The sequence below is a fragment of the Ziziphus jujuba genome, chromosome 6 (genome assembly GCF_031755915.1).
Source record: "Ziziphus jujuba cultivar Dongzao chromosome 6, ASM3175591v1".
Classification (NCBI taxonomy): Eukaryota; Viridiplantae; Streptophyta; class Magnoliopsida; order Rosales; family Rhamnaceae; genus Ziziphus; species Ziziphus jujuba.
This window is the reverse complement of record NC_083384.1, coordinates 2,269,531-2,341,619: the sequence shown is the minus strand read 5'-3', so window position 1 is coordinate 2,341,619 and position 72,089 is coordinate 2,269,531. Positions and strand designations below refer to the sequence as shown.

General features: G+C 35.4%; 6 pseudogenes; all 6 read right to left on the bottom strand.

Annotated features, from left to right (window-relative positions):
- Positions 1-12,955: 12,955 nt before the first annotated feature.
- Positions 12,956-14,394, bottom strand: LOC132804218 (NAD(P)H-quinone oxidoreductase subunit 2 A, chloroplastic-like; annotated as a pseudogene).
- An 18,934-nt stretch (positions 14,395-33,328) lies between these two features.
- LOC132804217 (cytochrome f-like) lies at positions 33,329-34,289 on the bottom strand (annotated as a pseudogene).
- Positions 34,290-37,533: 3,244 nt separating this feature from the next.
- Positions 37,534-38,887, bottom strand: LOC132804337 (ATP synthase subunit alpha, chloroplastic-like; annotated as a pseudogene).
- A 3,900-nt stretch (positions 38,888-42,787) lies between these two features.
- Positions 42,788-43,455, bottom strand: LOC132804339 (small ribosomal subunit protein uS2c-like; annotated as a pseudogene).
- A 15,655-nt stretch (positions 43,456-59,110) lies between these two features.
- Positions 59,111-60,518, bottom strand: LOC132804216 (photosystem II CP47 reaction center protein-like; annotated as a pseudogene).
- A 4,249-nt stretch (positions 60,519-64,767) lies between these two features.
- LOC132804338 (NAD(P)H-quinone oxidoreductase subunit 2 A, chloroplastic-like) lies at positions 64,768-66,938 on the bottom strand (annotated as a pseudogene).
- Positions 66,939-72,089: the final 5,151 nt, after the last annotated feature.

Sequence of the window (72,089 nt, the reverse complement as noted above, 5' to 3'; positions counted from 1 at the left end):
GTTTCCAAAACCCTCACCAAAGCATACATCTTCTTGTCATATGTCGGGTAGTTTAGTGCAGCTCCACTCCATTTAATTTCTCACTAAAGTAAGCTATGGGCCTTCCTTCTTGCATTAATACAACCCCAATACCTACACTCAAAGCATCACATTCAATTTCAAAAGTTCTGGAAAAATTTGGCAAAACTAATAAAGGTGCATTACATAGTTTTCGTTCAATAAATTAAAAGAGGTTTCTTGTACTTCCGCCCATTTAAAACCAACATTCTTCTTTCCAACTTCATTCAAAGGTGCTGCGATGGTGCTAAAGTCCTTGAAAAATCTTCAATAAAAGCTTTCCAAACCATGAAAGCTCCTAACTTGAGTGATAGAAGTGGGTGTCGGCCATTCCTTGATTGCTTGGACTTTAGATTGGTCAACTTTGATTCCTGCAGCACTTACTACAAATCCTAGGAAAACAAGCTCATCTTTGTAAAAATCACACTTTTTCATGTTAGCAAACAACCTTTCTTTCCTAAGGGTATTTATAACTTGCCTAAGATGGTCTACATACTCATCCAAGTTTCGGCTATATACTGAAATGTCATCAAAATACACAACCACAAATTTACCAATAAATGGATGCATAACATGATTCATAAGCCTCATAAAAGTACTAGGTGCATTAGTTAAAGTAAAAGGCATGACTAACCATTCATACAGCCCATATTTAGTTTTAAATGCGGTTAACCATTCATCACCTTCTTTCATTCTAATTTGATGGTATCCACTCCTAAGATCAATTTTAGTGAACATGCAAGCACCATGCAATTCATCAAGCATATCATCTAATCTAGGAATTGGATGTCTATATTATTTATAGCCCTACAATCAGCACACATTCTCCAAGAACCATCTTTTTTAGGCACTAATAAAATAGGAACAACATATGGACTCATACTCTCATGAATATAGCCTTTATCAAGTAACTCACTTACCTGTTTATGTAACTCCTTTGTTTCTTCGGGATTGCTTCTATATGCTGGTCTATTTGGTATGGAAACTCCTGGAACAAAGTCAATTTAATGCTCAATCCCTCTAATTGGTGGTAATCCCTTTGGAATTTCATCCGGAAAGACATCTTCAAAATCTTGCAAAAGAGAAAGAATTGAACTTGGCAATTCAAGTTCTTCAAGGTTAGCTTGATCATTAAAATAATTATCTTTATAAATCATGACCAGCAATGGTTTTTTACTGAAGATAGCTTTATTTACATCTCCAAAACTCAAATAAATTTTTTTATTCTTTCTTTCTTTTCTTTCTTTTGCTTTCTCTCTCTCAGCCACCATACTACCTTCCTCACTCTCGGATTTCTCATTTTTTTCACTCCAATTTCGACCTCTCTTGGTTTTTCCACTCAAGTTGAGTTTTAGAACACTTACCTGGTTGGTCTTGCACGGGTTGGACTCCTTGGATGGGTGTTGTTGTCGTGGGGGCCATACTAGTTCTCTCATTGAGTTGTTCGGCCACCCTCCTTTGTTGTATTTATATTTGATCTTTGTACACCTCTTTAGGAGTTAATGCCTCCAGCTTGACCTTTTTACCTTTAAATCTAAAAAGAATACTATTCTCTCTACCATAATGAATAGCATTTCTATCAAATTGCAAAGGCCTACCAAGTAAAATATGTCCCGCATGCATAGGCACAACATCACACAAAACCACATCCACATATATTTATCAATGCTGAATTTTACTTTGGCTTGTTTATTTACTTTCATCTCACCACTATCATTTAGCCATCCTACTCTATATGGTTCTGGATGTTTAATAGTTTTTAAGCCTAATTTATCAACTACAATGTTACTAATTACATTAGTATAACTCCCACTATCAATAATCATGCTACAAATCTTACCTTGAATCTCACATCGGGTGTGGAAGATGTTCTCTCTTTGAATTTCATCCTCATCTTTGCATGCAGCCAGCACTCTCCTAGAAAGCAAGCTCAAGTCATCCCTTGAAGGTCGGAGTGTCTTGGGTTCCTCATGCTCATCATCTCCGACTTCTCCATCTTCAATTTCAGTTTCAGCATCAATTTCTTCACTTTCGGATTCTAGTTCGCCATTACCTTTCAACGCCATAATCCTCCTCTTGGGGCATTGGCTAGCAATGTGTCCTCGTCCCTGGCCCTTAAAACACACAATGCCATTACCTTCACTTTTGTCCGCTTGGACAGATTCGGTTCTAGTCTTTCTCTTTGGCCGATTTGAACTTTCTTCTCCAACTTTCGACTTTAGCTTGCTTTCATAGGGTGGGTTGTTTCTCCAGCCACTTGGAATTGATCTCCCGCTTCTGGAAACTCCTCCAAACTGTGAGCCTACACCCCTCCTCTTGAATTGATGCTCCAATTTAATAGCCACATACAACATCTCCTCTAATTCCACATATTGTTGCAATTCTAGTTGGTTGGCTATCTCACAATTCAAACCACAAAGGAATCTTGCCATGGTTGCTTCTCTGTCCTCATTCATGTTTAATCTCATCATAAGCATCTCCATCTCCTTGTAATAATCCTCCACGGACTTACTTCCTTGAGATAGGGATTGAAGCCTTTGATGCAGCAACCTATTATAATGGGATGGTACGAACCGCTTCCTCATTGCTCCTTTCATTTGGCACCATGTAGTGATCAAGTCGTCACCAACTCTCCTTCGGGTATTTTGCCCATTGGTCCACCATTGGAGTGCATAATGGCCAAATTCCATTGCTGCCAATTTCACCTTCTTAGCTTCCGAATAGTTATGACAATCGAAAATCATCTCCATTTTCTCCTCCCATTCCAAATATGCTTCCGGATCACTTTTTCCCATGAAAGGTGGAATGTTTACCTTGATATTCCCAAGATCATCATCTTCATTCCTTGTTGGTCTCCCACAGATTGGCCTTTCTTGAGGTTAAAAAATTTCATCAAACCCCTCTTGCAAGTCATCTCCATAGTTACTTCCCCCGAATTCCTCTCTTGGTCGCCCTCAGCCTCCTCGACCTTGACCTTGTCCTTAATGAGCATCTAACCATATATTTGGCACTCCTTGGGATGTTTCTAACCTGTCAAGCCTTTGATTTAATTGGTCAAATTGAATATTCATCCTCTGTAGTTGCTCCAAGACAGCCTTCATATCCGTTTGCTCACCACTCCCCGAAGCTCAGGAACCGCCATGGAATCCTACGAACTCTTTTTCATTAATTCTTAAAGATGGATCTCCTCTTCTCACCCTTGAATTTGCCATGTTAGTATAAATAATGCAAAAAGAAAATAAGACCTCACAAAATTTCACTCCCTCACATGTTTCACTCAATAAAGAACTCGACACTCGTGTTTGCACACTAATTTCGGCTTTTAACCCTCTTTTGTGCTCACACTTTCTTGTTTTTTTTCCCTCAATGAATTATCTCAAAGTTCTAATTAAAACACCCACAAAACAGCAATTATATCACAAGTATGTCTTAATTAAACTTATCAACAAAACAGTAGCAAAAAGTAGGCAATACCCAAAGAAATCAACAAAATCTAGTTTTCAGCTTTTCCAGGCAAAATAAAGCAAATTAATGAGAAAACTTTGGAATTTTTAAGAACTAGACTAGATGGTAAGAGATTAAGGATTCAAGAATAAAATTTAGGAAAAGAATTTTCAAACTCAAACAAGAATCAAATCGAATAAAAATGTAGAATAATGTTGGTTGTTGTTCTTGTAATTCAAGTTTTGTATCAAATCCTTTAACTAATTTTAATCCAATAATTTAAGCACCCAAAATTCCAAATATCCAGCAGCAAAAATAATTCTCCAGCAACTTATCGACAAACCAGCAGCTCCAACAAATTTCCAGCAAACAAATCAAACTCCAACAAACCAAAATTTTTTTTATTTTTTTTATTAAGGTGCAGAGCGTGTATGGGATGGATGCAACCTTAACCTAATGCTAAAATTGTAGAATAAAAGAAAAACAAATAAAGCAACTAAAGATAGATCAAACATAAACAAAATTTGGCTCCGATACCAAATGATATGAACCCAGGACGACCCGCTCCTGAACCCGTATTATATTAACCCGGATCTAATTATGTTCAAGTTCTAATGGTCACCTTGACCCCTAACCAACCTGTGATTAGAAACCTTGGTATATAATGAAGACGCCACAATAGGTGATGGAAGGCCTATTGATAAGTCAAACTAAAACACTCATTCACTAATGGTGTTTTGGGTGTTCAAAAGAACAAAGAAAATTCAATCTCACTAATAATTTTCTACATATAATTCAAGCTTAATTATTCCTGAAAAATAAGCCTTTAAATAGGCTTTGAATGAAAAAAATAAAACCTAAAAGGATTAGGAAATTTCAACCAACACAGAATCCTATTAGGAAATTGCCTAATTTCACACCCTTTCCTAATATAATTTGGATTAATTAATTCCTTTATTTTGAATTAGGAATTAATTAATTTACAATGAAAATAATGAAATAATAACTTTCCTAAAATTATTTTTCCAGCAAATAAATAAATAAAACCCAAAAAGTAATGGTAATTTCCTAAAACAAGAAGTAGAATCAAATTAAGAAACTAAAATACTAGCTTTTTACTAAGTTGACTTTTACTAATCTTTGACCAACTTGAGCCCCAACTCAGCTTCAATATGCTTTTTAAGATGCCAAATAATCTTACTATGGAGTCCCACATGTTTCCCTTGCTTGGTGGAAAGAGAAAAAGCCAACTCAGCAAAATACAGTAAAGCCAGCATAAAATATACTAATTTTCGGCCAAATTTTGAAGCTGTCCGTACAAGTTGGTTTTTCTTCTATCTTGACTTGTTTTCATGACCTCTTAGTGATATTTATTGAATCCATAAAGAGTTGGAGCCATTTCTTGCTGCCCAGACTCCAAAAATGTACCAAAACCGCTACCCGGCTCCATACCGGCTTTCACCACTTGTATGGTTAGAATAGGTCTCGGTTCTCCGGGAATAGACAAGCCCTCTTGAGAATGAATAATGCCCTGAATAAATGAAGCAAGGTGATCCTTAAACCTCTTAGCTTAAGCTCTAGTGATTGGCTCGGTCTTCATCCGTATCGGGTCGGAATCCCAGTGGGTTGTCGGTTGTGCGGGCTCGGGCGAATTCGCATCATGGAGGAATTGAAATCTTAAATCAAAACATTAGGGATGGATGGTATGAACTGCCTAAACAAGAATTCTTGAATAGGGAACAACCAGAGCTATTACTCACTATATAAAAAAATTTCCATTAATGAAAGATATAAATCCATTGGAAAATCAAAAATACGAATGTTGGATGAAATGGTTGTTTCCATCTACTATAATAATGAATCATTGGTTTAACTGAATAACTAAATAAAATAGATAGACATTTCTCTTCGTCTCAGGTCAACGGATATTCTCAATTGACCCCTATATGGATAGTATACATTCCAGTTGACTGACTAATTCTAATTGTTTTGAAGCAATCCATAGAGTGGTTCATCCTATTCAGATATTCACGACCAATAAGTACTGGATTCTCTTTTAGATAGGCCCTGAAAGAAGAAGGAAAGCTAGAATGCCAACAGGCGTCTATTATTGAATTCACTCGACCGGATAGTACCCATTTTGGGAACGTCCAACGTCAAAGTCACCAGATGGGTAAGTCGCCAATCCCTAAAATGGACTATGTAATGTACTTTATCTGTTGGGTTACTAGGGGGGGCATTTTACCTGAGGTTTCTATTGTATCAATCTACCCTTGTGTGATTCCAATTGAAGCATATACTCGGGGGGTGGGGTGGGTGCAGGATGGATGATTTCAAAGCGGACTCCCCATTCATTAGATAGAGAAGATCACCAAGATTTTGTGATCCACTGTCGAACTTATTCCAATTCACTGAGCATTCTCAATACTATGCCTTGAAAAATACTTGAATCTTTGCGCACTTTAGCTTGAGATTTTGAGTCTCATGTGTCTACCATTTCACCACCAAGGCATCTTGAAATTGAATCGTATTCGATGAATATGAAATCTCTCCAATGTGATGTATGGAATATATGACAAAGGTGGAGTGTTAGAGTATTTCTATTGATCGGTCTTGTCATATAGGCTCGAATCGGACATCCAATTGCTTCAATTTGAATTATTTGGAGGGTGCCTTATCTTATATTTATATATTATATAAAAAAGATGGACAATCACACTTATTTCTCGATTCAATAGAAGCCCAAAGAGGTGAGGTGAATAGGGTCCCAAATAATGAGAGATACGTAAAAAGCAGGTCCGATTATGCTTATCCCTAATCTTAAATGGAATGTAACGACGTAGGGATCCATATGAAACATAGTATCTATTTAGATACATTTGAATGACCCCTTCTCAAAATTAGAATGTATATAACCCTATTTCGGTCTAGTCTGCTATGGAATGAACTTATAATCATGGAATCAACTCGATCATCATATTATAGATTATAAGTTCATAACGCTAGCCCAATCCCATTTTGGGCATAACAGATCTGCTAGTTCTTTGATTTCAATTAGTAAGAGGGATTTTGAACTAAGAAATAGTTTCTAGAAGCTAAAAAAAGGTATCCTGAGCAATTTCAATAATCGGGTTCTGATGTGATTCCGCCCGAGCCCGCTCCACCGATAACCCACTGGGGTGCTGACTCGACACGGATGAAGACTAGGCCAATCACAAGAGCCCAAATTAAGAGATTTAAGGGAAACCTGGGAGTATTTATACAAAGGGTAATCAATCTCAATAGAGCTTGTCCATACTTGAAGATACAAAGCCTATTCGAAGCATCTAAGTGGTGGAAGCTGATACGGACCCGGGAGACGGTTTTGGTACATTTTTGGAGTCCGGGAAGCATGAAATGGTTCCAATGCTTTATGGGTTCAATACATATGCCTAAGAGGTTATGGAATCAAGTCAAATCAGCCTCAAATGCAATCAAAAAGGGCTTGTACGGACAGCATCAACAATTTGGCCGAATTTGCTGTATTGCTTGCTGGCTTTACTGTATTTTACTGTTTTAGCCTTTTCTTATTTTTCCAAGCATGGGCAACGTGTGGGACTTCATATTCAGCATATTTGGCATCCTACAAAGCATCTAGAAGCTGATTTGAAGCTCAAAGAGGTCAAAGATTGATCAAAGTCAACTTGATCAAAAAGGCTAGCATTTTTAGTTTCCTAATTTGTTTTTACTTTTTGTTTTAGGAAACTACCATTACCTTTTGGCTTTTATTTATTTATTTTCTGGAAAAATAACTTTAGTAAGGTTTTTATTTTATTCTTTCAAGGTTTTTATTTTATTCTTTCCATTGTAAATTAATTTAATTAATCAAACTTAGATTAGGAAAGGAAGTATAGTTTCAGCCAACTAGGTTTCTGTATGTGTGGTGGCTGGTTTTCTTTTGTTTTTAGGGTTTTATTTCGTGGCTTTGTAGCCTATTTAAAGGCTTATTTTTCAATAAGAATACAAATTTGATTTGATTGAGAAAATACTTGTGAGATTAATTATCTCTTTGTTCTTTGAGAACACCTAAAACACCATTAGAGAATTGGTTGTTTTAGCTTGACTTATCAATAGGTTTTCCATCCCCTATTGTGGCATCTACATTATACCAAGGTTTCTAACCACAGGTTGGTTAGGGGTTGAGGTCAATTCCATTAGAACTTGAACTTAATTAAGATCCGGGCTAATATAATACGGGTTTAGGAGCAGGTCGTCCTAGGTTCGTATCATTTGGTATCAGAGCTAAATTTTGTTCAGGTTTGATCTATCTTTATTTGCTTTATTTGTTTTTGTGTTATTCTGCAATTTTAGCATTAGGTTAAGGTTGCATCCATCCTATACACGTTCAGCATCTTAAAAAAAAATAAAAAAATTCATTCCTAGTTGAATTAGGATTTCCTAGTTTTATCGTATTTTTGTTTCCTAGTTTGTTGGTTGTCTTTTATCATTGTTCTTGTTAATTTGGTTTCTGTTGATTTTTCTTTGCTGTTTTAGTCTTAAATATTTGCATTCATATATTCAAAAAAAAAAAAAGAAAACAGAAAAAAAAAAAAAATAAAGAAGTTTGCGGCAACATTTAAAAAAAAAAAACTGCACATTTTGTTTATTTGGAGGTCACGGGTTTGGTGTTTGTTTTGGAGTTGGAATTGCAATTTTGGTAATTATTCTTGCTACTGCAGTTGTTTATGTTCTGTGAGTGAAAAAAAAAAAAAAAAAGAAGGTAAAGCCGAATAAAATAAAAAAAAAACAAAAAAAAAAAGAAGAAAAAAAAAATATTTCGGTTTGTTGGAGTTTTATTTGTTTGCTGAAAATTTGTTGGAGCTGCTTTTTTTTTAGTATTTATTCAATATTTGAGTTGCTGGAGAATTATTTTTGCTGCTGGATATTTGGATTTTGGGTGCTTAAATTATTTGGATTAAAATTAGATAAAGGAATTGATACAAAACTTGAATTACAAGAACAACAACCAACACTTTTCTATAATTTTGTTCTCTTTGATTTTTGTTCGTATTTGAATTTCTTTTTCTGGAATTTTATTCTTGAACTCATAATCCACTACCATCTGGTGCAGTTTTCAAAAATTCCAACGTTTTCCCATTATTTTGCGTTTTCTTGTCTAGAAAGCCGAAAAATTAGGATTTGTTGGATTCTTTTGGTATTACCTACTTTTTGCTACTGATTTGTTGATAAGTTTAATTAAAACATACTAGTGATATAATTGCTGTTTTGTGGGTGTTTTATTAGAACTTTGAGATAATTCATTGAGTGGAAAAAGGCAAGAGTGTGTGAGCTTAAAAGAGGGTAAAAGCCGAAACTAGTGTGCAAACACGAGTGTCGAGACCTTGTTTGAGTGAAACACGTGAGAGAGTGAGTATTGTGAGGATTTATTTTATTTTTGCAGTATTTTACTAACATGGCAGATTCTAGAATAAGAAGAGGGGATCCACCCTTGAGGATCAATGAGGAAGAGTCCGTAGCATTCCATGGCGATGCCCGAGCTACCGGGAGTGGAGACCAAGTGGACATGAGAGCTGTTTTGGAGTCAATACAGAGGGTTAGTGCTCAAGTTGAGCATGTGAATCAAAGAATGGGAACACTAGAAGCCTCACAAAGAATGACAAATACAAGAAATAGGCAAGAATTCCATGGAGGACGAGGCCGAGGGCGAGGAGGTCGCGAGAGACCAAAAGAGGAATTTGATGAGGAGTCATTCGGTGGAGACTTTGAGGAAGGTATGGACGAAACTTTTGCTATCCAAGATAGAGCTGGCCATGGAAGATATAGGAGGGACGAAACAGATGACAATCTTAGCAATATCAAGATCAACATCCCACCATTCATGGGAAAAAGTGATCCCGAAGCATATTTGGAATGGGAAGAAAAGATGGAGATGATATTTGACCGCCATAATTATTCGGAGGCTAAGAAGGTGAAATTGGCAGCAATGGAGTTTGGACATTATGCACTCCAATGGTGGACAAATGAGCAAAACACCCGAAGGAGAGTTGGTGATGACTTAATTACAACATGGCGACAAATGAAAGGAGCCATGCGGAAGCGATTCGTACCATCACACTATCATAGGTTGCTGCATCAAAGACTTCAATCTTTATCTCAAGGACATGGATCTGTGGAGGATTATTACAAGGAGATGGAGATGCTTATGATGAGATTGAACTTGAATGAAGATAGGGAAGCAACCATGGCAAGGTTTCTTGGTGGTTTGAATCGTGAAATAACCAATCAACTAGAATTGCAACAATATGTGGAATTGGAGGAGATGTTGGATGTGGCTATTAAATTAGAACATCAATTCAAGAGGAGGGGTGTATGATCATGGTTTGGAGGTGTTTCCAACAGTGGAAGGTCCAATTCAAGTGGCTGGAGGAACAATCCATCTATGAAAGCAAGCTAAAGCCGAAAGTCAAAGAAGAAAGTTCAAACTGGGCAAGGAAGGAGACAAGAACCAAATCTGTCCAAGCACCAAAGAATGAGGTAAAATTAGATCCTAAACCTTCTAGAACTCGTGATGCTGTGTGTTTGAAGTGCCAGGGAGGAGGACACATTGATAGCCAATGCCCAAATAGAAGAATCATGGTGTTAAAGGGCAATGACGAGCTAGAATCGGAAAGTGAAGAAAGTGAAGATAAAGCCAAGCAAGAGGAGGAGGACTTGGAGGATGAACCCAAAACCTTGCAAGCATCCAATGCTGAATTAAACTTGCTTTCTAGGAGAGTATTTGCTGCATACAAAGATGAGGATGAAATTCAAAGAGAGAACATCTTCCACACCCGATGTGAAATTCATGGTAAGATTTGTAGTATGATTATTGATAGTGGAAGTTGTACAAATGTAATTAGTAACATTGTAGTTGATAAATTAAGCTTAATAACTATTAAACATCCAGAACCTTATAGATTACAATGGCTTAATGATAGTGTTGAAATAAAAGTGAATAAACAAGCAAAAGTAAAATTTAATATAGGTAGATATGAGGATGTAGTTTTATGTGATATTGTACCCATGATTGTTGGACATATACTATTAGGTAGGCCATGGAAACTTGATAAAGATGCTACTCATTTTGGTCGAGAAAATAGTATTGTTTTCAGGTTCAAAGGGAAAAAGGTCAAGCTGGAACCATTATCTCCTAAAGAGGTTTACAAAGACCAATTACAAATGCAACAAAGAGAAGCCGAAAAGCTCAAGGAAAAAGCAAGTATGGCACCAACGGCTTCACCATCCTTTCAAGAAGGTAAGAATGAGGTTGCTGGTCAAGGTAAGGTTTCTAAGGCTCATATTGAGTGGAAAGATCAAGGAAAAGCCGAAAGAGAGGGGAAAGAAAGTGGCAAACCCGAGAGCTTGGAAAAGGAAGGGAAATCCGAAGGTTTGCGCCAATCCAAGGGGGAAAAAGAAAAAGAAAGAAAAGAAAGGTCAAGTAGCAACTTTTATTTGAGTTTAGGGGATATTAATAAGGTTATTGAGTGTAAGAAACCTTTGCTGGTCATGATTTATAAAGAAAATTATTTTAATGATCAAACTAACTTTGAAGAACTTGAATTGCGAAGTTCAATGATTTCTCTTTTGAAGGAATTTGGAGATGTCTTCCCAAATGAAATTCCAAGTGGACTACCATCCAATCAAGAGGGACAAGGTGAGCTTGCTGTCCAAGGTAAGTCTTCTAATACTCAGGTTGTGTGGAAAAATTTTAATAAAACCAAGAGTGAGAATTTTGGTGTAAAAGCCGAGAGTGAGGAAGGTGAGATGGCCGTGAGTGAGAAAGGAAAAGGAAGACAAGAAAGGAAAAATACAAATTTTTATCTTAGCTTTGGTGATGTTAATAAAGTAATTATGAATAAGAAATCATTGCTGACCATGAATTTTAAAGATATTTTTTTAAAGATGTCTTTATTGCATAGAACTTTATCTGCATTGTTGAGAGCTTTACTTAGTGGCAATTTGAAAATTTGGAAAATATTGTTTGCTAACTTTAAAAAGTGTAATTTTTACCATAATGAGCATGTATTTCTAGATTTTGTTGTAATAGTATTTGACCCAGGAGAATTGGTTTGGTTGCACTTATAAAAGGAAATGTTTCCTAATCAAAGAAAGTCAAAGCTCATGCCGCCTATAGATGGACCTTTTCAAGTTTTGGAGCCCAATAACAAGAATGCCTACAAGCTTGATTTACTAGGTGAGTATAACATGAGTGCTGCATTTAATGTTGCTGATTTAACTCCTTTAGCTGCAGGTGATGATCTTGATTTGAGGACAAATCCTTTTCAAGAGGAGGGGAATGATGTGATTCCGCCCGAGCCCGCTCCACCGATAACCCACTGGGGTGCTGACTCGACACGGATGAAGACTAGGCCAATCACAAGAGCTCAAATTAAGAGATTTAAGGGAAACCTGGGAGTATTTATACAAAGGTAATCAATCTCAACAGATCTTGTCCATACTTGAAGATACAAAGCCTATTCGAAGCATCCAAGTGGTGGAAGCCGATACGGACCCGGGAGACGGTTTTGGTACATTTTTTGAGTCCGGGAAGCATGAAATGGTTCCAATGCTTTATGGGTTCAATACATATGCCTAAGAGGTCATGGAATCAAGTTAAATCAGCCTCAAATGCAATCAAAAAGGGCTTGTATGGACAGCATCAACAATTTGGCCGAATTTGCTGTATTGCTTGCTGGCTTTACTGTATTTTACTGTTTTAGCCTTTTCTTATTTTTCCAAGCATGGGCAACGTGTGGGACTTCATATTCAGCTTATTTGGCATCCTACAAAGCATCTAGAAGCTGATTTGAAGCTCAAAGAGGTCAAAGATTGATCAAAGTCAACTTGATCAAAAAGGCTAGCATTTTTAGTTTCCTAATTAGTTTTTACTTTTTGTTTTAGGAAACTACCATTACCTTTTGGCTTTTATTTATTTATTTTCTGGAAAAATAACTTTAGTAAGGTTTTTATTTTATTCTTTCAAGGTTTTTATTTTATTCTTTCCATTGTAAATTAATTTAATTAATCAAACTTAGATTAGGAAAGGAAGTATAGTTTCAGCCAACTAGGTTTCTCTATGTGTGGTGGCTGGTTTTCTTTTGTTTTTAGGGTTTTATTTCGTGGCTTTGTAGCCTATTTAAAGGCTTATTTTTCAATAAGAATACAACTTTGATTTGATTGAGAAAATACTTGTGAGATTAATTATCTTTTTGTTCGTTGAGAACACCTAAAACACCATTAGAAAATTGGTTGTTTTAGCTTGACTTATCAATAGGTTTTCCATCCCCTATTGTGGCGTCTACATTATACCAAGGTTTCTAACCACAGGTTGGTTAGGGGTTGAGGTCAATTCCATTAGAACTTGAACTTAATTAAGATCCGGGCTAATATAATACGGGTTTAGGAGCAGGTCGTCCTAGGTTCGTATCAGGTTCATTGATATTTCTGGAATAGTAGATGCTATCACACAAACAGTCATACTCAATTTGATGGAATTGTTTGATCTTAAAGGGGATCTTCTATAATTTTGCATGTGAGGGGTTATTTCTTGGTTTCATCCGGTCATTAATAACTTGATTACTTTTAGATAATAGTAGATAAAAACAATGCTCATAAAGAGTCCTATTGAAACCAAGAAATATAGGCCTGCCTACCATCCACACCGGAAACAATGCAGTTTTCCGAAAAAACCTGCTAGTGGAGGAAGACCTCCTAAGGATAAGAGATATAGGGTTAAAAAGAGAGTCAAAAAAGAATCTTTCATGTATAATCCTGCATAATCTCGAATGCTATCAGTTCCGATATGTAGACCAAATGATACAATGCAAGCAAAAGTTCCTAGATTCATGGAGATATAGAACAACATATAAGTTATCATGCTTGCATATCCACCATTTGAGTCTCCAACAATTATTCCAATAATTACATATCCAATTTGACCTATGGACGAATACGCAAGCATATGTTTCATGCTTGTTTGAGTAATAGCAATGAGATTCCCCAATATCATGCTAATAATAGCTAGGATTTCCAAAAGAATATGCCATTCGTTTGATGAGAAATAAAAGGGAATAGCAAAAATTCAAGTGGTTGAAGCTGAAGCAGCTACTTTCAAAGTAACAGAAAGAACAGCAACAACTGGAATGGGAGAGTCAGAGTCAAAAAGAGGATTCCTCACTTCTTTCTCTCATTCAAAACCGTTCATGAGACTTTCATCTCGCATGACTCCTAAGTGATAAAAGAAAGAAGAAATTATCTTCTTTCTTTTTTGATTACCTTCCTCGCGTATGTATAAGACCGAAACCCATTCAATTTCTAATAAGGATTACTAATCCTTAACTTTTTGAGGAATCCTTCATCAATGGTTGTGAATGATTGATTTTTCTCAATTTTTTTGACCTTGGTTCCATAGAAGCAAGTCAGAAAGATTAAGAAATAGAACCATCTGATTTGATTCGTTCTCAATAGCCATAAGATGATCATCTTAGGGTGAACCTTTTGTCAATGGATATTCCTATTACACTCGTAGTCTCTGAAGAATGAAAACTAACTATGTAGCATATACATTGAGAATTTTCAAGTATTGTATACATCATTAGTCTGATCTTTTGTAGGAACTACCTGTAATAATGAACTTGCAAAATGAATCTCTTTATCATAAGGAGACTCGGTGTTCCTGACCTTGCTTCACCTTAATTGTTATTTGAAGAAGTAAAAGTTATGTCTTGGTCCAAGTGGGGATAGCATTTCTCTTCTGCATGTCCATGGAGTTTTGAAAAATCCAAACATCTCAGGGATAGATAGAGAGGTAGGAATTTATCGAACGAACCGCACTCCTTCGTATACGTCAGGGGTCCATCAACACATTGATTAGAGTTAGTTGAGGTAGTTTGGCTTGGTTGGTTACTTTTAATGCTTTTGTATTTATTGCTCAATATGGCAGCATGCCTTATTGTCTTTTTGATGTATTTAAAAGTATGAAAATTGTAATGAAAAACGTTGAGAAATAAAATATTCAAAAAATAGATTTTGAAAAACAACATTTTTGGCTCTCTCTCTCTCAACTACTACATTTTTGGTTTCTTCTTCTTCCCAAAAGCTAACAACCTTTTCAAGAACCCTAAACCTCCATTAAAACCAGAAACAAAACCTAAACAAACCCAAAAAAAAAAAAAAAAAACAAAATCAAGAACCAAGAACCAAGAACCAACAACAATCATTCTTGACTAACACCTTGAATGATTGTGCTCTAGGGTACAACAACATAAACCTACACCAAATTCCATCATGGTATCAGAGCATAGTGTAATTTCTTAGGACCTTGTGAGCTTTCAACCTGGACCATTTTATTTGTGAGAGGATCCCCCACCTAAAGCCTTCCAACCAAAACCAAAACCTCCCAAAAAGACTAGTTAAAACTCACCAAAACACCACCACCCGAGAGCTTTTTCTTGTGTCCATTTTTCTAAACTTTTCAAAAACCATTTTTTCAAATGGCCTCACAATCCTTTGCAACCCTAACACCACATAAGTTTGAAGGCCAAAACTATTCCATTTGGAGTATAAAAATGAAAGCCTACCTTCAAGCCTTTGGTTTATGGGAAGTCATAGAAGAAGGTTATGTAGTGGAGGAGTTGAGAGCTAATGCAACCTAAGCACAAAGAAATGCACATGAGGCCGAAGTTGCCAAGGGGTTCAAGGCCCTCACTGCCTTGCACTCCTCCATGAGTGATTCCATTTTTACAAGGATAATGTCATGCACAAGTGCTAGAGAGGTTTGGATAAAGCTTCAAGAGGAGTTCCATGGAAATACTAGAACTCGGCAAATGCAAGTTTTAAACCTAAGAAGAGAGTTTGAGACCTTGAAGATGAAGGATAATGAGCTTGTCAAGGATTTCAGGGAAAGGATGCTCAAAGTGGTAAATCAAATTCGGGTCCTTGGTGAGCAATTTACCGATCAAAGGGTAGTAGAGAAAGTATTGGTGAGCTTACCCGAAAGGTTTGAAGCTAAGATTTCCTCCCTTGAATAATCTAGAAATCTTAGTGAAATAACCTTGAGTGAGCTCATCAATGCTCTTCAAGCAACCGAAAAAAGGAGAGCCATTAGAAAGGAGGAGACCATAGAGAGTGCATTCTATGGTTGCCACGGCAACAAAAAGAAGAATAAAGGAAGGAAGAGCAACAACACCAACCAAACCGGTTTTACAACCAACAACAACACAAACAACAACAAAAATGGATGGAATCAACAACAACAACAAAGCCATCAAAACCGAGGAGGACATCCACCTTGCCCTCATTACAAGAAGCTTGGACATCCACCATCCAAGTGTTTTTGGAGGCCGAATGCATCTTGTGAAAGATGTGGAGAAAAAGGCCACATTGCCAAAGTATGCAAGCAAAGGAGACAACAAGCCAATGTAGTTAATGAAGAAGCCGAGAACCTATTTGTGGCCACATGCCTTAAAGCCACAAGTAGTTGTCTTGGTTGGCTTGTGGATAGTGGTTGCTCACACCGCATGAGTTTCCAAAAGGATGGCTTTATGGAGCTTGACCGAAACTACAAAACCAAAGTGAATATTGGTGATGGCCGGTTCATGAAAGTAGAAGGCAAAGGAGATGTGTGCTTGAACACCAAGGAAGGTACCAAAATTATAAAAGATGTGCTATATGTTCCTAGTTTGTGTGAAAACTTGCTTAGTGTAGCACAATTGGTAGAAAGAGGCTTTGCTTTAAATTTTGCAAAAGATGGATGTATCATATATGATGCTTGTGGTAATGAGCTGTTTAAGGTACCATTGAAGGAAAAAAGCTATAGATTGGACCTGGTTAAGAATGAACAAGCCTTAAAAACCAAAGTGGAGTCCATTTCTCAACTTTGGCATAAAAGGCTTGGGCATTCTAGCTATGGTGCCATGAAAAACACCAATGCCATTGTGAAGGACATGCCAATGATTGAGGAGATGAAAAGCCTATGTGATGTATGCCAACTAGGGAAATCCACACGGCTTCCATTCCCCAAAGCCGGTTCATGGAAAGCTAAGGAGAAGCTTGAGCTAGTCCATTCGGATGTGTGTGGACCGATGAGTTTGTCATCAATTGGAGAATGTAAGTACTTCCTAACCTTCATTGATGACTACTCAAGGATGTGTTGGGTATATTTTCTAACAACCAAGTCACAAGTGCTTGAGAAGTTCATGGAATTCAAGAAGATGGTGGAAACCCAAAGCAATGCAAAGATGAAGTGCTTGAGAACCAACAATGGTGGAGAATATACAAGCTTGGCTATGGAGGATTTTTGCAAAGAAAATGGAATGGTGCATCAATTCACAACACCATACACACCACAACAAAATGGTGTTTGTGAGAGGAAAAATAGGACCTTGATGGAGGTGGCAAGGTGCATGATACATGAGAAGAACATGCCAAAGAAGTTTTAGGCCGAAGCCATATACACGACTAGCTACATCCAAAATCGAGCATACACCAAAGCCAATGAGTCCAAGACACCCTATGAGATATGGTATGGAGAAAAACCATCTTTGGACAACATAAAAATCTTTGGAAGTGTTTGTTTTCTACATGTTCATCCACACATGAGAGACAAGCTTGACAAAAGGGCAAATGTGGGCATCTTGGTCGGCTTTAGTGAGGTTACCAAAGGTTTTAGGGTTTTCAACTTGGAAACCAAGAAACTTGTGGTAACAAGGGATGTGAGGATTGATGAAGATGCTGTTTGGGATTGGACAAAGGAGGAGCTTCTTGTCCATGAAGATAATGCTCAGTTGGATGATGGAGAAGAAGAAACCAATGACAATGACAATGAAGAAAATGAAGATGATGAGGAGGATGCACTTGAGACCATTGGAGCCGAATTGGAGATTGAAGATGGTGTTAGAGGAGAAAGGCCATTGCTTGAAATACATGAAAGGTGCAATGTTGCCTTGAGTGATCCTACCAATGCTCAAGAAGCTATGCAAAAGAAAGAGTGGATGGAGGTCATGCAAACCGAAATGGATATGATAGAAAAGAATGAAATTGGTCTTTGGTTTCTAAACCTAAAAACAAGAAACCAATTGGTGTAAAGTGGATCTTTAGGACCAAGTTCAACCCGGATGGAACAATATGCAAGCACAAGGCAAGGCTTGTGGCAACAGGCTATGCACAACAAACGGGTGTAGATTATGGAGAGACGTTTGCACCGGTTGCAAGAATGGAGACCATAAGGCTCATCCTATCCATCTCGGCCTCAATGTCATGGAAGGTATACCACCTTGATGTAAAGTCGGCTTTCTTGAATGGTGTGCTTCAAGAGGAGGTTTATGTCAAGCAACCTGAGGGCTTCATTGTTCAAGGACATGAGGACAAAGTCTACCATCTACATAAGGCACTTTACGGGTTAAAGCAAGCACCTAGGGCTTGGTATGGCAAGATTGATGGTTACTTGACCTACCAAGGCTTTAGGAGGAGTCCAAATGAGCCAACACTATACATAAGGAATGAAGAAGGCATGATTGTTATCTCACTCTATGTGGATGATTTGTTGGTCACGGGTGAAAATGAAAAGAATGTGGAAGTTTTGAAAAATGAACTTGAAAAGGAGTTTGACATGTCAAGCCTTGGTGAAATGAATTACTTCCTTGGAGTGGAAGTGATGCAATGCTGTAGGGGTATTTTCATATCTCAAGAGAAATACATCAAAGATCTTTTGAAAAAGTTCAACCTTGATGAATGCAAGCCAATGTCAACACCAATGAGCCAAGGAGACAAATACAAGAAGGAGGATGGCACACCAAAGGTAAACCCGACCCCATATAGAAGCATGATAGGAAGTTTGCTCTATGTATGTTCATCAAGACCGGATATTATGCATGCCACATGTGTTTTGTCTAGATATATGCAAGCACCATCCCAAAACCATTTTGTAGGTGCCAAAAGAATTCTTAGATACTTAAAAGGAACACAAGACTTTGAAGTTTGGTATGATAGGCAAGATGTGATGAGATTAAGGGCCTACTCGGATAGTGATTGGGCTGGATGCTTGGATGATATGAAGAGCACTTCGGGGTATCTTTTCTCACTTGGTAGTAGACCATTCACATGGAATGCAAAGAAGCAAGCAACAACCGCTCAAAGCACCACCGAAGCCGAGTACATTGCTTGCTCTTCATGTGCAAATCAATGCATTTGGCTTAGGAAATTATTGGAGGACCTTGGTTATCCTCAAGAGGGTTCAACCATCATCAAATGTGACAACACTTCAGCCATATCAATAGCCAAGAATCTCGTTCAACATGGAAGGACAAAACACATACCGGTGAAGTATCACTCTTTGAGGGAGTTTGAAGAAAATGGAGAAGTAAGCTTGGAATATATCAAGACTGAAGATAACATTGCAGATTTCTTCACCAAGCCACTTCCAAAAGCAAGATTTGAGACCTTGAGGAAGCTTCTAAATATTTCAAGCAAGAACACCAAGGAGGAGTGTTGAAATGTGGTGATCTTGCCACAATGTGCAAGGTAGTTCGGTTACACTTGCACTCTTTGTTCTGCAACATCAAAGACCAAACATTGTTTATGTCTATGTATTTTATTTTATCTTGTAATTTTCAAGAACAATATCCTTTTTGTAATGCCCTAAGCTCATTATCTAGCTTAAGGCCTTTTTTGTCTAGTTGCTGGAATTGTATTTCCAGCAACATAAGTCCACTTCCTTGGATTCCGTTTCAAGTAGGTTTGGTATTTGGATCTGAATTTTGGATACAATAAACTAGATATGCAGAGGAAGCAGCAACAAAAATAATGGCCCAATTTGGAGCTGGGAAGGCTGAGTTAAGCCCAAAACAATCTGACCCTTGTGCAGTGTTGTTGCCCAGAAAACTGGGCAAAACTGCCTCGGGTTTGATTACTTCTGAATGGGTAAATGGACTTTGTTTCATCTGGTTTTTGGGTAGAACATAGTTTAATATTCAAAAAGGCTTCCCTACAATTTTCAAGTCAAATGGAGCTGGTTTTCAAATTCAAATGCCTTAGACAAGCTGAACTGCCCATTAAAGAAGGTTTCTTGCATGCCCAGCACATTGATTAGAGTTAGTTGAGGTAGTTTGGCTTGGTTGGTTACTTTTAATGCTTTTGTATTTATTGCTCAATATGGAAGCATGCTTTATTGTCTTTTTGATGTATTTAAAAGTATGAAAATTTTAATGAAAAACGTTGAGAAAGAAAATATTCAAAAAACAGATTTTGAAAAACAACATTTTTGGCTCTCTCTCTCTCAACTACTACATTTTTGGTTTCTTCTTCTTCCCAAAAGCTAACAACCTTTTCAAGAACCCTAAACCTCCATTAAAACCAGAAACAAAACCTAAACAAACCCAAAAAAAAAAAAAAAAACAAAATCAAGAACCAAGAACCAAGAACCAACAACAATCATTCTTGACTAACACCTTGAATGATTGTGCTCTAGGGTACAACAACATAAACCTACACCAAATTCCATCAAGGTCCCCATACTACAGAAGGCTGTAAGCAGTGGCAACTATATTTGAAAATGAATTGGTTATCCATAAAGATAAAGAAAGCTTTCTTGTAGTTTCGCTTCTTGCTCTAAAAATGAAGAAAGACTTGTCGTAAATCGCCGGTTGGGTTTAGCCAGGAATAAAGAATAGATGGAGACATCCAACCCTTTAGTGTCCACGAAATCCAATGTGAGGACACTTGAGATTTTTTTGATCAGAACACTCGGGTAACATTCACAGGAAGGTTGAAGTGGAACCAGCCCTGCAATTGTAATCCTGTAGTGGCCTTCCTCAGCAACGTGTTTCAAAATAAGCACTTTTCTTTGGCTATCACTGAAAGAGCTTTCTTCTCCCTTTGTTACTGACTTTGGTACAGATTCGGACACCTGTTAGGTAAGTAGCTACTCCAGCTGATCTAACTCCAGATGATCCAGCTTCTTTTAAGGATAGGTTAGAGTCACGGATAAAGTGGACTACCCTCGGTGACCCCCCGTTCTTTCTAGTGGGTTTTTTCTCGTCCCTTTTAGGATAAGAATACTGTGACTAGGGAAATGAAAAATGGAATTGAAGGCATAGTCTCAATAAAAAGAATTGAACACCAACCAACGAGTGGCGGATTTTGATGGAGTCTCGCAGAAGAAGAGCCTTACTCTATAGGGGCACCGAGATGCGAAACGCATCATCGATAGGCTGTTGACTAGGATCGTTAGCAAACAATTCAATTAACTGGTCAAAGATCTGGATATCATTAGTAACCAGTTGCTGAAAAGGCCGCATTTCATTGGCTGTCGGATGTAGTTGATTGGGGTTAGACGAACTAGGTTGACCCCCTCCTACCCTTGTGTTTGTGTGGGAGGTCCGCCCGCTCATTCTCCTTTTCCGACAATTGGATAGGCTGTACCAAGAGAAGAGGGAACTTCCATTGGAACTTCCATCGATCGAGTTTCAGTTGCTTTTTCTGTTGATCCAGGTGAGAAAGCTTACTAAGCCTGCCTCTGCTTTTGTCTGTCTCCTAAGGATAGCTCCTTCGTTTGAGAGCCTTTACACGAGTTCATTGAAAAGTCGACGAGGGAAAGGTATCGAGATTTAGCGTAGAATGAAAGCGCATGATATAAGGGTAGGGCTGTACCCAAGCATCAGGAGATGTGAGAGACCTCGCTTGAAGAAGCTTATTGTGTGTGAAAATCATGTCATGGCAGCTTTCATTTTTTTGAATATAATGGTAGGGCTTTCATGGTATTGGTTGGGGTAAGGGGTAAGGAGTCTCGCCGGCTAATTAACGGTAAGGGACTGGGACGTGTTTCCTACCACGGGGATGGCCCATCCTGAGACTTATGGTGATGTGTTCTATGTTCTGGTCTCAGCACGCCCCCCTTTCATGGTAAGAAATCAAAAATGACAACTCACCATTCGAAATATCTCCCTTCGGGAGCTATTTCTCGTCCCTTTATGGGGTAGCTAATAAGCTTGTTATCTCTCCGTTCCGGTATTTATTAGCTCCGTTACATTCCTAAACCCTTATCCTGCCCACCCGGGGCTAAAGTATGCGCATACATGCACACATGTATGTGCGGGTTACACGGGTGCCTGGGTGCGTGCATAGTTCCAGTTATTTCCGCCAATAAGTTGTTTCGGTTTTCACAAGGCATAAAGGGCTATTGTTTGGCATGAGCTTCTGTCTTCAGTACTTCCTTTGAGCCCCATATACACCATCACCTCTTTTGCGAATGCTAAAGATATTTGGGATTACATAAGTCTTATTCTCAGGGTGGATGATTCTCCATCTTTCCATCAGTTGCAACATGAAGAACATGCCTTAGCTTATGGGAAAAAAAAATAAAAGAAAGAAAAGAAGTGTCTGGCGAAGTGGGAGGCGCATTTCTTTCTGTTGGTCTCGGTGACATTGGAAGTTTCATCCTTGCTAAAGAAAGGAACGGCCAAGTCCTAAGGTCATAGGGGAACGGATGAAGACAAGACGACACTGGTTGTTCAATGCACCTCCAAATGGATTCATGATAGATGATTGGCCCTCCTAACAGATGATGAGATTCTCAATTGATTTGATCGAATTTAGAAAAGTCTTTATCATTATTCAGAACAGTGGAGCTTTCGATCAAGATGTTCTTGCCGGCAATAAACCGATGCATGAGCTGAGGCTCCCATGTCCCGCCGACCCTCCGAAAAAGAAAGGTTGTAAAATGGCTCATAGGGAGTCAGCATTCTTCATCAACATTTTCATTAACGCCTTCCGCCTTGAATAAGTGGAAATGCTTAGCCCCAAGAAGATGTTGTTAATGGCTTTTTTAAGGTAGTCGTCTAGTAAGAATGAATGAAACTTCAACCTTCGATCGGAATACTTTAGAAGGCATCTAGAGGGCCTCTTTTCGGCTGGTCATACATAACCCGAACCCTTAGGTTAAGGTTAGAGGGACGAGACTAGATGCAAGAAGGGGACAAATTATCCAACTTTCGTTTTTTTTGCTTTTCTCCATAAAATGGAAATCTCTCCGGTCAACATCTTTCCTTTTTTCTTTTTTATGCATTTCTTTATGGGCTTTAGGAAAAGGAGAAGGTGTATAACGTGTAACGGGCCAAAACGCCATTTAAGGAAGAAAGAAAAAGGATGGAGACTTTTCAAACTAGCATAGCATACAGGATTGGGTGAGATCGAAGACCTAGAAGTGGACTCTATCTTTCATAAGACTTTCCTAAAGCGCTATCGGGCTAAGAAGGGCGGTTATTCTGATGAGTTAACCTAGTTCATTAGTTCTAGCTATCCTCGGACTTGCTATCCAATGCATGTATTTTACCCTTATGCGATGATTTAGCTTCCTATCTTAGCTGATAATTCAGAACTGGATGGTATTAAAGAATGGGAGCAGGGCTTTAATAAAGAAGAATTTTTGAAGAAAGGGGGTTTTTGGAAGATATGGACTTGGACCACTAGTGAGGCAGGTGCGGATGGGCTTTCATATCCGGTTGATAGAGGAGGATTTCACTCATTGGATTGCTTCTTTGTCTTGGCTTAGCTCGTTAGGGAGAACGGGATTACTTGAATATGCAGGTGATGGTCCCACTTCACCCCTTGTTTCAACCGCGGCTTGGATAACGAGAAGGGGAATCTGCTTTTCACATTTATATAGACCCTAACAGCTATCCAAGCTCTACTTTATGATAGTACTTGATCGATCGGTGAAGTCCTCTTATTTGAATAACCCATCAATGCCGCACTTCCTGCTCTAACCGCTACCAGCCATCAAAACATTCCGGACGAGCCACACGAAATAATCCTTTCTGTTTCTTAAGATCACCTCCGGGAGAGGAAAAGCTGAGCAAGGAAGGTCAATATCATAATTACATCTTCCTAAAAGAAAAGGATTTGCGTAAAAAGTCCTTTTTTTTTAGAATTCTTTCTCCCGAAAAGAAGAATCTTCAAAATATATATATAATTTCAATATATATATAGTAAGTAAGTAGGGCCCCAGAACGCTAAAAAGGTGGGGGAACCAGAGTGGTCACGATAGGAAAGATAAATGACTATAAGGAACCAACGATTCTCTCTTCTTAAATAACCTATAGCCTCCACACTGAATCAGCATTTGATAGATTATCCAACCTGAGCAATCTTAGTTATTGGTGGGGGTTCGGTCCGTTAGCTGGTATTTGTTTAGTCATTCAGATAGTTACTGGCATTTTTTTAGCTATGACTATCCCCCCGAGGGGGGTAACGTACCTATCTCCCATGAGTGGATCTCATTATATGACCATTTTTATGTAACCCGAGGGCCTCTTAAAAGTCCCCATAATAGGGAGTGGAGAGTTCATTTTAAAAAGGGTTTAAGTTACTTCTTTTCTGCATCAATCTATGAGAAAGAATGGAGGATCAGACGCGAATCGAGTGAGCTCATTCGCTTTTTTTTGTCTATTCTGGAAGATCTATGATTTGGTAGCAGAGAAGGGTGTAGCTTGGAGGTAGTGCTTTTACCTTTTTTTTATTTGGTCATTAATGCATCAATGGAGTCAACTTAATGATGCGAATCCACCCGAGACTGCTCGACCGACAACCCGCTGGGGTGCTGACCCATTACAAATGAAGGTGGGACCGATCACTAGGGCCCAAGCCAAGAAGTTCAAGGACAATCTTGCTGTTTTCATACAAGGAATAAGTCATAGTCAAGAGGGGTTGGCCACATCTAAAGAACCAAGGCCTGTTTTACTCATACAAGCAATAGAAGCCAAAACAGGGTTGGGTGATGTTTTTGGTGATAATAAGGAGGCCGGGTTGTATGAATTGGAACCCCATTTTTATGGGTTCAATTCATATGGAGGATGAGTCATTGAAACCAGCCAAAGCAGCTTCAAAGCCGACCAACAAGGTGGTTTGCGCACAAGGAGAAGGAAAGGCCGGATTTGCTGTATTCCTTGCTGGCTTTACTGTATTTTACTGTATTAGCCTTTTCTCATACTTCCAAGCAAGGGCAACGTGAGGAACTTCACAATAAGCTTATTTGGCATCCTACAAGGCATATTGAAGCTGATTTGGAGCTCACTTTGGTCAAAGATTGGTCAAAGTCAATTTAGTCAAAAAGCTAGTATTTTAGTTTCCTAATTTTATTCTACTTTTTGTTTTAGGAAACTACCATTATTTTTAGTTTTTATTTATTTATTTTCTGGACAAATAAGTTTAGGAAAGTTATTATTTTATTATTTTCATTGTAAATTAATTAATTCCTAATTCAAAATAAAGGAATTAATTAATCCAAATTAGATTAGGAAAAGGAAAGTTTCGGCCAAGGTAGACTTCTTCATTGTGTGGCTGGTTTTTCCTAGGGTTTTTAGGGTTTATTGTGTTTCTTTCAAAGCCTATTAAAGGCTTATTTTTCAAGATGAATACAACTTTGATTTGATTGAGAAAATACTTGTGAGATTAATTATCTCTTTGTTCTTTGAGAACACCTAAAACACCATTAGAGAATTGGTTGTTTTAGCTTGACTTATCAATAGGTTTTCTATCCCCTATTGTGGCGTCTACATTATACCAAGGTTTCTAACCACAGGTTGGTTAGGGGTTGAGGTCCATTCCATTAGAACTTGAACTTAATTAAAGATCCGGGCTAATATAATACGGGTTTAGGAGCAGGTCGTCCTAGGTTCGTATCATTTGGTATCAGAGCCTGGTTTTGTTCAGGTTTGATCTATCTTTATTTGCTTTATTTGTTTTTGTGTTATTCTGCAATTTTAGCATTAGGTTAAGGTTGCATCCATCCTATACACGTTCAGCATCTTAAAAAAAAAAAAAAAATTCATTCCTAGTTGAATTAGGATTTCCTAGTTTTATCGTATTTTTGTTTCCTAGTTTGTTGGTTGTCTTTTATCATTGTTCTTGTTAATTTGGTTTTTGTTGATTTTTCTTTGCTGTTTTAGTCTTATAAATTTGCATTCATATATTAAAAAAAAAAAAAAAAAAAAAAAACCAAGAAGTTTGCGGCATCATTTAAAAAGAAAAAAGAAAAAACTGCACATTGTGTTTATTTGGAGGTCACGGTTTGGTGTTTGTTTTGGAGTTGGAATTGCAGTTTTGGCAATTATTCTTGCTACTGCAGTTGTTTGAGTTCTGTGAGTGAAAAAAAAAAAAGAAAAAAAAGAAAAAAAGAAAGAAGAGGTAAAGTCGAATAAAAATAAAATAAAAAATTTCAGTTTGTTGGAGTTTGATTTATTTGCTGGAAATTTGTTGGAGCTGCTGGTTTTTGATTATTTATTCAATATTTGAGTTGCTGGGAAATTATTCTTTCTGATGGATATTTGGATTTTGGGTGATTAAATTTTTTGGATTAAAATTAGTTAAAGGAATTGATACAAAACTTGAATTACAAGAACAACAACCAACACTTTTCTATATTTTTGTTCTCTTTGATTCTTGATCGTATTTGAATTTCTTTTCCTGGAATTTTATTCTTGAACTCATAATCTACAACCATCTGGTGCAGTTTTCAAAAATTCCAACGTTTTACCATTATTTTGTGTTTTCTTGTCTAGAAAGCCGAAAAATTAGGATTTGTTGGATTCTTTCGGTATTGCCTACTTTTTGCTACTGTTTTGTTGATAAGTTTAATTAAAACATACTAGTGATCTAATTGCTGTTTTGTGGGTGTTTTAATTAGAACTTTTAGATAATTCATTGAGTGGAAAAAGACAAGAGTGTGTGAGCTTAAAAGAGGGTAAAAGCCGAAACTAGTGTGCAAACACGAGTGTCGAGACCTTGTTTGAGTGAAACACATGAGGGAGTGAATATTGTGAGGATTTATTTTATTTTGGCAGTATTTTACTAACATGGCAGATTCTAGAATAAGAAGAGGGGATCCACCCTTGAGGATCAATGAGGAAGAGTCCGTAGCATTTCATGGCGATGACCGAGCTACCGAGAGTGGAGACCAAGTGGACATGAGAGCTATTTTGGAATCAATACAGCGGGTTAGTGCTCAATTTGAGAATGTAAATTAAAGAGTGGGAAGACTAGAAGCCTCACAAGGAAGGCCGAATACAAGAAATAGGCAAGAATTCCATGGAGGACGAGGCCGAGGACGAGGAGGTCGCGAGAGGCCGAGAGAGGAATTTGATGAGGAGCCATTTGACGGTGATTTTGAGGAAGGTATGGACGAAACCTTTGCTCTCCAAGATAGAGCTGGCCATGGGAGATATAGGAGGGAAGATATAGATGAAGATTTGGGAAATATCAAGGTTAATATCCCACCTTTTATGGGTAAAAGTGATCCCGAAGCTTATATGGAGTGGGAAGAAAAGATGGACATGATATTTGACCGCCATAATTATTCGGAGGCTAAGAAGGTGAAATTGGCAGCAATGGAGTTTGGACATTATGCACTCCAATGGTGGACAAATGAGCAAAACACCCGAAGGAGAGTTGGTGATGACTTAATTACAACATGGCGACAAATGAAAGGAGCCATGCGGAAGCGATTCGTACCATCACACTATCATAGGTTGCTGCATCAAAGACTTCAATCTTTATCTCAAGGACATGGATCCGTGGAGGATTATTACAAGGAGATGGAGATGCTTATGATGAGATTGAACTTGAATGAAGATAGGGAAGCAACCATGGAAAGGTTTCTTGGTGGTTTGAATCGTGAAATAGCCAATCAACTAGAATTGCAACAATATGTGGAATTGGAGGAGCTGCTGCATGTGGCTATTAAATTAGAGCATCAATTCAAGAGGAGGGGTGTAAGATCATGGTTTGGAGGTGTTTCCAACAGTGGAAGGTCCAATTCAAGTGGCTGGAGGAACAATCCCATCTATGAGAGCAAGCCAAAGCTGAAAGTAAAAGAAGAATGCTCAAATTGGCCAAGGAAGGAGACTAGAACCGAATCTGTCCAAGCACCAAAGAATGAGGTAAAATTAGATCCTAAACCTTCTAGAACTCATGATGTTGTGTGTTTTAAGTGCCAGGGAGGAGGACACATCGCTAGCCAATGCCCGAATAGAAGAATCATGGTGTTAAAGGGCAATGACGAGCTAGAATCGAAAAGTGAAGAAAGTGAGGATGAAGCCAAGCAAGAGGAGGAGGACTTGGAGGATGAACCCAAAACCTTGCAAGCATCCAATGCTGAATTAAACTTGCTTTCTAGGAGAGTACTTGCTGCATACAAAGATGAGGATGAAATTCAAAGAGAGAACATCTTCCACACCCGATGTGAAATTCAAGGTAAGATTTGTAGTATGATTATTGATAGTGGAAGTTGTACAAATGTAATTAGTAACATTGTAGTTGATAAATTAGGCTTAATAACTATTAAACATCCAGAACCTTATAGATTACAATGGCTTAATGATGGTGGTGAAATAAAAGTGAATAAACAAGCCAAAGTAAAATTTAATATAGGTAGATATGAGGATGTAGTTTTATGTGATATTGTACCCATGATTGTTGGACATATACTATTAGGTGGGCCATGGCAATTTGATAAAGATGCTACTCATTTTGGTCGAGAAAATAGTATTGTTTTCAGGTTTAAAGGAAAGAAGGTCAAGCTGGAGCCATTATCTCCTAAGGAGGTTTACAAAGACCAATTACAAATGCAACAAAGGAGAGAAGCCGAAAAGCTCAAGGAAAAAGCAAGTATGGCACCAACGGCTTCACCATCCTTTCAAGAAGGTAAGAATGAGGTTGCTGGTCAAGGTAAGGTTTCTAAGGCTCATATTGAGTGGAAAGATCAAGGAAAATCCAAAAGAGAGGGGAAAGAAAGTGGCAAACCCGAGAGCGTCGAGAAGGAAGAAAAATCTGAAGGTTTGCGCCAATCCAGGGGGGGAAAAGGAAAAGAAAGAAAAGAAAGGTCAAGTAGCAACTTTTATTTGAGTTTAGGGGATATTAATAAGGTTATTGAGTGTGAGAAACCTTTTCTGGCCATGATCTATAATGAAAATTATTTTAATGATCAAACTAACATTGAAGAACTTGAATTGCCAAGTTCAATGTTTTCTCTTTTGAAGGAATTTGGAGATGTTTTCCCAAGTGAGATTCCAAGTGGACTACCACCTATTCGAGGGATAGAACATCAAATTGACTTTGTTCCAGGGGCTGCCATACCAAATAGACCAGCTTATAGGAGCATTCCCGAAGAGACCAAGGAGCTGCAAAAACAGGTAAGTGATTTGCTTGATAAAGGATATATTCGTGAGAGTTTAAGTCCATGTGCTGTTCCTATTTTGTTGGTATCTAAAAAGGATGGTTCTTGGAGAATGTGTGTTGATTGTAGGGCTATAAATAATATTACCATCAAATATAGACATCCCATTCCTAGATTAGATGATATGCTTGATGAGTTGCATGGTGCTTGCATGCTTACAAAAATTGATCTTAGGAGTGGTTATCACCAAATTAGGATGAAAGAAGGTGATGAATGGAAAACCGCATTCAAAACTAAATATGGACTGTATGAATGGTTAGTTATGCCTTTTGGATTATCCAATGCACCTAGTACTTTCATGAGGCTTATGAATCATGTAATGCGTCCATTTATTGGTAAATTTGTGGTTGTTTATTTTGATGACATTCTAATATATAGCCGAAATTTGGATGACCATGTGAATCAACTTAGGCAAGTTTTGCAAGTTCTTAGAAAGGAAAGATTATTTGCTAACATTAAAAAATGTGACTTTTGCAAAGAAGAGCTTGTGTTTCTAGGTTTTGTAGTAAGTGCTGCAGGAATCAAAGTTGACCAAGCTAAGGTGAAAGCAATCCAAGAGTGGCCGGTTCCTACTTCTATCACCCAAGTGAGGAGCTTTCATGGCTTGGCAAGCTTTTATCGAAGATTTGTCAAGGATTTTAGTACCATAGCAGCACCATTGAATGAAGTTGTCAAGAAGAATGTTGGCTTCAAATGGGGGGAAGTACAAGAAAAATCTTTTAATTTGTTGAAAGAAAAATTGTGTAATGCACCTTTGTTAGTTTTGCCAAATTTTTCTAAGACTTTTGAAATTGAGTGTGATGCTTCGGGTGTAGGTATTGGAGCTGTTTTAATGCAAGAAGGAAGGCCCATAGCCTACTTTAGTGAAAAATTGAATGGAGCTGCCCTAAACTACCCGACTTATGACAAGGAGATGTATGCTTTGGTGAGGGCTTTGGAGACGTGGCAGCATTATCTTATGCCAAAGGAGTTTGTGATTCATACGGATCATGAGTCTTTGAAGCATATCAAGGGTCAAGGAAAGCTCAACCGAAGGCATGCTAAGTGGATTGAGTTTATTGAAACATTTCCATATGTGATCCGCTACAAAAAAGGTAAGGAAAATGTGGTTGCCAATGCATTATCCCGAAGGTATGTGCTCTTTTCTACCTTAGATGCTAGATTGCTTGGATTTGAACAATTGAAAGAACTTTATGAGCATGATAGTGACTTTGGAGAAATTTTTAGAATCTGTTTGAAACATGGATTTAATAAATTTTACATATTTGAGGGGTATTTGTTTAAGGAAAATAAACTTTGTGTGCCTAATTGTAGTATTAGGGAATTTTTGGTTCGGGAAGGTCATGGGGGTGGTTTAATGGGTCATTTTGGTATTTTAAAAAATTTATCCTTGCTGCAAGAACATTTTTATTGGCCTAACATGAGGAGAGATGTTGAGAGAATTTTTGAAAGATGTTTGAAGTGCCGAAAAACAAAATCAACATTGAAACCGCATGGATTGTATAAGCCTTTGCTGATTTCTACCTTTCCTTGGGTAGATTTGTCTATGGATTTTTTTCTTGGGTTGCCTAGGTCAAGGACAGGTAAGGATTCAATATTTGTTGTAGTAGATAGGTTTTCTAAGATGGCACATTTTATTGCATGTAACAAAACTGATGATGCATCCAATATTGCTAACTTATTTTTCAAGGAAATTGTGAGATTGCATGGAATGCCAATAACTATTGTGTCGGATAGGGATGCTAAGTTCTTAAGCTATTTTTGGAAAACATTGTGGGCTAAATTAGGTACTAAGCTTTTATTTTCAACTACTTATCATCCACAAACTGATGGACAAACCGAATTAGTAAATAGAACCTTGTCTACATTGTTGAGAGCATTAATTAGTAGAAATTTAAGGACTTGGGAAGAATGTTTGCCACATGTTGAATTTACATATAATAGGTCTTTACATTCAGCAACTAAATTTACTCCATTTAAAATTGTTTATGGTTTTAATCCTTTGACTCCATTAGATTTAACACCTTTGCCTTTCAGTGAGCGTGCTAATCTAGATGGAAAACAAAAAGCTGATTTTGTAAAGCAGATTCATGAGAAAACCCGAGCAAACATTGAGAGGAGGACCGAGCAATATGCAAGGGTGGCTAATCAAGGCCGAAAATCAATGGTGTTTGAACCTGGAGATTGGGTGTGGCTGCATTTAAGGAAAGAAAGATTCCCCGAACAAAGGAAATCAAAACTCATGCCGAGGGGTGATGTACCTTTTCAAGTTTTGGAGAGGATATACGACAATGCTTACACGCTTGATCTACCGGGTGTGTATAATGTTAGTGCCTCCTTTAATGTTGCTGATTTATCTCCTTTTGCTGCAGGTGATGACTTCGATTTGAGGACAAATCCTTTTCAAGAGGAGGGGAATGATGCGAATCCACCCGAGACTGCTTGACCGACAAACCGCTGGGGTGCTGACCCATTACAAATGAAGGTGGGACCGATCACTAGGGCCCAAGCCAAGAAGTTCAAGGACAATCTTGCTGTTTTCATACAAGGAATAAGTCATAGTCAAGAGGGGTTGGCCACATCTAAAGAACCAAGGCCTGTTTTACTCATACAAGCAATAGAAGCCAAAACAGGGCTGGGTGACGTTTTTGGTGATAATAAGGAGGCCGGGTTGTATGAATTGGAACCCCATTTTTATGGGTTCAATTCATATGGAGGATGAGTCATAGAAACCAGCCAAAGCAGCTTCAAAGCCGACCAACAAGGTGGTTTGCGCACAAGGAGAAGGAAAGGCCGGATTTGCTGTATTCCTTGCTGGCTTTACTGTATTTTACTGTATTAGCCTTTTCTCATACTTCCAAGCAAGGGCAACGTGAGGAACTTCACAATAAGCTTATTTGGCATCCTACAAAGCATATTGAAGCTGATTTGGAGCTCACTTTGGTCAAAGATTGGTCAAAGTCAATTTAGTCAAAAAGCTAGTATTTTAGTTTCCTAATTTTATTATACTTTTTGTTTTAGGAAACTACCATTATTTTTAGTTTTTATTTATTTATTTTCTGGACAAATAAGTTTAGGAAAGTTATTATTTTATTATTTTCATTGTAAATTAATTAATTCCTAATTCAAAATAAAGGAATTAATTAATCCAAATTAGATTAGGAAAAGGAAAGTTTCGGCCAAGGTAGACTTCTTCATTGTGTGGCCGGTTTTTCCTAGGGTTTTTAGGGTTTATTGTGTTTCTTTCAAAGCCTATTAAAGGCTTATTTTTCAAGATGAATACAACTTTGATTTGATTGAGAAAATACTTGTGAGATTAATTATCTCTTTGTTCTTTGAGAACACCTAAAACACCATTAGAGAATTGGTTGTTTTAGCTTGACTTATCAATAGGTTTTCCATCCCCTATTGTGGCGTCTACATTATACCAAGGTTTCTAACCACAGGTTGGTTAGGGGTTGAGGTCCATTCCATTAGAACTTGAACTTAATTAAAGATCCGGGCTAATATAATACGGGTTTAGGAGCAGGTCGTCCTAGGTTCGTATCATTTGGTATCAGAGCCTGGTTTTGTTCAGGTTTGATCTATCTTTATTTGCTTTATTTGTTTTTGTGTTATTCTGCAATTTTAGCATTAGGTTAAGGTTGCATCCATCCTATACACGTTCAGCATCTTAAAAAAAAAAAAAAAATTCATTCCTAGTTGAATTAGGATTTCCTAGTTTTATCGTATTTTTGTTTCCTAGTTTGTTGGTTGTCTTTTATCATTGTTCTTGTTAATTTGGTTTTTGTTGATTTTTCTTTGCTGTTTTAGTCTTAGAAATTTGCATTCATATATTAAAAAAAAAAAAAAAAAAGAGGCCAATACTGCCGGAAGGATTCCTCTTTGGCTAATAGGTACTGTAACAGGTATTCTTTTGATCAGTTTAATCAGTATTTTCTTTTATGGTTCATATTCTGGATTAGTGTAAGAACTCAACGGTGCCCCCTCAAATCAGACAAAGAAAGAGGGGGTAGGCCTGTTGAGTTATGAATAATCATAATAGTTTATTCGTGTAAATGGTAAAAAAAAAAATGGATCACTTTTTCCGATGTTTCAAAAAACTCTGTTTCAATTTTTTTTTGATGTTTTTGGAAAACTCACTTCATTACTTGTTCAAAACATCCGTTCCACGATAGTATCCAATGATACTTTCAAAAATCACAAAGGAATCACTCTATTTCCTATTTTTAGACGACACAACCACAATTATATCTATTTTTTTTTAATAAGTTTTGTAAGTTCATTGAAGAAGTTCTATTTGCTCACTAACGTTTCCTATATTTTTTGTTTGTCCACTATCACTACTTATGTTCCTCTCATTTCTTTTATACTTTGGTTTCTATTCTATGCTTATTTATCTCTTAACTTTTAGTATCCAATCGAATAGAATACTATTGTTTCATTCTATGACATTGAAATCTGACAATATTGACATAATCATACCGTTTCAATTTGGATTAAAAAACAAAGAAATAAAGAAGAGGGGAGTAAACTTAAATAGTCTTCTTCACAGTATACATACTAGGAGTGCGGTCCAAGTAATTCAATTCCTGAACTCGGGTAGAAGAAATATAAAAAAACAAGAAACTTTTCAAAAGATGCCAAGAAGAGCAAAAGTCCTTGGACATGTAATGGATCTTGAAGTACTATTTCCCCATCCCCCTGACCAAATCCACCCACATTAGGATTGCTCGTTACTGGTTGATCAAGTTTGATGGATTTTCCCTCTGAAGCAAGAATTTCTGGTCCTGGAGGGATAATATCAACCACTTGACATCCATTCGATGTATCCATTATGGTGATTTCGTATCCCCCTTTTTCTTTTCATATTATTTTACTTACTATACCCGACACTGTAGCATTATAAACATTATTGTTACTCTTTCTTCCATTGGGATAAATCTGACCCCATCCCCTGTTGCCGCCTACATATATGGGATATTTTAAGAAGTGCACATCTTTCTTAGTATCGGGGTCAGGAGAAATAATAGGAAAGGTGATTTCATTATATTTCTTACCAGGAACAAGACCTATCACAATAATTTTTTTTTTTAGTGGGACAATAGCTCTGAAAAGACAGATTGCCTATCTTTTCTTTAATCTCGGGTGAAATACAATCGGGAGGGGCTAATTCAAACCCCTCAGGTAAAATAAGAACAGTCCTTATGTTCAAAGCTCCTTTTTTACCATTAGCAAGAACTTTTTTCAGTTGCAGATCATAAGGAATTCGAACAACTACTTCAAATACAGTATCAGGAAGTACCACTTGTAGAACCTCGATATCCACGGGCTTATTGGCTAAATGGCAATTAGCACATACAATATGGCCGGTCGCTTCTTGTGGATTTTCATAAACCTGCTGTATAAAAATGGGATATGCATTTGAAATGGGTGCCTAAGTTATTATATATATAATGAGCAAGACAGAAATAGATCTAGTCATCTCTTCCTTTATCAAAGAAAAGGTATTTCTAGTTTGCATGGTCCAATCATTGATCCTGAAAATTTCTACAATAAAATTAGATAAGTCGCTAGTATAGTTCCCTATCTATGATTCTGCTATTTACTGAAATAATTTTACTAAAACATTAAAGGAAGCCCCCATATGGGTAGAAAGAATAAGTACAATTTTGAATGGGTTGCTTATGTACAAAGTAACAAGCATTATAATTGAATCGATCTATCATTTTTCGGTCATTCATTGAATGAAAAACGACTACAAGTGACGGAGATACACGATTTAAATAACGAAAGATCTAATATTTAAAAATGGCATCTAAAATGACTGGAAAAGTAGAAACAAAACCTGATATAATTTGATCATTATGAGCAAATCCAAAATCTTTGTAGATAGAGCCAATCATTAGTTCCTAACCGTTTGGTGAATGGAATCCTATACATAAATCAATTAATAAAAGAATAGAAAACCCATTTATTGTGTAGCTTAAGTTATATGGGAATTCTTGAACCCAAGAGTTAAGAATAACAAGTTCATTATTACCTAGAATGGAATAACCGCTTAGAATAATGAAAGAGATTATATTTTTCGAGAAATTAAAAAACATATCCGTATGATTCTCATTGTCCATTTTGATCAATTGGATCGTTTCTTTGTAGTTCCCGCGGTGAGGCTTTGGTAAATGCGTTTCCGGGTATTCCTTTATCATTTCATCCAAGAGGGAGAGTTCCTTTAATTCTATGAATTTTTTAGAATACTTTTTTCTTGAATATCATTCAAACAAATTTCGGAGTGTCTAGTATGCCACCAACTAGTAACCCAAGATTCCATACTTTTATTAAATGAGAGAAAGATCCACCAAGGCAAAAATACTATAAATGAAAGATATATAAGGGAAATGAATGCTTTCTTTTTTGCCCTTTTTTCATCTTGGAATTTTTAAATGAACTCACCTCATTTGTCGACTCAATACTACTATTTCTATTTCCATCAAGCATCAGCTCTATTACATTAGAAGTTTAGAGCCCATGAATCTATTTCCTATTTTTTATTTGTGATTCAGTGAAGTGGTTAGTCCTTGAATTTAGAAAGAATACAGAAAAACAATACGAAAATACAATAAGAAAGAGTGCACTTCAAATTCAAAAAAAAAAAAGCAATTTCATTTTATTACTGTTCCTTGTTCGTTTGCATTTAGCTCGAATGAGCATTATGAAGAAACTTCAGTTGAGTTGTGCTATATAAAAAAGAGGATTCTTGAGTTTTCATTTTTTCCCTCTTGCTAAGAAAGTTGTCATTTTTCAGTTCTTGTTTCAAAATACTTCAATTGATACACACAAGAAATAGGCCAATTTGGCAGCTTTTTGCTCAATTTCTCGTAGAGTCAAATTCTCATTAGTACGACTTAAGGGAATGGACCCTTGGCCTCCGATTTCCATATAAAGGGCATGAAGAGCATAAATACCCTCTTTAACTTCTATTATAATGGACTGAATGTCTTTCATAAGGAATCAGAGGAAGATGCTATAATTTTTTCAAAGAAATCCCTAACGAAAAAAACACACTATTCCTTCTTTTATATTGAATCGATCATAACCACTACCTACATCCCACGAAATTGAGCACCACAAATAGGAACTAATAAAAAGACCTGTAACTCCATATAAAGACATCACCATCCCTTTCAGAAAAAAAATTATTTGCTGAGAGGGATCTAAAGATATAAAATTCCTACCAAAATAACTAGAAGTTCCAACCAATAAAAATCCTAATGAACCTAAAAAAAGGATAAAGGCCCAGTAGAAATTACTCAATTTTTGAGACCCAGTTATAAGTTCTATTCATATACGGTCTGATCGCTAACTCATACTATACTAGATCTAGTTGCATTTTATTGGAATTGGGGAATAACCAAAAAAAAAAAATTTACGTTCATTTTTTTGTTTTTGAAGTAACTTTCATCCACTAGCACTGTTATGATGTGAACTTTTAGGAGTAATTCATCGAATTGCCTAGATCTAAACTAAAATACAAACATCCCTTTCATATGATATCTTATAGATATCCACATACATATATCGAATTTACATTTCAGAAATTCATCCCGATATCAATCCATTTGAAAATAGCTCTAATTCAATTACTCATATATCATGTTTACACATTCATATGAGCTTATGCTCGGAAGAAGCCACACGTTATACTATATTATAATAAATAGATAACCATGCTATGATTCACATAAGTCTTGAAAAAAAAAATTGATAAGATTTTGCCCCATCATATTTAAAAATTTTTGTTTTTTTGAACATGAAGGAATAAAGAAACCATTGCAATTGCTGGAAAAGCTAAGCCCACTAAAGGCACAAAAATAGAGGGTAAGGTGGTAAGAATTGTCATAGAATGGGTACCTCGATTTAATATTTGATTTGTACTTGTTATTTATTGTTATGTTAATCTTTTAACCTGTTATAAAGATATCTTATAATTCATGTAATAATTATGTTATTATACTGAGTATACCTAAGTGAGTATATGCACTAATTAATATTATTATTAATAAAGGGTATATAATGTATATATACTAAGATATAATAAAATAAGATAATAAAATAAAGATATAATAAGGAGTCTATAGACCGATATATATATTTTTAATATATTTAATCTATATTAAAAAAATATATTTAATATATATTAAATAAAAAAGTATATTATAAGTCTGTAAAGTATATAATAGACTAGAATATACTAAGTGCGTATATAATATAATTAATGTAAATCAAAAGTGCAAATAAATAAATAAAATAAGTAAATAAATGGGGTTATTCATGTTTCTACATGCAATATACGTATGATAATTCGCTTTTTTATTATGGTCATTATTTATTTTTATTATTCTTCATTTTTGTTTTTCCCTTCGCAAAAAAATTCGTTATAATACGATCAAATGAAAGAGATCCTTAGTGAAATTGGGGATTCTTGAGGGATACAGAAAGATGCAGGACCCCCTTGCCTAATTTTATGGATGAAAGAGATAGAATTCGCTCTTTATTTTGTCTGATAGAGATTTCCTGACGGGCTATCGATAAAAAAAAGTATCTGCATGATTCTTTTTCCAATTTAATCTTATGTTACCAAAGAAAAATCCATTCTTGGAATTTTGACTTTGCTTCCTATAAACTAAATAACTACTTGGTTACCACAAAACAAGTGATAAATTTAAAACAAGTAACAAATTTTTGAATTTATTAAATCTAATAATTTATTAAAGGGCTTTTGCTTCCTCAGTAAATGTCTCGGTAGAAGCTATGATTTGTTGGAATTGAGTTTTATTCATTTTTAAGTAAGTATGTAACTCAACGAGAAATTTCCTTACCTGGCCAATTTCTAAGGAATCAACATAACCATTGGTTCCAGTATAAATAGTCATTATCTATTCTTCCACCGCAAGAGGCGCTGATTGAGATTGTTTAAGCAACTCACGTAATCGTTGACCTCTTGCCAATTGATTCTGAGTAGCTTTATCGAGATCAGAAACGAATTGTGCAAAGGCTTCTAATTCTGCGAATTGCACCAATTCCAATTTTGATTTTCCAAATACTTGTTTCATGGCTTTAATTTGAGCTGCAGACCCTACTTTGTATACAAATATACCCACATTAATAGTAGGTTTGATTCTGACATTGAATAGATCGGCGCTATTGGTAAAGCAGTCATTCTTCCTTCACCTAAATGAGAACTTGATTTAGTAGCTCTTTCCAAAAGGCATGAATGCAAATAAAAAACATCTCCCAAATAAGCTTCTTGGTTCGGTGGTCTCCGTAATAAAAGATACATTTGGCGAAAAGCCTGTGCTTGTTTTGAGATCATCATAATTAATTGAAGTGTGTTGTTCACGATACATAAAAATATTTCGCCAGAGCAGCTCCTATATCAGGAGCGAGGTATTGTAATGTAGCCAGAGAATCGGCCTTTCTTGTAAAGTAGTCACCACCTGAGCCACAGAAGATGCTTTTTGACCAATAGATACATAAACGCAAATTACATTTTGCCCTTGTTGATTGAGAATTGTATTTGTGGCTACTGCTATTTTATCGGTTTTCCTATCCCCAATAATTAATTCTCGCTGACCACGTCCTATAGGAATCATCGAATCAATAGCAATAAGTCCTGTTTGAAGAGGCTCACAAACCGAACATCCCAAAATAATACCCGGGGTGGGAGATTCAATTAACCGGGATTCAGAAGCTGAAATTTCAACTTTACCATCAATAGGTTTAGCCAGAGCATTTAATAACACAGCCCAAAAAAGCCTCACTTACCGGGATCTGAGCAGTTTTTGCTGTTGCTTTTACAGAACTTCCCTCTTGTGTCATCAAACCATCACCCATTAACACAACACCGACATTATTTGATTCCAAATTTAGAGCAATGCCTATCGTACCTTCTTCAAATTCTACTAATTCCCCCACCATTACTTTATCAAGACCATAAATATGAGCAATGTCGTCGCCTACTTGGAGTATAATACTGGTATTTAAAATCTTTACTTCTCCATTATATTGTTCAATACGTTCATGAATAATGTTACTAATTCCATCTTCTCAAATAGTTACCATGAGTATATCTTAATTCTTTATTTTTGTTTGAAAGAAAAGTAATGACTGCAGTAGAAAGACTAACCCTTTATTTATTTCATCGTTCCAATCATGCCAGTATTAGTATTGATGGTACGTAAATGTAACTCTGTGTTCAAACAACTATTCAGAGTTCCTAGAGCTCTTTGTAAGGCTTGTTGGAAAACCCATTGTCGAACTTGATTAATAGATTTTTGTTGTTCAAAATGAATGGTTTCATTTTTGTAATTTTCTAATTGTTCCTAGGTTTTCTAAGTTGAATTCATCAAATTCAATTTTTCTCATTCTATTTTAGAGTGTCCATTCGCTCGAAACTACTCCACTTCCATTTCTACTTTCAGCAAGCGGGATTGGGCTTTTTCCAGCCGTTCCATGGCCCCTTCTACGTAGTTCTTTTGAATTTTGAATAGTCTTCAGGATCTGCAGCTTTTGATTATCTAATAAAGCACTTAATGAAAGTAGATTACCTTTCCATTCATTTCAAAACTTCCATGATACCTTCCCGAACCAAACATGAATCTTTCGATTCATTTGGCTCTCATGCCCAATTACTTATGTATGGGGGAAGCTCCCTAGGTTTTTTTAATGTAATGAGCCTATCCTTTTATCTCTATTCATATTTGTGAATGTATAAAAATTGATCACTAATCCAAGAACACAGTATTCAGAGGACTCTTCTGACCAAAGAAATAATTGTCAGTAAAGTAGTTTTTTTTTTTTTTTTTCAAATCCAAAGAATTCTTTTTACTTTATACACAGGTCATCAATTCAGCATTGGATAAAAAAGATAAAAAAAAAAAGGGGTGACATATCTATTTTTCTAATATTTATAAATCAAATACAAATAACTGGCTCAAATCATTTTTTTATCGACATGAGTGTTTTATATCAAAAAAAAAATTCCAACTCTTTGAAATCATTTATGGATTAACAAATTCTATATTAACATAGTAGTAGAAAGAGTACCACGCTACATCTGGACTTCAAATGGTTTAGCTTTAACCTTGTTAACAATCCCACATTATTGGTTATTTACCAATGAATCACGAAATGCTATGGTTCTTAAATATGATTTCTTAATTTATTCAGAAGTAACTCGCAAAATCGTGCACCTTTTCAAGTTATAACGCAAAAAAGTGCAGTTGGTCGGATCTAGCCTATTTTTTAAATAAATAACTCGTACACACTACCTTTCCAAAAAAAACCAATACACTAAAGAGTACACTTAGATTTATTGGATTTGTTGCTAAAATATCGGTGTTAAACTTGAAACTCCCAGCGAATGGCTAATAACCCAAGGAAAGGAAAGAATCGGTTACATTTTTCATATGATCTCATCTTCCTTATTCCTATAGATAGACTAATTATCTATATTTTTTTATTATATTATTTTTCTAAATTAAATAGGAATAATGTAAAAGTCTAAACAAAGGGATTCGCAAATAAAAGCGCTAATGCCATAACCAGTCCATAAATTGTCAAAGCTTCCATAAAAGCCAGACTAAGCAATAAAGTATCGTGGCAGTACCTTGCCCAACCCGAGGTCCAATAGAAGCAAGCCCAACAGCCAATCTAGCAGCAATAACAAAACTGTAGAAATCAGTGGATTCATGATAAATTCCTCATAAAAAAGAAAGAAAATAAAGAAATAGTTAATGATACAATCAACCAATGAATTATGGCTTACTTATTCTATCGCTAAGATTTAACCATTCAAAGTCACTAAAAACCCTGAATTGAAATAATAATATTCTTTAAGCAATAGAACTGCTTCAATATTTTCCTATCTATGTAATTTTTGTTAATTCGTATGACTTTTGTTTGGCGAGTTCTTTCTTTTTTATTTTTTTTTTGGGAACCATTCTTTGAATTCTTTGTTCTTTTTTGTAATTTAAATTCATTCAATATTCAAAAAAAATTACAGTCAAAATGGAAGGACTTATATTGGAATCCCTGTCTAAATATTGGAATGCCTATCGAAATTCATAACACTATAGTAAGGCAAATTAAATATATCTTTAATTCATATATACCAAGTTAATATCGAATATCACATATACATGTCTTTGTTGAAAAGATGGTAATCTTGCCACCTTGTGCAAACCAAAATCCACCAAGGTTTGCACCCTTTTTCTTTCTTTAAAAGAAATATTTTGTTGAATGACCTAATGCAATATTTATGCCTATGTTTTTTGTTCCTTTTAATGTCTTTTTGAATGCTTAAGTTTTATTGTATTTATCTTAGGAATTGTCTCTTTGTTGGGTATTGATTTTATTTTGTAAAATGACTATGTGCTGGAAACAATGTTTCCAGCAACATAGGTCCATTGTTGGGGCTGGCGTTCTCTGTGCTTTTAGAATTAGTGTGCTGTCTAGTTTTGTGCGGCCTACTCTAACATCTTCTCTTCATCTTCTTCTTCTTCCTTAAAAAAAAAAACCCTAACAATCCTAAATATCACCATACCAAAAACAAACACAAAAATCACCTAAACATCAAATGAAAAATCGGATTAAAGGTTATGCACAAGACTAACACCTTGTGTACAACACTCTTGGTCAAGTGAACCCCAAACCACACCAACCTCCAACAGTCTTTCCCCCATAACGTAAACTAACTATTCGTATCTTAGATCAGTTGGTTTCTATAATCATTCTTCAAAACATACATAAGAATTGTCTTATAACGATTAGATTACATACATCTAGTTCGACCCCCCCTCCTCCTCTAATCAACCCCTTTTTTTAATAAATATCCTTTTTGTAAACCCTTATCTTCTATTTTTACTTATCATTATCCCCCATGAGTACAATCAATCTAACTGACAAATTTGTTAGACATAATCATTGCATAGAAATATCGGGATTGAGTTGATCGAAGTTCATATAATTTATTATTTATTAATTTTTTTGGGTCAATCGGTGAATTGAATGAACAAAACAATATCAATAGAAAGGGAGTATTCATTGGAGGGTGGTATAAATTGACCAAACAGGAATTTGAGGAAAAAGATCTTTTAGATCTCTTTCCTTCTTTTTTTTCCTTTTTTTTACAACTCCTTAACTTAATATCGTAATATTCTTTTTACTATTACTATAGATTGTATATACTTTATTCTTATTTCCATCTTATTTGTATACTTTTCTTCCTTAAGTCCAAATGGATTACTTTGAGACACGTAGACATGCCGTCAGGCTAAGCTAAAAAAAAGACTATGTCAAAAACTAATCAATGATGACCTTCCATGGATTCGCCTGTATAAGCCGTAGCTAAGGTTGCAAAAATAAGAGCTTGAATGCCACTTGTAAATAATCCAAGGAACATGATAGGTATAGGAACCACTAAAGGTACTAAAGAAACAAGAACAACAACTACTAATTCATCGACTAATATATTGTATTGGTTGAATGTATTTACCAAAATAACCCAATCCCTTTTTTGAAAGGCCCGCATAGAAATATGCTACTGACGTGAGTAAAGCTAAAGCAACAGTAGTATTTATATCATTTGTGGACATGGCTAACTCCCCATGAGGTAACTATATGATTTTCTAAGGTAAAATAGCCCCTGACCAATTTGAATAAAAATTAAATAAAAACATATTCCAACAAATGGAACCCAGGGACCTCATTCTTCTCCAATCCGTGTTTTGTTCACATCTCGAATGAATTCAAGGACATTCTGAATACCATCTCATTTTTTATTTGCATACTTGCATTGGATATTTTGAATACCTACTAATCGTATAATATCCTCAGTTATTTTTATCTCTCTTATGCGAGTTAGAAATAGTAACCGATTCAATAAATCTATTCTATGGAGTTCCAAAAATAATTTACTTATCTTATTATTAATCAAGAATTTTGTATATAGCTAGAATGGCCCTAACAAATAGAAAATACTAATTTGTTAAGAATTAATCGAATTGAATCCATAGCGTCATCATTTGTTGGAACTGAAATATCTACTAGATTTGGATCACAATTTGTATTGTTGGAATGCCCAAAGTCATACATTCATGAAGAGCTGTAGATTCTTCTTGCTGATCAATAATTCTTACAATATTAGGAAATCCTGTTATATATTTAATCCCGCCGAGATATGTTTGCAAGTGAGATAATTGTCTCTTCAACAGCACCGCATCCCTTTTCGGAAGACGATTGAGTCTCCCCATTTTTTGTTCCATTCTCAAGTCCCTAAATTTATGAAGTCTCATTTCTATAGTATACCAATTAATTAACATACCATCTAGCCTTTTTTTATTAACATAATGACACCGAGCCTTTATTGCAGCCCGTGCTACCGAATCTACTACTTTATTTTTAGTACCAACAATTAAGAATTTTTTTCCCCTACTTGTAGCATCAAAAACTAAATCACAAGCTTCTGCCAAAAATCGAGTAGTTCTAGCATGATTTATATTATGAATACCTTTACGCCTCGCAAAGATATAAGGTGCCATTCGAGGATTCCATTTCCTAGTACCATGACCAAAATGAACTCCTGCTCCCATCATCTCTTCCAAATTGATGGTCCAATATCTCCTTGTCATTTCTCCCCATACTTCTTCTGTTTTTTATTTTTTCATTGAAAAAAAAAAAGAGAAGCTAAAATAGAAATAAATAATTGATCCAACGGAACCTTCTCTTCTACCGAAGATTGGCCATTGATACACGATCCAGACCATTCATTTTTTTTCTATTCGTTATTATCGTTATTTCTATTACCAAATTAAATGACCACAATGCAAATAGAAAAAAGGATGAATTTGCTTTTAAGAATCATTAAATCCTAGAAACGATTTTTTTGATATATCATATAAATTATTTGAAATGCAAAAATCAAATAATTCTCTGTGGTCCAACAAAATGTCTTTCATTTCCCACTCAAATAAATTCTTCTTTTTCATTTCCAAAGGAATGTTATGATGCTGCCTTGAACGGTGCACTAATCTTTTGAATTCAGTCCCACTGGTTATCATCCCCCCTAGAACAATGTTCTCTTTCAGACCATTTAACCAATCGATATGGCCACATAGAGTAGCTTTGCTAAAACGGGAGCAGTTTCTTGAAAACTCACTTCGGATATGAAAGTTTGAGTATTTAAAGATGCTTTTGCTATTCCCAATAATATGGCTCTATAACAAATCACTTCTTCCAAAGCATTCCCCATTCATTCCGCTCGCAACAATCTAATTTGTTCTCCCGGTGAAAAAATATTAGACATTCCATATTCTAAAATAAGCACTTTTGATGTTATTTGACAATAATTTCTATATGTCTATTATGGATCTGCACCCCTGAGATCGATAAACCTTTTGTATCTTATTAACCAATGAGATATGACTTTACACTATAGTTAGCTCTCAACCCTTTTTTCTAGGTTCATCGATATTGAATCAATCAAATGCAATTCTAACACTTGTTCCACTTTTGGAAGACCCTCTGTTATATCACCAGATCTCGATTTTTAGTATATAAATGTAACTAATGTATCTCCTTTGGAAAGTATTTCTCTATAATGGCCATGAACAGTTGCTCCTGGAGTGGCGAAATAAGTCTTTGCCGATCTTATTACTACAGAGTCAATTTGAACAATTATAACTTGGCTCGATTTTAGGTACAACCCTTTTTTACCTATACATACATTTTCACAAATAAACTACCCCAGGCTAATTATTTTAGTTGTTTCTAAACAATAGTTATGATCATAATTATGATGGAGAAATGCCAATTTAAGTTGAATGGATTCAAAAGGATGTTGTTGCATGGAGTGGAATTATAAATTTTCCCGTTTTCATCCCTTAAACAATATTCATAAAATTCCAACAGCAGTATTCATATTTATAGAGATATTGTTGCATTTGTAAAAAAAAAAGTAACAAACCATAAAATGTAATTGTATTATAATTAATTTTTATATTGAAATTCTATTAAATACTAATGAAGTGTAGTAATTTCTAGTAATTATAGTTATAAAGTTGAACATTTGTTATTATGTTTATTATATTGTTATAAATATTATAATGATAAGTTTATAATGAATAATGCTAAGTTGTCTACTTGAATCTCCAAATATTCCTATTACTTTATTCTATTATTCTAATCAAATCAATTAGAAATCAACAAAAGAAAATGTAAATGGACCTAACCCATTGAATCATAACTATATGCACTATTCTGATATTAAAATTCGATTAGAGATAAAATTGGAATAGTGGATCTTTTTTTTTTCATTTTCATATTTCTTTGGACTAGGCGAGAATCTTTCAATATTTCGGATTAAATCTTCTTGTTTCTAGATGTTGTATAGGAATTTCATTCCCTTCCCTTACTTTACAGTGAAAGATTTATTCCAAGCACAATATACATAAGAGGCGTTTAAAACACCTTTCATTGATTCCAACACACAAGACAAGATCACTTTCTATTTTATTATATATATTTCATAATTTATAAGTATCTATTTTAGATATGTAGATAGATATCTATCAGATCGTGGTTTCATGTAACAAATATTTCCATTCATATGGATACATACAATATTTTTTTTCCGATAATCGGATGGAAAATGGATGCAAGAAAGAGACTTTTGTTTATAGTCTCCTATTATTAAATTCAATACCCTATTAATTTAATTAAATATAAATAATAGAGTAAAATAAATAGAATAGGAAGTTTATTAAAAGAAAATGAATGAGTAAAATAGAAAGTAATAAAATATATGATACTATAGTAGTTTAAGACACATACAAATTCTTATTTTTATTAATTTTCATAATGGGATTCAAGAATAAGATTAGTTGATGGAACGAGAGGGATATATCTAAGGATCTATCGGTAGGGAGAAAAGGGATCACTTCTTTCTTGAATAGTTCTTTTCAAATCAAATAAAAAATGCATCTATCTGGTTGATGAGTCATAAGACAATTCATGGTTCAGGTGGTTATTAGGAATAGGAAAGGATAACCGAATTGAGTTCAGGGATTTTACTTTACTAGGTCGAGTTAGAGACCAATAAATTTTTTTATATTCGAAACCTATTCGAATGAAGGGGCAGTGGACGAGAAATCAAATCATACATAAATGATAGAAGCCCCAACGTTCTGAAAATGCTACGAAGTGCTCGAAAATGGTTGAAGTAGTTGAATAAGAGGATAACTACGACTATAGCCCTTGGAAAATTTACAAAGAAGAAAATGATTTATTTGATAATATGGATGACTGGTTACAGAGGGACCATTTCATTTTTTTAGGTTGGTCCGGTCTATTACTCTTTCCTTGTGCCTATTTTTCCTTAGAGGATTAGTTTACAAGCATAACCTTTGTAACTTCATGGTATACCCTTGGATTAGCAAGTTCCTATTTGGAAGGCTGCAACTTTTTAACCACCGCAGTTTCTACTCCTGCTAATAGTTTAGCACACTCTTTGTTGTTATTATGGGCCCTAAAGCACAAGGAGATTTTACTCGTTGGTGTTAATTAGGTGGTCTGTGGACTTTTGTTGCTCTCCATGGTGCTTTCGGACTAATAGGTTTTATGTTACGTCAACTTCAACTCGCTTGATCTGTTCAATTACGACTTTATAATGCAATCACATTCTCCATTCCAATTGCGGCTTTGTTTCTACAATCTTGATTTATTCGCTAGGTTAGTCTAGTTGGTTCTTTGCACCAAGTTTTGGTGTAGCGTCTATATTTCAATTCATCCTCTCTTTCCAAGGGTTTCATAATTGGACATTGAACCCATTTCATATGATAGGAGTTACTGGGGTATTGGGCGCTACTCTGCTATGTGCTATTCATGGTGCTACCGTAGAAAATACTTTATTTGAACATGGTGATGGTGCAAATACATTCTGGGCTTTTAACCCAACTCAAGCTGAAGAAACTTATTCAATGGTCACCGCTAACCGCTTTTGGTCCTAAATCTTTGTTGCTTTTTCCAATAACCGTTGGTTACATTTCTTTATGTTATTTATACTAGTAACCGGTTTATGGATGAGTGCTCTTGGAGTAGTCGGTCTAGCCCTAAATCTACGTGCCTATGACTTCATTTTTTAGGAAATCCGTGCAGTGGAAGATCCAGAATTTGAGACTTTGTACATAAAAATATTCTCTTAGACGAAGGTATTCGTGCTTGGATGGCGACTCAAGATCAACCTCATGAAAACCTTATATTCCCTGAGGAGGTTCTACCCTATGGAAACGCTCTTTAATGGAACTTTACCTTTAGCTGGTCGTGACCAAGAAACCACCGGTTTCGCTTGGTGGGCCGGAAATGCTCGACTTATCAACTTATCCGGTAAACTATTGGGGGCTCATGTAGCTCATGCTGGTTTTCTAATTCTTGATCCTCAATTTCATACATATATATTCGCAGCTCAGGAACTAAAAATTATGCACTTCTATTATTAAAAAAAAATAATGATCTATACATCTTTGTCAACAAAGAAAAACATGTGCAGAAGATATATTTTATTTGTTGATAATTTTTTTTTTGTCTTCATATCTAAAATTAGATACAATACTTTTTCAATTGACAATTGCATGATTAAATAAATTTAATTACTTTGTATAAGTTTTCTAGATAATTGCATTGCAAATTAGCTAATAAAATATGATACTAAGAGTAATTAGATAAAAAAAAAATAATATTCACTCTAGAGCACTGCTGACTCTTTAGTACTTCTTTTATGCTTATTGTGTGCAACTCAATTTCCAATTGATATGTGATGTCATGGTACATGACATCAACAACATGGAAGAAAAATTTAATACATGTGACATTTAATTATGGAGTGCCCGAGGAGCAATGGAGAGCATGCATGTGAGATGCCCAAGAAAATAGGTTAGAATTTTATTCCGTCTTATACTATGCTTCTTTTAATTATTTAAAATAATTTTCTTTTTAGTTCACTATTCTAAATTTATAACTTTTAAGTTATAGACATAAGTAGTTTATCTCATATAACCTTTTATACTATTTTTAAACAAACAAAATACATATTGTAAATAAAAATATACTAAAATAATATATTTCTTACTAAAATATCAATTATATACGTATGTATCTCGGTTCAGCAACCATAAATTATACATCTTTGTTATTCTACAAAAAAAAAATTTGATCTATAAAAACATCAAATCATAAGTTGTTTATAAAATTTAAAAGAAAAATTGGAAAATTATTTTAAATAAGCTATTATATTTATTACATGTATTTTTATATGGCTTTGTTAAATTTAAACTATATCGTTTTTATTTTTATTTTTCCTTACGATCAAATGTTGTATATTACAATTTTTTATTGTAACTTCTTTTTGAAAAAAAAAAAATCATTGCCCTCAAGGCCTCACCCTTGGTTACATACATAAGAAAAATTGACTCTCTAAATATTTGCAAACCTAGGATAACACAATTTAATAATATTTAATTTGAAAGACCATAGTATATCATAAAAATAACATAAAGTTGGCATATCATAAACTATAATGGCACCATACATACATACATCCATTGTAATTATGGCTGTGTTGAAGTGTGTTGAATGATGAGTAGATAGTAAGTGTCTTTATTATGGACGCTTTATTCTGGCTCCACTTATGAAAGGCCAAGCCAATACAATAGGCATTGCGATGAGAAGTGCTTTGCTTGGAGAAATAGAAGGAGCATGTATCACACACGTAAAATTTAATAAAATACCACATGAATATTCTACCATAGTGGGTATTCAAGAATCTGTACATGAAATTTTAATGAATTTAAAAGAAATTATATTGACAAGTAATCTTTATGGAGCTCATGATGCGAATCCGCCGGAACCCGTACAACCAACAACCCGCTGGGGTGCCGATTCGTTACGGATGAAGGTGGGACCAATCATTAGAGCACAAGCCAATAAGGTCAAGGATAACCTTGCTGTGCTTATTCAAAGGATAAATCATAATCAAGAAGGAATGATCATGACCAAAGAACCAAGACCTATTTTGCTTATACAAGCGCAGGAGACTGGTATGGACCCGGGTGATGGTTTTGGTACATGTTTGGAGTCCGGGAAGTATGAAATGGTTCCAATGCTTTATGGGTTCAATACATATGCCTAAGAGGTCATGGAATCAAATTAAAGCAGCCTCAAATGCAATCAAAAAGTTCTTGTACGGACAGCATCAACAATTTGGCCGAATTGACTGTATTGCTTGCTAGCTTTATTGTATTTTACTGTATTAGCCTTTTCTTATTTTTCCAAGCATGGGCAATGTGTGGGACTTCATATTCAGCTTAGTTTTCATCCTAAAAAGCATCTAGAAGCTGATTTGGAGCTCAAAGAGGTCAAAGATTGATCAAAGTCAACTTGATCAAAAGGCTAGCATTTTTAGTTTCCTAATTTGTTTTTACTTTTTATTTTAGGAAACTACCATTACTTTTTGGGTTTTATTTATTTATTTTCTGGAAAAATAACTTTAGGAAGGTTTTATTTTATTCTTTTCATTGTAAATTAATTAATTCCTAATTTAATATAAAGGAATTAATTAATCAAACTTAGATTAGGAAAGGAAGTATAGTTTCGGCCAACTAGGTTTCTTTATGTGTGGTGGCCGGTTTTCTTTATGTTCTATGGTTTTTAAGTTGTCCTTTCAAAGTCTATTTAAAGGCTTAGTTGTCAATTAGAATTAACTTTGATTTGATTAAGAAAATACTTGTGAGATTATCTATCTTTTTGTTATTTGAGAACACCTAAAACACCATTAGAGAATTGGTTGTTTTAGCTTGACTTATCAATAAGTTTTCCATCCCCTATTGTGGCGTCTACATTATACTAAGATTTCTAACCACAGGTTGGTTAGGGATTGAGTTCAATTCCATTAAAACTTGAACTTAATTGAGATCCGGGCTAATATAATACAGATTTAGGAGCAGGTCGTCCTAGGTTCGTATCATTTGGTATCAGAGCTAAATTTTGTTCAAGTTTGATCTATCTTTATTTGCTTTATTTGTTTTTATGTTATTCTGCAATTTTAGCATTAGGTTAAGGTTGCTTCTATCATCATACATGTTGAATTAGGTTTCCTAGATTTATCGTATTTTTGTTTCCTAGTTGTTGGTTGTTTTTTTTTCATCATTGTTCTTGTTAATTTTGGTTTTTGTTGATTTTTCTTTGCTGTTTTATTCTTAAATATTTTCATTCATATATTCAAAAATAAAAAATAAAAAATTGAAGAGTGGGGTTTGCGGAATAAAAAAATAAAATAAAATAAAATCACACAATTTGAATTTTTGATTGGGAGGTCATGAGTTTGGTGTTTGTGTTGGAATTGGAATTGCAAATTTGTTGTTTATTCTTGCTACTGTAGTTGTGTCTGATATTCATTGAGTGAAAAAAAAAAAAAAAAGAAAGCCGAATATTAAAAATATATATATATATTGGTTTGTTGAAAATTGGTGTTGAAGTTTGTTGCTGGAAATTTCTTGTAACTGCTGCTGTGTTGATTATTTATTCCATATTTGGAGTTTCTAGAGAGTTATTTTTGCTGCTTGATATTTGAGTTTGAGTGCTAAATTATTTGGATTAAAATTAGTTAAAGGATTTGATACAAAACTTGAATTACAAGAACAACAACCAACACTTTTCTATATTTTTGTTCTCTTTGATTCTTGTTTGTATTTGAACTTCTTTTTCTAGAATTTTATTCTTGAACTCATAATATATTACCATCTGGTCCAGTTCTTCAAAATTCCAAACTTTTCTCATTAATTTGCTTTATTTAGTCTAGAAAAACCGAAAATAGGTATTTTCATTCTGTTCAGTATTTGTTTATTTTTGCTTACTATTTTGTTGATAAGTTTAATTAAAACATACTAGTGATCTAAATGCTATTTTGTGGGTGTTTTTAATTAGAACTTTGAGATAATTGATTGAGTAGAAAAAGGCAAGAGTGTGTGAGCTTAAAAGAGGGTAAAAGCTGAAACTAGTGTGCAAACACGAGGGTGAAGACCTTGTTTGAGTGAAACACGTGAGGGAGTGAATATTGTGAGGATTTATTTTATTTTTGCAGTATTTTACTAACATGGCATATTCTAGAATAAGAAGAGGAGATCCACCCTTGAGGATCAATGAGGAAGAGTCCGTAGCATTCCATGGCGATGCCCGAGCTATCGGGAGTGGAGACCAAGTGGACATGAGAGCTGTTTTGGAGTCAATACAGAGGGTTAGTGCTCAAGTTGAGAATATGAATCAAATAATGGGAAGGCTAGAAGCCTCACAAGGAATGCCGAACACAAGAAATAGGCAAGAATTCCATGGAGGACGAGGCCTAGGATGAGGAGGTCGCGAGAGACCGAGAGAGGAATTTGATGAGTAGCCATTCAGTGGAGACTTTGAGGAAGATATGGACAAAACTTTTGCTGTCCAAGATAGAGCTGGCTGTGGAAGATATAGGAGGGAAGATACAGATGATGATTTGGGAAATATCAAGGTTAACATCCCACCTTTTATGGGTAAAAGTGATCCTGAAGCTTATTTGGAGTGGGAAGAAAAAATGGAGATGATTTTTTACTGCCACAACTATTCGGAAGGTAAGAAGGTGAAGTTGGCAGCGATGGAGTTTGGACATTATGCACTCCAATGGTGGACCAATGAGCAAAATACCCGAAGGAGAGTTGGTGATGATTTAATCTCGACATGGCGTCAAATGAAAGGAGCCATAAGGAAACGGTTTGTGCCATCCCATTACCATAGGTTGCTGCATCAAAGGATTCAATCTTTATCTCAGGGAACTAGGTCTGTGGAGGATTATTACAAAGAGATGGAGATACTCATGATGAGGTTAAGCATGAGGGAGGATAGGGAGGCAACAATGGCAAGATTTCTTGAAGGGTTAAACCGTGACATTGACAACGAGCTTGAATTACAACAATACTTGGAATTGGAGGAGATGTTGCATTAGCAATTAAGCTTGAGAACCAATTCAAGAGGAGGGGTGTTAGCACACGGTTTGGAGGAGTTTCTAGCAGTGGAAGGACAAGTTCAAGTGGCTGGAAAAACAATTCCACTTATGAAAGCAAGCTGAAGCCGAAACTTGGTGAATAAGCTACCAACCGGCCAGGAAGAGAATTTAAAACCGAATCTACCCAAGCCATTAAAGGTGAGCTAAAATCTGAACCTAAACCTCAAAAGTCAAGAGAAATTATTTGTTTCAAGTGCCAAGGAAGAGGACATATAGCCATCCAATGCCTGAATAGAAGGATAATGATAATTAGGGGTAATCGAGAGGTGGAATCCGAAAGTGATGCTAGTGAGGCTGAAATCGAACAAGAAGATGAAGGACTTGATGATGAGGCCGAACCATTAAACACATCAAATGTTGAGCTAAATTTGGTCTTAAGCAGGGTATTTTCTGTTTACAAGGATGAAGAACAAATTCAACGAGAGAAAATCTTCCACACTCGTTGTGAAATACAAGGTAAAATTTGCAGCATGATTATAGATAGTGGGAGTTGTACTAATGTAATAAGTAACCTTGTAGTTGAAAAATTGGGCTTAAGAACAATAAAACATCCTGAACCATATAGATTACAATGGCTTAATGATAGTAGTGAGATAAAAGTAAACAATCAAGCCAAAGTAAAATTTAATATAGGTAGATATGAGGATGTAGTTTTATGTGATATTGTACCCATGATTGCTGGACATATACTATTAGGTAGGCCATGGCAATTTGATAAAGATGCTACTCATTTCAGTCGAGAAAATAGTATTGTTTTCAGGTTTAAATGGAAGAAGGTCAAGCTGGAACCATTGTCTCTTAAAGAGGTTTACAAAGACCAATTACAAATGCAACAAAGGAGAGAAGCCGAAAAGCTCAAGGAAAAAGCAAGTATGGCACCAACGGCTTCACCATCCTTTTAAGAAGGCAAGAATGAGGTTGGTGATTAAGGTAAGGTTTCTAAGACTCATATTGAGTGGAAAGATCAAGGAAAAACCGAAAGAGAGGGGAAAGAAAGTGGCAAACCCGAGGGCTTGGACAAGGAAGGGAAATCCGAAGGTTTGCGCCAATCCAAGGGGGAAAAAGAAAAAGAAAGAAAAGAAAGGTCAAATAGCAATTTTTATTTAAGTTTTGGGGATGTTAATAAGGCTATCTTGGGTAAGAAACCATTGCTATTTATGAATTACAAAGATGCTAAATTAAAAATTATTTTTTTGTATAAAACTTTATCTGCATTATTAAAAGGTTTACTTAGAGGAAATTTGAAAATTTGGGAGATATTATTTGCTAATATTAAAAAGTGTGATGAACATGTATCTCTAGTATTTTTTTGTGATAGTATTTGACCCAGGAGATTTGGTTTGGCTGCACTCAAGAAAGAAGGGGTTCCCCGAACAAAAAAAATCCAAGCCTATGCCGCATGTGGACGGATCTCTTCATGTTTTGGAGCCGAATAACAAGAATGCCTACAAGCTTGATTTAACGGGTGAGTATAACATGAATGCTGCATTTAATGTTGCTGATTCAACTCCTTTTTCAGCAGGTGATGATCTGATTTGAGGACAAATCCTTTTCTAGAGGAGGGAATGATGCGAATCCGCCCGAACCCGTACAATCGACAACCTGCTGGGGTGCCGATCCATTACGGATGAAGGTGGGACCAATCACTAGAGCACAAGCCAAGAAGTTCAAGGATAACCTTGCTGTACTTATTCAAAGGATAAATCATAATCAAGAAGGAATGATCATGACCAAAGAACCAAGACCTGTTTTGCTGATACAAGCTCTGGAGACTGGTACGGACTTGGGTGACGGTTTTGGTACATTTTTGGAGTCCGAGAAGCATGAAATGGTTCCAATGCTTTATGGGTTCAATATATATGCCTAATAGGTCATGGAATCAAGTTAAAGCAGCCTCAAATGCAATCAAAAAGGGCTTGTATGGACAGCATCAACAATTTGGCCGAATTTGTTGTATTGCTTGTTGGCTTTACTGTATTTTACTGTATTAGCCTTTTCTTATTTTCCCAAGCATGGCCAATGTGTGGGACTTCATAGTCAGCTTATTTGGCATCCTAAAAAGCATCTAGAAGCTGATTTGGAGCTCAAAGAGGTCAAAGATTGATCAAAGTCAACTTAATCAAAAGGCTAGCATTTTTAGTTTCCTAATTTGTTTTTACTTTTTGTTTTAGGAAACTACCATTACTTTTTGGGTTTTATTTATTTATTTTCTGGACAAATAACTTTAGGAAGGTTTTTATTTTATTCTTTCCATTGTAAATTAATTAATTCCTAATTTAATATAGAGGAATTAATTAATCAAACTTAGATTAGGAAAGGAAGTATAGTTTCGGCCAACTAGGTTTCTTTATATGTGGTGGCCGGTTTTCTTTATGTTCTAGGGTTTTTAAGTTGCCTTTCCTGAGCCTATTTAAAGGCTTAGTTATAAATAAGAATTAACTTTGATTTGATTAAGAAAATACTTGTGAGATTAACTATCTCTTTGTTCTTTAAGAACACCTAAGACACCATTAGAGAATTGGTTGTTTTAGCTTAACTTATCAATAGGTTTTCCATCCCCTATTGTGGCGTCTACATTATACCAATGTTTCTAACCACAGGTTGGTTAGGGGTTGAGGTCAATTCCATTAGAACTTGAACTTAATTGAAATCCGGGCTAATATAATACGGGTTTAAGAGCAGGTCGTCCTAGGTTCGTATCAGCTCATGATGCGTCTATTTGTGTCTAAGGTCCTCGATATGTAACTGCCCAAGACATCATCTTACCACCCCGATAGTATTCAATCTTATGTGAATGGGAATGAAAAGCAAGAGATATTGTTTCTTGAAATATGGACAAATGGAAGTTTAACTCCTAAAGAAGAACTTCATGAGGCTTCCCAGAATTTGAGTGATTTATTTATTCCCTTTTTACATGCAGAAGAAAAAAATTTCCATTTAGAAAAAAAAAACCAACACAATGTTACTTTACCCCCTTTTACTTTTCATGACAGATTGGCTAAACCACGTAAAAATCAAAACGAAATAACATTGAAATCTATTTTTATTAACCAATTAGAATTGCACCCTAGGTTCTATAATTGCCTGAAAAGGTCCAATATACATACATTATTAGACTTTTTGAATAACAGTGAAGAAGACCTTATGAAAATGAAACATTTTCGCATAGAAGATATAAAACATATATTGGACATTCTAGAAATAGAAAAGCATTTTGCATAAATTTTAATGGATTATTTCTTTTTTTTTTTCTAAAAAAAAAGATAAAAATGAGTTTTGAATCTTTAGTACATTCCATATACTCGGAATAGATCCAAAATTGAATTGAATAAATAAATGTATCTAGGGAGAATGCATTTTGAAGTGACAATTCCCTACATACACACATCGTATTGTTTTTTTTTTTTTCTCACAATTGAATCAATTTAAAAAAGACCTAAAGTTAGGGATTTATCAATAGGTAAGGATGCTCCAATACCCAACCAAAGGACTACTAGGGTACCAATCAAAAAGACAATTGTTGCTACTGGACGACGAAATGGGTTTTGAAATTTATTAACATTCTCCAAAAAGGGTACTCTTAATAACCCTGTGGGAATGGAAACCATTAAAAGAATGCCTAATAATTTATTGGGCACTGTATGAAGAATTTGAAATATGGGAAAGAAATACCATTCAGGCAATATCTCCAAAGGAGTGGCAAATGGATCCGCGGGTTCGCCAATCATTGATGGTTCTTGAACCGCTAAACCTATGTTAGACGCAATGGTACCTAAAATTACTACTGGAAAAATATATAAAAGATCATTGGGCCATGGGGGCTCTCCATAATAATTATGCCCCATCCCTTTAGCCAACCTAGCTTTTAATACAGGATCGTTCAAGTTAGGTTTTTTTGTTATTAGGATAGGTGAATTATTCTAGATCCATCCCCCAAAAGAACCAGACATGGAATTTTTCATCATCTGCTCGAGCATGATCAAACAAACCAAATAGATCCATATAAAAAATAAAAAATTGATATGGTATCCACACCTATATGAATGATTCTATGTAAGAGTAAGAAAAAATATACAAATTTCCTTCTTTTGGAGTTTCAACAACCATCCATTGTAAGGAATTCAGTTCTTACAGATAAATGCTTAATGCCCGAGTAGGCTTACAAATCATGATCAAGTGCTTTCTGGGCCGTCTCAGACCTTGCAATTGGACTTTATCCCCAAGAATATCAAAACTTTGTACATACAAAGGATTTACTTGTTACTAATCTAGTTTAGCTCCAATTCTTCTTATTCTTCTTTAGATCCCTTGATTCATTCCGATAGTATAATAAATCGAGTCAATGCAAAGGAAATGAATACATTTCCATACTATTAAGTAAGTCAGATATACAGAACATACTCTGGGATTATGTCACATCACCTCACTTTTTCTTTCTACTGGATCTCACAGAGCCTATTCATATATGACATGATTGAGTCTGATCATAGAAAAGATTATCTTCAAATGGACCAGCCTAAACCTCTGTATGGGGCTTACATGGTGGTTGGAACAAAGACACAATTTTTTTATTTTAGTTGTGAATTCAAATGTGGCAGATAAGGGTATATATTCTGCATGGCCCAATCAATAGTTGAAGTGAATCTTCGAAAAATTCACTTCAACTATGAGTGTCAAAAAAATAAAAATAATACATCATTACATTTTTGCAGTGTTGAAGAGAAATATCGAAATACATGTCTTATTCAATTCAATAAGACATATTTGTAGCAATGAAATACTATTGGTCCTACCCCAATTGATAAATGATTGGTTATAAATAGCTAGGATATAATATATTTTTTATATTATTTACATTATAAATTACATTACATTATATTATAAAGGGCCAGAAATCCCTTGCTTACGTATCATTAGAAAGTGCATTAACATGGATACGGCAGTGAGAAGAGGTAATAGAAAAATGTGTAAATTATAAAACGGAGTCAAAGTGGATTGTCCCACACTAGCACTTCTGCATAATAACTCTACCAAGGGCGATCCTATTACAGAAATAGCTTCTGGCACACCTGTTACAATGTTTATTGCCTAATAACCAATTTGGTCCCGAGGTAAGGAATAACCAGTTACACCAAAAGATGTGGTCAATACACCCAAAACCACACCTGTAACCCAAGTCAATTCGTGAGATTTTTTAAAGCCGATGATGAGATACACACGAAATACGTGCAAGATCATCATTAGGACCATCATATTGACCGACCATTGATGAACTGATCGGATTAACCAAACAAAATGTTGACATGAGGAGGAACATATTTATTAGTTATATCATCTGCAATTGCCTGAATCTCAAGATGTTGATCGAACCAATCATAGATTTTATTGGGATAGGTAAACAGAGTGGACCCGCCCTCCCCCCCCCCCCCCCCCCCCCCCGGCAGAGAGCCGTATATGAGAATTTCATCTCATATGGCTCAAAACATAACACTAAAATACTAATTCAATTGGATATGTGTAATAGAAAGTTAAGTTCAAAACTTCTTAATCCTCTGATTCAATCGTTTATGAAGATACAAAAGAATAAAAATCCAAAAGTTCTTTCTTGTGGTTACAATGCCAAAATATCAAGTCGGCTCATTTGTCTCTATGGTGATGATTATAGGCCTCTTGAATCTTCTTTTTACCTACTTTATATATTTTTTTAATGTGTGTAATGCGCCTTTAACTACTGTTTTCTTTATTATTGATATTGATAGAAATTATCTTGTTAAGTCCCTATGAATCGGTTAAAACCCTAAATTCATAGTAGAACCATGATGATTCGATAACCTTTTCTTTATAAACTAATTCCAAAAATTCCTTGAGTAAGAACTGTTGGATTATCACTTATTCAATGAATAATTGGAATGAATAAAAATCCAACGACACCCTTGTCTTTTGATCAAAATAAGCGTAAATAAGAGTTTGAAAAAATAAAAATATTTCGATTTATAACTTCTAAATCTAACTCCTTGACAAAAAAAAAGAAATGGAAGTCCAGACACGTGGTTTTAATATTAAGGATGAATCATAGTGCTAATAATACTTTGGAATCTACTTCCTATATTCCATGCTTCAGATACTAGAATGAATATCCGATGAAGTAAAACCATCTCTATCAAGATGACAGATGCATTCTCTGTACTATCCATAGGATCAATTATAACAAGTCACCCAATCATATTCTGGAACTGCAGAAACAAAGAAATTTCATGATCGAACTACCAAAATAGAATGGGATAAAAATCAGAGACCTAAATGCTTCACTTTGTATTGAAATGCTAGTTACTAGTTCTTGTGAATCTAAGTCATTCCAATTCCATCCAGCGAAATGGAAGAATTATAAATCTCGAAAATAATAGATAGGAATACCGCAAAAAGGGCCATTGCGATACCCATCAACGGAGTAGTTCCCCACCCAGGAGATACTTTACAATATTCTGAATTCAATGGTTTCAATAAACTCCTTACAGCAGTTCGTCCTGGACCAGATCTAGAACTCCTCTCAACGGTTTGTGTAGCCATAAATCGTATTTTATATTCATTGAGATTTGTTGACTTTGTATACCATTCCGTTGTAAATAAATGATCTTATCATAGACCCATTGTGGTCTTGAAACTATATAATAATGGAAATAGCAACCTTAGTAGCCATCTTTATATTGAGTTTACTTGTAAGTTTTACTGGGTATGCCTTATATATTGCTTTTGGGAAACCCTCTCAACAACTAAAAGATCCATTTGAGGAACACGGAGACTAGTTGAAGTAATGAGCCTCTCAAAATTGGGAGGCTCATTACTTTCAATTGAGATAATAAAAAATCATTTCATCTTTTTAGTTGGAACTTTAGGTGGTTCTTGGAAAAAGATAGCGAAAAAAATTATTTCTAAAATTGAGACTAAAAGGAATGTATAAACCAATGCTTCCATGGATTCGATCGTGGTTTATATACAATTATAGCTTCCATACGTTTTTATTTGGGATCATCCCCCGGATAAAGAAAGATCAAGAGTCAAAGAAAAGGTAGTGATTCAAATCAAGATTTATCTGGTACCCTACTCACAAAACTAAAAACGAAAAATAACAAAACAATATTCTATCAAATTACTTGTCTTCTTGTAGTTGGATCTCCAAATTTTTGGAATGCTCCAAATTCTACTTAAGCATCCAAATTGGGGTCAATACCAGCAAAAATATCTCTCAACAAGGTTCTAGCACCATGCCAAATGTGTCGGAAGAAAAAGAACAAAGCAAACGAAGCATGTCCAAAAGTAAACCAACCCGTTGGACTGCTACGAAAAACATCGTCGAATTTCAAAGTAGCACAATCTAATTCACAAATTTCACCCAATTAAGAACATCTAGCATATTTTTTCATAGTAGCGAGATCACTATAACTGATTCCGTTGAGTTCGCTGCCATAGAACTCAACAGTTACACCTACTTGTTCGACATTGTATTTTGATTCTGCCCTTCTAAAAAGAACATCGGCTCTAACAATTCTGTCTCCATCTACCAAAACAACCGGAAATGTTTTAAAAAGAGTAGGCATAGGACCCCGTTATCTCTAAAATAGGGTTTCCTAACAACCTAACAGCAATTCCATCCCCATTGTCCATTGAGGCTGCCCAGAATAATCCTCCTTTTACTGAATTATTGCCGATGTAATCATAAAAAGCTAATTTTTCAGGAATTTTCGACCAAGCTTCGGATAAACTTTGATTTTGGGCTAGCCTAGCACCAACTCGTCTATATATTTCTTGTTGAAAGTATCCTTGATCCCATTGATAATGAGTGGGACCAAATAATTCAATCGAGGTAGTTGCTGAACCATACCACATAGTTCCAGCAACCACAAAAGCTGTAAAAAAGACAGTAGCAATACTACTGGAAAGGACAGTTTCAATATTTCCCATATGTCCTTTGCATAGATGTTGGGGTGGACGGACGCTAAGATGGAATAGATCCACCAATATGCCCAATGTCCTTGCAGCAATATGATGAGAGGCTATTCCTCCCAAAACAAAAGGATCAAAACCTTCCACACCCCACACCGGATTTACAGATTGTACCCTTCTGATTAGTCCATAAGGATCGGATACCCATATTCTCAAACCATAGAATCCTGCTACATGAAATGCGCTAAAACCAAAACAAGCTAGCTCTGAAAGAAATAAATGAATTCCAAAGATTTTGGGTAAATCCAAAGATGGTTTTCCTGTACGTTCCTCACAAAATATTTCTAGATCCCAATACACCCAGTGCCACATAGCTGCTAAAAAGCATAAGCCAAAAAACACAATATGTGCACCGGCCACGCCTTCGTAACTCTAAATAACCAGATTTGTTATAGTCCCTCATGTGATACTCCAATCGGCCCATGAATTGGTTATTCCTAAACAAGTGATGAAAGGTATAACAAACATCCCTTGTCTCCACATTGGATGAAGAACAGGGTCAGAAGGATAAAAAAACCCTAATTCGTATACAGCCATTAAACCGACCTAACCAGCAACCAGAGTTGTATGCATTATATGGACAGCAAGCAAACGACTGGGATCAATCAATATGACGGTATGAATAGGACACCAAGGCAAACCCATGGAAATACCCCTCTATCAATGAAAAGTAGACATGAGTGGATTATCTCAGGGAAAGGATTAATATTTGTTCTATTCTTTTCGTAATAATGGAACAATTTTTTTTTGTAGGAACAAAAGGAAGTAGATCTATTCTACACCCGATAAGTACCAATACGTAATGGCAAAAGGTTGATACCTTTTATATGAGTGACTGCATTTATATTTTTTTTAATCATTCAAAGGATCTACATGAAAGAATTTTCTTTTAGTATTTCTGTCTTCCTTTTTTATAAACTTATTCGATCTATGGATAAAATAGGATAAGGAAGAATATTATTAAGACAATAAATACATTGTTATGCTTTCACATCAAAGTGAGCTATAGTAATTAATTTTTATTTCATTTAATGCCTATTGGTGTTCCAAAAGTTCCTTTTCGAAACCCTGGAAAGGAAGATGCATAGTGCGACTTGTCAGATATATTTGGTCATATGGTATTTCCCCTTTCTCTTACCCGATTGAGATATCCTCTCTTTCGCCCAAGAAAGGTTGATTGAATCATCAAAAAATTAGAGCGTGAAATACAATGAAGTGGAATTCAATCTATTTTTTAGGGGTGTATATATATTAATATTCTTAATTATAATAATTTATAAGTTATAGATGGCTTGGTTATACCGAAAAAATGAAATATAATATTAATATACAGGCTCCGTTTAGAAAAAAAACCAATTGGTAATATATCTATGATTACCACTTATATCATATTCTATTTATAAAGATTTTCCACTCATCATATATAATAATGATATATAATAACGATCTCAAATTGTTAATCAATCGAGTAATGTGATGAATGCATTGAATATTTACTATTTGGTCGGAGACATGGAATAAAAAAAAAGGGAAGTCGTAGTAATTATTTATTTGAAGAGTTATTTATTTTTAGTTCTCAGACCAGCAGTTCGAGTGGTTGACTCGCTTCTTTCAAATTGTTTCTCATTATTAAGAAAAGGTAACGAAGATAAAATACGAGCTTGTTTTATAGCAAAGGTAATTAATCGATGTTGTTTTAAAGTCAGTTTATACACCCATCTAGATAATATTTTTCGTTGGTCACTAATAAATAAACTCATTAAACCCATGTTTCGATAATCAATTCGATCCCCTGATTGGATCAGGGGCAAACACCTACGAAAAGATCGCTTGGATTTATCCATGGTTTGTTTATTTTTTATCCCGAAAATCCTACTCCTATTTCGATCGGATCAAAACAAAAAATGATAAAAAATGATTTAGAATTAATTAATAAATAGGATTTGTTTATATTTAATATATGTTATAGAAATGGTTATGTTATATATAATATGTCATTTTTCACCTTCCTTGGATTGGAAGGCGGACACGGAGGCGATCGGTTCGATCTATTTCTTTGTTTCATTGTGAATCATATGTTTGTAACAAAAGGTACAAAATTTTCTCAATTCCAATCGACCGAGCATATTATGTCAATTCAGGAAATGCACATTGATTTTTTATTAACACGGTTTCGAACACAAGCGGTACATTCCAAAATAACCGTTACTCATACATATTTTCCCTTGGCCATGAACCTCCTCTGGGTTTTGTACAAATGGTACTTTGAACTTGGAACGAGCATGAAGAAATTAACAATACTTCTTTATCTTTTGAGTTTTCTGCCGGATCAGTTGCTCAAGACATTTCGTCTCTACCTGAACTCGATGAAAAGAATGGGATCACTTCTTATGGACTCATTGAGAATGATTCTGATCTAGTTCATGGCCTATTAGAAGTAGAAGGCACTCTAGTGATATCCTCATAGACAGAAATAGATTGCAGCCAGTTTGATAATGATCGAGTGACATTGCTCCATCGGCCCAAACTAAGGAATCCCTTAGATATGATGCAAAATGGATCTTGTTCTATCGTTGATCAAAGATTTCTCTATGAACAATACGAATCAGAATTTGAAGAAAGGGAAGGAGAAGTAGTCCTCGACCCACAACGGATAGAGGAGGATTTATTCAATCACATAGTTTGGCTCCTATAATATGGCACCCTTGGGGCTTTCTATTTGTTTATATCGAAAGGCCTAATGAATTGGGATTCCCCTATTGGGCCAGGTCATTTCGGGACAAGCAGATCATTTATGATGAAGAGGATGGGGTTCAAGAGAATGATTCAGAGTTCTTGCAGAGTGGGACCATGCAGTACCAGACACAAGATAGATCATCCGAAGAACAAGACTTTTTTTGAATAAGCCAATTCATTTGGGACCCTACAGATCCACTTTTTTCCTATTCAAAGATCAGCCTGTTGTCTCTGTTTTTTCACATTGGGAATTATTTACAGATGGAGAGATGTCAAAGGGGCTTCTTACTTCCCAAACAGATATTCCTGCATCTATATATAAACGCTGGTTTATCAAGAATACGCAAGAAAAGTACTTCAAATTGTTTATTCATCACCAGAGATGGCTTAGAACCAATAGTTCATTATCTAATTGATTTTTCCATTCTAATACTCCATCTGAGATTTATTAATATTTATCAAAGCTGTTCCTATCTAATGGAACGCTATTGGATCAAATGACAAAGATATTGTTGAGAAAAAGATGGCTTTTCCCAGATGAAATGAAAATTGGATTCATGTAACAAGAGAAAGAGAAAGGTCTCCCATTCCTTAGTTGGAAAGATATGTGGCCATGAAAGAGGTATTAAATGGAACAGAATTGACCAGGTGGTAGAGTCATGGAAACACCCGTTTCTTCCATATTTTGGACCTCAGCTCCATGGAACAATATACTACTGCTGAAACATGGAAGAATTGAAATCTTAGATCCAAACATTAGGGATGGAGGGTATGAACTGCCTAAACAAGAATTCTTGAACAGCGACCAACCAAAACTATTACTCACTACATCAAAAAAATTTCCATAAATGAGAGATGTAAATCCATTGGAAAATAAAAAATACGCATGTCAGATGAAATGGTTGTCGCTATCTACTACAATAATGAATCATTGGCTTAACTGAATAACTAAATAAAATAGATAGACATTTCTCTTCGTCTTAGGTCGACGAATCTTCTCAATTGACCCCTATATGGATAATACACATTCCAGTTGACTGACTAATTCTAATTGTTTCTAAGCAATCCACAGAGCAGTTCATCCTATTTAGATATTCACGACCAAGAAGTACTGGATTCTATTTATGATAGGCCCTGGAATGCCAATAGGTGTTTATTATTGAATTCACTGATGGGGTAGTACCCATTTTGGGAACGTCCAGCGCCAAAGTCACTAAATGGGTAAGTCGCCAATCCCTAAAACGGACTATATAATGTGCTTTATCTACTGGGTTACGGTGCGTGGGGGGGGGGGGGCATTTTATTAGAGTTTCTGTAGAAGCATATACTCGGGGGGTGGGGTGGGTGTAAGATAGACTTTTTCAAAGCAGACTCCCCATTCATTAGATAGAGTAGATCACCAAGATTTTGTGATCCACTGCCAAACTTATTCCAATTTACTGAGCATTCTCAATATTATGCCTCGAAGAGGACTCGAACCTCCATGCTCTTTAGCATGAGATCTTGAGTCTCGTGTGTCTACCATTTCACCACCAAGGCATCTTGAAAGTGAATCGTATTCCATGAATATGATATCTCTCCAGTGTGATGTATGGAATATATGACAAAGGTGGAGTGTTAGAGTGTTTCTATTGATCGGTCATGTCATATAGGCCCGAATCGGACATCCAATTGCTTTGATTTGAATTATCCAGAGGGTGCCTAATCTTATATTTATATATTATATCAAAAAGATGGACAATCAAACCTATTTCTCGATTCAATAGAAACCCAGAGAGGTGAGGTGAATAGGGTCCTAAATAACAAGAGATATGTAAAAAGCAAGTCCAATTACGCCTATTCCTAATCCTAAATGGAATGTAACAATGTAGGGATCCATATGCGAACACAATATCTATTTAGATACGTTCGAATGACCCCTTCTCATAATTAGAATGTATATAACCCTATTATGGTTTGGTTTGGTATGGAATGAACTTATAATCATGGAATCGACTCGATCATCAGATTATATATTATAAGTTCATAACCCTAGCCCATTCCCATTTTGGACGGAACATATCTTAATTCTTTGATTCCAGTTAGTAAGAGGGATCTTGAACTAAGAAATAGATTCTAGAAGCTAAAAAAGGGTATCCTGAGCAATTTCAATAATCGGGTTCATTGATATTCCTGGTATAGTAGATGCTATCACACATATAATCATATTCAATTCGATGGAATTGTTTGATCTTAAAGGGGATCTTCTATAATTTTACACGTGAGAGGTTATTTCTTGGTTTCGTCCAGTCATTAATAACTTGATTATTTGTAGATAATAGTAGATAGAAACAACGCTCATATGGAGTCCTATTGAAACCAAGAAATATAGGCATGCTTGCCATCCACACCAGAATAAATGAAGTTTTCCAAAAAAACCTGCTAGTGGAGGAAGATCTCCTAAGGATAATAGACATAAGGCTAAAGAGAGAGCCAAAAAAGGATCTTTCATGTATAATCCTGCATAATCTGAAATGTTATTAGTTCTGGTATGGAGACTAAATGATACAATGCAAGCAAAAGTTTCTAGATTCATGGAGATATAGAACAGCGTATAAGTTATCATGCTTGCATATCCACCATTTGGGTCTCCAACAATTATTCCAATAATTACATATCCAATTTGACAAATGGGCAAACACGCAAGCATACTTTCATGCTTGCTTAAGTAATAGCAATGAGATTCCTCAATATCGTGCTAAGAGTAGCTAGGATTTCCAGAAGAATATGCCATTCATTTGATGAGAAATAAAGAGGAATATCAAAAATTCGAGTGGCTGGAGCTGAAGCAGCTACTTTCGAAGTAATAGAAAGAAAATCAACAACTGGAGTGCGAGAGTCAGAGTCGAAAAGAGGATTCCTCGCTACTTTCTTTCATTCAAAATCGTGCATGAGACTTTCATGTCACATGGCTCCTAAGTTATAAAAGAAAGAAGAACTCATCTTATTTCTTTTTTGATTGCCTTCCTTGTGTATGTGTAAGACTAAACCCATACGATTTCTAAAAAGGATTATTAATCCTTAACTTTTCAAGGAATCCTTCATCAGTGGTTGTGAATGACTGATTCTTCTCAATCTTTTCGACCTTGGTTTTGTAGGAGCAAGCCAGAAAGATTGAGATATAGAACCATCTGATTTGATTCGTTTTCAATAGCCATGAGATGATCATCTTAGGGTATTCGTTTTCAAAAACTCGTAGTCTCTGAAGGATGAGAACTAACTATTAACATCTACATTGAGAATTCAAGTATTGTATACGTCATTAGTCCGATCCTTTGTAGGAACTACCCATAATAACGAACTTGCAAAATGAATATCTTTATCATAAAAAGATTCATTGTTCTTGATGCTGCTTCACCTTAATTGATATTTGAACAAGTAAACATTATGTTTTGGTCCAAGTGGGGATAGCGTTTCTCTTTTGTATGTCCATGGAGTTTTGAAAAATCCAAACATCTCAGAGGTACATAGAGAGGTAGGAATTTATCGAACGAACCGCACTCCTTCGTATACGTCAGAAGTCCATTGATGAGAAGGGGCTGGGACTTTTCCTACAGTGATGAATATAAGTGAAATTGAAATTCCTAGGGAGTTATACATTTTTGTATTGATAAGACCATTTTCTATTTCTTGAAGCTCGATCTCTCCCCCGGATGAACCATATAGCCAAGAGAAACCATGAACCAGAATCGAAGAGCTTGCCCCACCCATGAGTAAATATTTTGTAGTAGCCTCATTAGACCATACATATTTATATCCAGAAAATAGGTTGGATCATAAACTGAAACATTCTGGAGCTACAAAGATAGTTATTAAATCGTTAGCACCGCATAAGAACATTCCTCCTAGAGTAGCTGTTAATACGGATAACAGAAACTTTATTATAGCCATTTTTGTACATTCAATGTACTCTACGAATAGAGGAATACATCAAGTTGAATATAGTAAAGTAAGAAATTGAAAGATTTCGTTGAAATTGTCCATTTGGAAATTTCCCGAAAAGCTAATCATAAGTTCTTTTCTCAATCGAAACAATAGGGCTGTTATGCTCATTACTAAACTTGTTGAAGAGATTAAATATAAGCAAGGTATATCTTTTTAATCAGAGGTTGAATCGATCATTAGAAGAAGAATTAGGCCAAAAATTAGGATACATTATGGGAAAATAAAACTGCCATCGAAGAGAAGCAAATGAAAGGCCTTCATAAAAATTCTCGTAGAATCGAGAATGAAGTTTTCATTCTGTACATGCCAGATCACGAATTAGTAACTGCATCCAATCTCCAAAAAATCCCACTTGTTTTTAACTTTTTGGAATGGAATTTTTACGGAATCCCTATGAATAGGATCAAACTTTATTCCATGGTATTTACATGAGATTCCTCTTTCTTATTCGTAAACAAGTCCTCGAGAGGGCTTAGTTGATCCATGATTTATGTTTCGTCTTTCGTTTCCTTTTCATTTGTTTCGAGAAATATATTAATCAATTCTGATTCTTTATTTTTCTATTGATTCTTTTCCGATCGAGATGTATGGACCCATGGGTCTATGTATCTATATAGATCCTGTTCGTGGATTAACCAAAATGTACAAAAGCTCTATTTGCCTCTGCCATTCTATGAGTTTCTTCATTTTTGCATATGGCATCGCCACTCCCTTTGGTAGACTAATTTGGAACTTAATTTGAAAACCATATTTTAACCTGAATGTTTATGGGTTGGCCCTCATAACCGACGAATGGCAAGTGCTTTTCCTTGTGTGGATCCTATTTCAATGGGCATTTGATGGGTCGATCCGCCTACACGTCTTGCTTTTACTGCTATACCGGGAGTTACTTCACGTATTGCTTGATGTAAAACAGATAGTGGATTTGTTTTTTTCTTTCGTTGAATCTTTTTCATGGCTCAATAGATAATTTGATAAGCCAATGATTTTTTTTTTCGTGTTTCAGAATACGGTTAACCAACATGTTAACTAATCGATTACGATAAATTGGATCGAATTTTGTAGTTTTTTCTTCTGCAATACCTCGACATGACATGAGTGTGAAAGGGGTTCAAGAATCAGTTTTCTTTTTATAAGGGCTAAAATCATTTATTTTGTAGGGTGGATCTTGAAAGATATGAAAGATCTCCCTCCAAGCCGTACATACGACTTTCGTCGAATACAGTTTTCCACAGAATTCTATATGTATCTACGAGATTGAGTATGGAATTCTATTTACTCACTTTAAATTGAGTATCTATTCCTCTCCTTTTCCTGCTAGGATTGGAAATCTTGTATTTTACAAATCCATAAGATTGAGTTGTTGGGTTTCCAAAATAGTGTAAAAAGAAGTGCTTCGAATCATTGCTATTTGACTCAGACCTATTCTAAAAAAGTCGAGGCATTTCGAATTGTTTGTTGACACGAACAAAGTCAAGGAAAACCTCTGAAATTATTTCAATATTGGACCTTGGACATATAATAGTTCCGAATATAATCTCTTTAGAAACTTTGAAACTTTCGTTATTGGGTTAGCCATACACTTCACATGTTTCTAGCGATTCACATGGCATCATCAAATGATACAAGTCTTGGATAAGAATCTACAACGCACTAGAATGTCCTTGTTGACGATCCTTTACTCCGACAGCTATCTAGGGTTCCTCGATTAATATGATATCTCACACCGGGTGAATCCTTAACCCTTCCCCCTTTTACTAAGACTATAGAATATTCTTGTAAATTATGGCCAATACCAGGGATATAAGCAGTGATTTCAAATCTAGAGGTTAAGTGCATTTTGGCAACTTTACGTAAGGCAGAGTTTGGTTTTTTGGGGGTGATAGTGGAAAAGTTGATAGATAAGTCACCCTTACTGCGACTCTACATAACCCTACATGAGATTTTCTTCACATATGGCTCCTCGTTCAATTATTTTGAAGTCATTGGATCCTTTTCCTCATTCGGGAATCTCTTCCCTTCTTCCACTCAGGTCTGAAGAGTAACTAGGACCAATTCAGTCACGTTTTCATTCATTTGGAATCTAGGCTCTTCTACTTTGCTTTTTTTTTTTATTATTTTTCCCTCTCTTTTCTTTTTTATTTCTCTCTTTATTTTATTCCTTTCCATCATTGCTTAAGTGGCATAGGTTCAATTTCCTTTACCATGAAATGATTTTACGGAGAGGAAATCACATTTACAAATGGTTCAGCTTTCTTTTTTGTACTCTACTTGTTCCGTTCCTTGATGGTCCAATTAATTAATAGTAGTTGGAGGACGGTTAGTGTCTGTTATGCATGACTCTGGAATGTTATAGCTAAGGAGTGGATTTCAGGGTCCCTTGACTTGCCAAGTCTTTACACACATGATAGTGGTGGCCAAGTTATCGACGATTCTACAACGGGCAGCCACTGGAAATCCTGACTTAGTAACTCACTTCCAAGATGGCATTAAATATATCTTGTGCTAGTGGCTCTTGGGTGCCTCATTTATGCTGCTGGCATATCGTACCGTATTGCGCTGACCACTCACAAAAGCTGTGGCCTTCTGCTATGTTAGACCCTCCCCTAGAAGTACAATGGTTGGTCCCTCCAAAACTAGGGCTTCTAATACCTCTAGCATTGGTTTTATCACTTTATTTTCCTATTACAGACTCTATTAAAGCTTAATAACCGTAACTTCATGTATTGGTGTTCCTATAGAGCTCCCCTTCCCCTGCTAACCAAAGTACCTAGTGATACGAACTTAGGATGACCTGCTCCTAAACCCGTATTTTATTAGCCCGGATCTAATTATGTTCAAGTTCTAATGGTCACCTGTAACCCTAGCCAACCTATGATTAGAAACCTTGTTATATAAAGAAGACACCACAATAAGTGATGGAAATCCTATTGATAAGTCAAAACTAAAACACTCATTCACTAATGGTGTTTCAGGTGTTCAAAAGAACAAAGAGAATTCAATCTCACAAATAATTTTCTGTATAAAATTAAAGCTTAATTCTTATTGAAAAATAAGCCTTTAAACAGGCTACAAAGTCACAAAATAAAACCCTAAAAACAAAGGAAAAACTGGCCACACAAAGTAGTTTCCTATGGTGGCCTAAATTCTCACTCATTTCCTAATATAATTTGGATTAATTAATTCTTTTATTTTGAATTAGGAAATAATTAATTTACAATGAAAATAATAAAATAATAACTTTCCTAAACTTAGTTTACAATGAAAATTATAAAATAATAACTTTCCTAAACTTATTTGTCCAGAAAATAAAGAAATGAAAACCAAAAAGTATTGGTAGTTTCCTAAAACAAAAAGTAGAAACAAATTAGGAAACTAAAATACTAGCTTTTTAACTAAGTTGACTTTGACCAATGTTTGACCTCTTTGAGCTCCAAATTAACTTATATATGATTTGTAGGATGCCAAATAAGCTTATTATGGAGTTCCACATGTTTTCCTTTCTTGGAGGAAAGAGAAAAAGGCAACTCAGTACAATAAGTAAAGCCAGCACAAAATACAGCAAAAACAGGCCAAATTTACTAACTGTCCGTACAACCCCTTTATGGACAACTTTGAAGCTGTTTTGGCTTGATTCCATGTCCTCTTAGACATATGTATTTAATCCATGAAACATTGGAACCATTTCATGCTTCCCGGCCTACATAATTGCACCAAAACCGCTACCCGGGTCTGTACCGGCTTCCACCATTTGTATGCTCAAGATAGGTCTTGGATCTTCGTGTATAGACAAGCCCTTTTGAATATGAATTACTCCATGTATAAAGGCAGCAATAATGTCTTTAAATTTCTTAGCTTGAGCCCTAGTGATCGGCCCGGTTTTCATCCGTATCGAGTCAGCACCCTATCGGGTTGTCGGTTGAGTGGGTTCTAGCGGATTCGCATCACCTAGGGACTGCTTAAAGCGAGGGCAAAGAAAGAATATCTTTTAGGGACTGCTTAAAGCGAGGGCAAAGAAAGAATATCTTTTACATACCCATCAAGTTTTTCAACTTTTTTGGAAATGATATAAAGAAAGATGTCTCTGTTTACATCAAATTGAAGTTATAGCAATGAACAAAAAATAAAAAGACGTAAACAAAAAATTTATAAATAGAGTCAGAATTCTAGACAAAACTTTAGATAGGATATTCTTTGTTTGGGATACACTTAAAAAAGAGACTAGATTTTGTAATGATATCCTCAAAACGAATACTTACCTAAAATATATGATCCTTTCTTGAATGGCCCCCATCGGGGACGAATCACAAATTTTTTTTCAACTGCAATCCTAGATGAAACTTTCAAAAAAAACAACATTAACATAGAGGGTTTTTGTATAAAAAAAATTTCATAGTATCCTTCTTATTTTTAATTACCTATCCATTTAATAAAAAACCATTAACAACAAAAATTTTATATTTCTTGAACTTAATCAATGAACTTACTAAAAAACCACCATCAAGTTTAAATTTTAACGAGCTTTCTTTACTTCCCGAAGAAGAACAAATAAAAATTGATTAAGAAGATAACAAACAAAATTATAAATTTCTATTTGATGCAGCTATAAGAGATCCTAACGATAAAAAAATTAGAAAAAAACGTATTGAACTAAAAGAAATTACTAAACAAGTTCCTCGATGGTCGTACAAATTAATTGATGATTTAGAAAACTAGGAGGGAGAAACCACAGAGGGGGTGGCAACGGAGTATGAGATTCGTTCACGAAAATCCAAACGTGTAGTGATTTTTACTGATAACCTACAAACTATTGATACTAATACCAAAGATACTAATAATCCTTATGAAATAGAGGAAGTGGCTTTGATACGTTATTCACAACAACCGGATTTTCATTGAGACATACTAAAAGGTTCTATGTGCGCTCAAAGACACAAAACAATTATTTGGAAACTCTTTTAAGCAAATGTACATTCACCCCTTTTTTTGGATAGAATCGAAAAAGATGTTTTTTTTTTTTTCCTTTTGATATGTCTGAGCCAATGAAAATGTTTTTTAAAAATTGGATGTGGAAAAACATAGAATCAACAATTTCAAATTATACAGAAAAGAAGCCAAAAGGCACTGAGAAAAACAAAGAAAAACACAAAATTGAAGAAAACAAAAGACGAGAAAAAGCACATATAGAAATAGCAGAAGCATGGGATAATATTATATTTGCTCAAATACTAAGAGGTCTTGTGTTAGTCACCTAATTAATTTTTGGAAAAAATATTCTATTACCCTTCTTGATAATCATTAAAATTTTTATACGTATACTACTGTTTAAATTTCCCGAATGGTATGATGATTTAAAGGATTGGAATAGAGAAATGCATATTAAATGTACATATATTGGCGTCCAATTATCAGAAATAGAATTTCCGAAAAAATGGCTAATAGATGGTATTTAGATAAAGA